At 37.0% G+C, this 69,665-nt stretch overlaps 11 protein-coding genes, 1 long non-coding RNA gene and 3 pseudogenes across 12 annotated transcripts in view; 5 read left to right on the top strand and 10 right to left on the bottom strand.

Moving 5' to 3' along the window:
• LOC147924688 (uncharacterized) overlaps positions 1 to 82 on the bottom strand; it is a 1,716-nt gene extending 1,634 nt beyond the window's left edge. The window contains exon 1 of the mRNA XM_087496891.1: positions 1 to 82. This exon is cut by the window's left edge and continues 789 nt beyond it. Within this exon, the coding sequence (XP_087353017.1) occupies positions 1 to 82 (82 nt within the window).
• An 8,056-nt stretch (positions 83 to 8,138) lies between these two features.
• On the bottom strand, positions 8,139 to 9,941 carry LOC104759842 (replication protein A 70 kDa DNA-binding subunit C-like). The gene is made up of 9 exons (XM_087496890.1): positions 9,935 to 9,941; positions 9,751 to 9,847; positions 9,535 to 9,659; positions 9,369 to 9,453; positions 9,137 to 9,272; positions 8,865 to 9,046; positions 8,655 to 8,778; positions 8,416 to 8,574; positions 8,139 to 8,324 (listed from the first exon to the last, which is right to left on the bottom strand). Exons 1-9 carry the CDS (start codon positions 9,939 to 9,941, stop codon positions 8,139 to 8,141), a joined length of 1,101 nt encoding a protein of 366 aa, XP_087353016.1.
• Positions 9,942 to 10,130: 189 nt separating this feature from the next.
• Positions 10,131 to 10,428, bottom strand: LOC147924687 (uncharacterized). The gene is made up of 2 exons (XR_015586486.1): positions 10,302 to 10,428; positions 10,131 to 10,197 (listed from the first exon to the last, which is right to left on the bottom strand). It is a non-coding gene; the product is annotated as an uncharacterized LOC147924687 (long non-coding RNA).
• A 513-nt stretch (positions 10,429 to 10,941) lies between these two features.
• LOC147924686 (uncharacterized) lies at positions 10,942 to 12,348 on the bottom strand. The gene is made up of 7 exons (XM_087496889.1): positions 12,211 to 12,348; positions 11,864 to 12,128; positions 11,665 to 11,782; positions 11,443 to 11,564; positions 11,261 to 11,348; positions 11,098 to 11,175; positions 10,942 to 11,011 (listed from the first exon to the last, which is right to left on the bottom strand). The coding sequence occupies exons 1-7, from the start codon at positions 12,346 to 12,348 to the stop codon at positions 10,942 to 10,944; spliced, it is 879 nt and encodes a 292-aa protein (XP_087353015.1).
• A 4,758-nt stretch (positions 12,349 to 17,106) lies between these two features.
• On the bottom strand, positions 17,107 to 18,358 carry LOC147924685 (uncharacterized). The gene is made up of 6 exons (XM_087496888.1): positions 18,224 to 18,358; positions 17,852 to 18,122; positions 17,652 to 17,766; positions 17,403 to 17,548; positions 17,252 to 17,336; positions 17,107 to 17,140 (listed from the first exon to the last, which is right to left on the bottom strand). Exons 1-6 carry the CDS (start codon positions 18,356 to 18,358, stop codon positions 17,107 to 17,109), a joined length of 786 nt encoding a protein of 261 aa, XP_087353014.1.
• Positions 18,359 to 27,882: 9,524 nt separating this feature from the next.
• On the bottom strand, positions 27,883 to 30,774 carry LOC147924684 (putative disease resistance protein At4g11170). Its single transcript, XM_087496887.1, has 4 exons — positions 29,767 to 30,774; positions 29,346 to 29,654; positions 28,052 to 29,233; positions 27,883 to 27,933 (listed from the first exon to the last, which is right to left on the bottom strand). The coding sequence occupies exons 1-4, from the start codon at positions 30,772 to 30,774 to the stop codon at positions 27,883 to 27,885; spliced, it is 2,550 nt and encodes an 849-aa protein (XP_087353013.1).
• Positions 30,775 to 30,974: 200 nt separating this feature from the next.
• LOC104759841 (toll/interleukin-1 receptor-like protein pseudogene) lies at positions 30,975 to 31,439 on the bottom strand (annotated as a pseudogene).
• Positions 31,440 to 31,604: 165 nt separating this feature from the next.
• On the top strand, positions 31,605 to 32,483 carry LOC104759840 (toll/interleukin-1 receptor-like protein). The gene is made up of 2 exons (XM_087496886.1): positions 31,605 to 32,044; positions 32,117 to 32,483. Exons 1-2 carry the CDS (start codon positions 31,605 to 31,607, stop codon positions 32,481 to 32,483), a joined length of 807 nt encoding a protein of 268 aa, XP_087353012.1.
• LOC147924683 (disease resistance protein CHS1-like) lies at positions 32,480 to 32,944 on the top strand. Its single transcript, XM_087496885.1, has one exon. The coding sequence runs from the start codon at positions 32,480 to 32,482 to the stop codon at positions 32,942 to 32,944; it is 465 nt and encodes a 154-aa protein (XP_087353011.1).
• Positions 32,945 to 32,963: 19 nt separating this feature from the next.
• On the top strand, positions 32,964 to 33,934 carry LOC104759839 (disease resistance protein CHS1-like). Its single transcript, XM_087496884.1, has 2 exons — positions 32,964 to 33,881; positions 33,929 to 33,934. The coding sequence occupies exons 1-2, from the start codon at positions 32,964 to 32,966 to the stop codon at positions 33,932 to 33,934; spliced, it is 924 nt and encodes a 307-aa protein (XP_087353010.1).
• Positions 33,935 to 33,980: 46 nt separating this feature from the next.
• LOC104758150 (protein phosphatase 2C 7-like) lies at positions 33,981 to 35,510 on the top strand. Its single transcript, XM_010480971.2, has 4 exons — positions 33,981 to 34,139; positions 34,242 to 34,592; positions 34,759 to 34,867; positions 35,176 to 35,510. Exons 1-4 carry the CDS (start codon positions 33,996 to 33,998, stop codon positions 35,508 to 35,510), a joined length of 939 nt encoding a protein of 312 aa, XP_010479273.1. The 5' UTR covers positions 33,981 to 33,995.
• Positions 35,511 to 42,516: 7,006 nt separating this feature from the next.
• Positions 42,517 to 45,856, top strand: LOC147924682 (uncharacterized; annotated as a pseudogene).
• Positions 45,857 to 47,052: 1,196 nt separating this feature from the next.
• Positions 47,053 to 49,274, bottom strand: LOC147924681 (uncharacterized). Its single transcript, XM_087496883.1, has 5 exons — positions 49,165 to 49,274; positions 48,235 to 49,054; positions 47,942 to 48,122; positions 47,589 to 47,644; positions 47,053 to 47,487 (listed from the first exon to the last, which is right to left on the bottom strand). Exons 1-5 carry the CDS (start codon positions 49,272 to 49,274, stop codon positions 47,053 to 47,055), a joined length of 1,602 nt encoding a protein of 533 aa, XP_087353009.1.
• Positions 49,275 to 50,775: 1,501 nt separating this feature from the next.
• On the bottom strand, positions 50,776 to 53,272 carry LOC104759838 (pentatricopeptide repeat-containing protein At5g08510 pseudogene; annotated as a pseudogene).
• A 14,152-nt stretch (positions 53,273 to 67,424) lies between these two features.
• On the bottom strand, positions 67,425 to 69,431 carry LOC104758149 (UDP-glycosyltransferase 73C5). The gene has a single exon (XM_010480970.3). It carries the CDS (start codon positions 69,037 to 69,039, stop codon positions 67,552 to 67,554), a length of 1,488 nt encoding a protein of 495 aa, XP_010479272.1. The 5' UTR covers positions 69,040 to 69,431; the 3' UTR covers positions 67,425 to 67,551.
• Positions 69,432 to 69,665: the final 234 nt, after the last annotated feature.

The raw sequence follows: 69,665 nt of genomic DNA, 5'->3' as shown, positions 1-69,665 counted from the left end.
GACCTTCGCTACCTTCTTCCATTTTAAATCTTTCACGTGCCGATCTAAACGCCTTAACATGCGGATTATGACTATCAAGCATCTTTTTTAATAGTCCAACAATCTCATGCTTTAAATCTCCAGAAGATCCTGATGATCTATATCAACAACAAAACACAAAAATTTATAATAATAATGATTAGTAGATACATCAAATTATGCTAAAGATATTTAACAAATAATTAAGATATGGAAAATATTTAAATACATATTTATCAATATATATAATTACCTAAATGCAGAAATTCTATTAGTTATCTCGTTACATACGTCATGTATATACAATTGCAAAAACATTGGTTCCTTTCCAGATTCTGGCAAGATATCACCGATACGATGATAGTTTTCTCCGCACATCTGAAATAAATACGGCCCTCTACCATTATTTATTGAATGGTTAATTTTCTCACCTAATGATGTGAACGAAAACATCATGTTGTACGCTCGTATGTTATCGCGGAAGTTTTTACCCCTATCGTCATTATTATAAAACAACGATAGTAATGTTTTAGGCGCAGTCTTCAAAGTAGGAAGTATTACTTTGCCGCGATGGCAACACAGTGAAAAATCCGGCTTTGCCTTTTTAGTCCGTTTGTTCACCCGTTCTCCATACCACATATATGCTCCACAATTATCACATTAAAAATAAGGATCTCCATCATCATAATAACCTACATATACATTTTTTAAAAAAATATTATTTTAAATTTATGTTAGATATACATACTTATTTACAAAACAGTCGTATAACGAATCAGATATGCATCGAGATATACCGTTATTTAATAACTTAGCTTTTATGGGAGGAAAGCCAAGAAACATCTCAGATGTCGCATTGCTTTCATTAGTATCGAATGAAATCCCATCAGTAGAGCTGTCTGAATCACTTTCATCGTTCGTATCCGAATCAGTTGCGACGAAACATGCGAAATCTTCCTGTAATCCGGGAAGAAGGAAATTTTCTGCATAGGTAACAATTGGATTAGTTTTAGCATTTATATATATATTTTTTATATATACTCATTTTGAATTCGCCTTCCCGTACATATTACCTTTTTTCTTCCTTTGTGCCCGTTTAGACTTCAGTATTTGCATTCTTTTCAACCTTGCCATCTTATGTGGATCAGGATACTGAATATTCAGTGCATTTGTAAAAGCAGGAAGATTTATCGTAGAACTAACACCTGTAGTTTAATAATGTTGTTACGTGCAATATATTAGTTTCGAATGAAATATATCTCTTAATGTAAAGAATATAAAATGTCTGTACGTTTTCTAGAGACGGCATGTGTCGTTACATTCTTCCTCCGATATGGAATCTTCGAAGGTCTCATTATATGAAACAACCCGACCCTTTTTTTTTTCTTTTTAATAATTAAATACAATATATAATTAAGTATCCCATACTACTTAATTAAACAAACCAACCCACACCCGGTAACCAACCAATAATAAACCAACATCCAATTACATGCACAGCGGAAACATATCAATAATACAAAACCAATACAATAGCATTTCTATCCATTCTATCAAGCAACCTAACATATCTCTATCCAAGGTTCCATCCTAAACAATATAACAAAGACCAACAACACACAAACGAGACCCTAGATCATCCTCCTCCTCATCGCCATGATTCCATGTCACATACCTGCACACGACAAACAACAATTGAGATGCGTAAGTATTATCATAAATACTTAGTGAGGTCGTCCTCCCATCTACTGGGTTATACACACAAGCATATGAGACCCTCAAGTTTAAGCAAAACAAGTAACACACAACAATACATCAAACCAGGAAAAAAACAAGTCTCGACTGAGACCAGTGTCGACCGATGCCTCACGGTGTCGATCGATGCTACAAACAATGGTGTCGACCGATGCTAAACAGTGTCGACCGATGCCACTCCAAATGGTGTCGACCGATGCTTCCTAGTGTCGATCGATGCCTCTTCTGCAGACACGATCTGCGCGAAACCGAACATCGAACTCTCCTTCCCAATCATCTCGAATCCGTCTCAAACTCATCCAATTACCTCAGAAATCACTGGGAATCACAAAAGCAACGAACCCAAGCAACAAAACAACACAAACAGCAAAGAAAACACACAAACAAGAGAGATCTCATGCTTAGATCAACCATGGTCAAGCACTCACCTCAAGAACAGGAAGATTGAAATGAGAAACGTGGAAAACAACACCTCCAGAAGCTCCCCCTTCCTTTCCAGCAACAACTAACCCTCCTATAGCCTCAGATCTCTCCAAAAACTCCAAGAACAAGCCCAGAAAGTCACAAAAATGTTTCTCTCTCTTTTCTCTCTTTCTCTCTTTCTTTCACTAAGCGGCGACCAAATAACTCCCCAAAAACCCTTAAACTCGTCCTTAGACGCTTATAACACGATTTAGGGATTTAATTGAACCAAACCGAACCAATTCGGCAATTAATCAAACCGGCCGAACCCAGAAATTAGTGGTGTCGAGCGATGCCACTAGGGTGTCGATCGACACTCCTTTCAAAATCACAAAATCCGGTTCGCGGATGTTACAATTCTCCCCCACCAATATGGATTCGTCCTCGAATCCCGCAAAATCGTCCAACTATCAAGGACCTCCGTGCCACCGTCAACACGGCCCGCACGTCCCCGACCGGACTAAATACCGTCAGCCAAGGTTTCCCGTGCACTATCGCAACAGCCCGCACACCTCCGATTGAACCACGAGGTCTCACTCTAGTCAATATACTCACATCAAAGACACTATTTGCTCACAACTTAGTGCTTCCCCCATCCGTGGTCGCAACCAACGAATCATGCCGGCTCGTTATCAGGCCAACCGCCTTAAGCTACGGCATCCAGGAAGTCACTCACACACACACTCCCCCCGCTCTCAGGTCGCAACCTTCGAGTCATACCGGCTCACTGCCAGGCCACAGCCTACAGCTACGGTATCCAGGGAGTCTCACATGCCCACTCCCCCCGCTCTCGGGTCGCAACCCTCGAGACATACCGGCTCACTGCCGAGCCACGGCTCACAGCTACGGTATCCAGGGAGTCTCAAAATCCCGCTCTAAGGTCGTCACCCTAAAGCGCGCTCACGGATCGTCATCCGAAGCAAACATACCACTCCCACTCTCTGGCCACAAAGTCCATTGAGCTATCGGTATCACATGAGTTGGGCCCACACAATCCTGAGCAAATAAGTCCGATGTCAACGAGTATCTCCCGACTAGATCTACCTCAACACTTTCCATTTCTGGAAACTTCTATTTCTAGAAACTTTCCATTTATAGCAACCTTCTATTTATGGAAACTTTCCATTTATAGCAACCTTCTATTTATGGAAACTTTCCATTTATAGACTCACGTGCTATTTCCTTTCCAGTGATTTTTCACAAATCCCAAAACCAAAGAACTCCAACTTTTATTAGAACCTCAAATGCAATAATCGTTTACAACTCCCAATGAAAATACATAATGAAAGAAAGAATACATAAGCTAAAACTAAGCGCCGAAATGGACACCCGGTCCTCCCTTCGGCTGCGCCGCAACCTCCATCATCTGCCTCCTCTTAGGATAGAAAGGCCTGATATGCCCTTCCTCCCCGCAATGATAACACACTCGACGGTACTCCTGTGAATCACCTCCTCTGGCCCCGCTTGCCGACACGTGATCCATGCTCCCGCTCCCATAACCTCTCTGGCCACCTTGGTTCGCCACTGTCGTCTCTTCCCGCTTCCTTTTACGCCTTTGCTCCAACTGCCTATCCTTGTTTGGAATGCTCTGCTCCATTGTCTCCTCTGAAGGAACCGCTGGACTGACCACCACTAACTGTGACCTCAAGTCATCCTCTATCCCAGCTGCAACCTCAACCAGCTCCGCCCTTGTGGCATAGCTCCTCACTCTGCACCGAGTCCTCAAATCATCTCGCAAAGCCAGCAAGAACCTCCGCACCTGAGCCGACTCTGGCTCCCAAGCCCGGCCTGCATACCCCACAAGCCGACTGAACTCTGCATCCAGTTCCCGCACTGTACGGTCCCCCTGAGTCAAACTCAAGAACCGTGCCTCCATACGATCAAGAGCCTCCTGAGGAAAATACTTGGAGTTAAACTCCCCCACAAAATCTCCCCAAGACATACCCCGCTGCACCCTCCGTGCTGTCACCGACCTCCACCACACACGAGCATCTCCTGACAAGTAAAACACTGCCAGATCCACCCTGTACCGGTCGGGACACCTAAGCGAAAGGAAAATATCCTCCATCCGCTCTCTCCACTCATCCGCTACACTCGGATCGGTACTTCCTGAGAAATACCCGGCTCCCACATGCCGCAGCTGCTCCATCATCCGCACATACTGTGCATCCACTACCTCGGCCCCCGGCTGCACACCTGCCTGCAAACCCGCCACAGGCTGCACCGCTGGACCCTGCCCACCACCCACTGGGAGCACTACTGGACCCTGCCCACCAACCACTGGCGGCACTACTGGATCCTGCCCACCAACCACTGGCGGCACAACTGCTGGAAGTCGCTGCAAAACCTGAGCTAGCAAGTCCATCAAGACATCCTCCCTGCCTAGAGCACCTCCCGCTGCAACCCCTACACCCGGGGCAACACCGTGACCGACACCGGGCCCATCCGCCCTGCCGTCACCCAAACCAGCCTGGTCTCCAGACACACTAGGATGAACCTGTGACTCCGCCACCTCCTCACTGGGCTACACTCACACTGGCCTCAGGAACCTGACCTCGTCCCCGACCACGACCACGACGACGCCCACGACCACGACCGCGACCAACAACACCCTCTCTAGCCATCTGCACTACCCAGAACAGAAGGCTAAGCACACAATTCAAAAACCGCACATAGAGTACACATCTTACCGTGAAATCTCATTGAAGGCTCGAAGAGGATGATACTAGGACTCCATACCGCAAACAAATTGACTAACTACTCATAATCAATTCCATCACACAACATCATGCATCAAGCAAAAAGGAAAATAATTCACCCAATTAAATTCCTAACCGCTCTAACCATCCATTTAACCATCCTAGAACCGTAAAGGCTCTGATACCAAAATGAAACAACCCGACCCTTTTTTTTTTTTTTTTAATAATTAAATACAATATATAATTAAGTATCCCATACTACTTAATTAAACAAACCAACCCACACCCGGTAACCAACCAATAATAAACCAACATCCAATTACATGCACAACGGAAACATATCAATAATACAAAACCAATACAATAGCATTTCTATCCATTCTATCCAGCAACCTAACATATCTCTATCCAAGGTTCCATCCTAAACAATATAACAAAGACCAACAACACACAAACGAGACCCTAGATCATCCTCCTCCTCATCGCCATGATTCCACGTCACATACCTGCACACCACAAACAACAATTGAGATGCGTAAGTATTATCATAAATACTTAGTGAGGCCGTCCTCCCATCTACTGGGTTATACACACAAGCATATGAGACCCTCAAGTTTAAGCAAAACAAGCAACACACAACAATACATCAAACCAGGAAAAAAACAAGTCTCGACTGAGACCAGTGTCGACCGATGCCTCACGGTGTCGATCGATGCTACAAACAATGGTGTCGACCGATGCTAAACAGTGTCGACCGATGCCACTCCAAATGGTGTCGACCGATGCTTCCTAGTGTCGATCGATGCCTCTTCTGCAGACACGATCTGCGCGAAACCAAACATCGAACTCTCCTTCCCAATCATCTCGAATCCGTCTCAAACTCACCCAATTACCTCAGAAATCACTGGGAATCACAAAAGCAACGAACCCAAGCAACAAAACAACACAAACAGCAAAGAAAACACACAAACAAGAGAGATCTCATGCTTAGATCAACCATGGTCAAGCACTCACCTCAAGAACAGGAAGATTGAAATGAGAAACGTGGAAAACAACACCTCCAGAAGCTCCCCCTTCGTTTCCAGCAACAACTAACCCTCCTATAGCCTCAGATCTCTCCAAAAACTCCAAGAACAAGCCCAGAAAGTCACAAAAACGTTTCTCTCTCTTTTCTCTCTTTCTCTCTTTCTTTCACTAAGCGGCGACCAAATAACTCCCCAAAAACCCTTAAACTCGTCCTTAGACGCTTATAACACGATTTAGGGATTTAATTGAACCAAACGAACCAATTCGGCAATTAATCAAACTGGCCGAACCCAGAAATTAGTGGTGTCGATCGATGCTACTAGGGTGTCGATCGACACTCCTTTCAAAATCACAAAATCCGGTTCGCGGATGTTACATTATAATACGTCAAGTGTAGTAATCTGCAAAATGAATTTCAAAGTACGATCAAGAATTCATATAATCGAGTAATTCTGACCATTTTATTCTAAATTTCGCTAGCTGTTAGGTTTGTTTATATTGGAAGATGGTGCCGTATATATGATGCCATCTAAAATGTACATATTATTGATATATACAAATATTGACATATGTATCTATATATCATCTTAACTTTTTTGAATATTTTTTAAAAAATATGTTATTTATCTTTCTATTATGTATGGAGATCTCTAATACGTTTTTTTTGAAATTTACTTTCTTGATTTTTGTCAATATATATATATTTTTTTGTTATATTTCCATAATATTGTAGATCATTATCGGGTCATTACTGAATATTTACTTTTATTTTTATATTTTCAAAATTTATATCATATTTATTATAACAAAATTTTAAAACATGTCAAACTATTTTTTTTTTCCATAATTAACATTCTACTATTAACGAACTTTCCGCTGAATTGTCATATCATAATTTTTATTAATTAGAAAGATAATTTCATTGTGTTATAAAACTAACATTTGTTAAACATTAAAAAGTGATAAAATCCCTTTTAAAAACATAACGAATTATAATAACATCGTGATGATAATCAGAAATAAAAGTAGTGATTGTTATTGAATATTAAAATCTAAAATTAAAATTCAAAAACGACATTCTAAAGTCTATCTTTTTCATGTTAGATCTTTGCGTACATATCTCTTATTCTTCACACACCAGAAATATCCAGTAACATCCTTATCATATGTGTAGATTGGCTCATTGTTAGGCATGACATTGTATTCCATCCAGGATTGAAATTGAGATTTCTTGTTCGTTGATTTCAAAATACTATTTTCACCGTCAACAACGGTATTTTGAACGTCAAGATGCGTCAATGAGTTATCTTCAGAAGAAATTGATTCTTTTCTGGTTTTCCTGACTTTTTTTTAACTGGTTCCGCAATGCGATCCTCACAAAAGGAAACAAGTTGTTCTTGTTGAATTTGCGAACGGAGCGCATCTTCATCAGGTCCTGATCTTTTCTTGGTGGTTCGACGAACTTCAGATAAACGTTTCATTATGATTCTGCACGTATACATTTGAAACATGTGAATGTAATTTCAATAATACAAAATAATGAAAAGCTTGATTTTTGTTTTACCTTATACGTCAAACAGCAAGAACTTAAGAATTGGTTCAATTTTTTTTTTTTTTTCTAGTTGACATGGTAAATTAATAAGACTTATATATATACATATAACATGTAGAAGTTGAGTTTTCACATTTGATAATATTATGTTTCCTAAAATTTCGTATTGAATAAGAAAAATATTCAGGATTACCTTTAAGTTTTTTAATATAAAAAGTATTGTTAACATATTCGTTAATGGTCACTTACTTAGATTCTCATATTGAATATTCAGATTATTAAATTTAGCCTTTTATTTTTAACATATTATCGTTACTTATGGAATTCTGATTTATGTTTAAAAAGATTTGGGTTGGGGTTTAGAGATATCCTAACCATTATTATTTCCCAAATGATAATATAGTATGAACTTATTTTACTTATATTATATATACCTTAAATATTCGTTTATTGTAACATAATTATAGTAATTGATAAAATTAAAGTTTGACAAATACAAACACGCTAAGATGTTTGAAAGCGTTCTTAATTGTCCAAAATAATAAAAACTTTCAATTCAAAAAATAAAACAAAAAAGTTGGAAATAAAAATTAACCAATATCATGTTTTGAAATGACGCAACTTTTTCAATCTCGAGATTCAGTTTTGATTTTTTTCCTTGTCATCATGCTATGACCCCCAGTCGTTCCAACATTGCTGTCTGTATGATCTCTCTTAGATGAAGTCAAATTCATTTCAGCTGGTGCGATTTGCAACTTATGGCCGTCGAGATCCAAAGAATTATTCGAAAGTTCATTCCTTCCATATAGTTCCTACATTGGAATTATACACATTGAGATTTTAAATATAAAATTCATAATGGTAATATGGATATTTGTTCTTTTTTTTTGTTTACTTTAGTACCTTTCCAAATTTCACAACCATGTCTTCCTTTTCCCAAAACTTTTCGACAACATAAGCAGACTTGTCACTTTTTAAATTCTCGATTGTAATCGAAATTTTAAACAGCATAGTCCTCCCTACCAAGGCAGAGAGACTTCCAGGAATAGGTGCAGTATCGTCCTGAACAAAGGTCAAATATTGATTAAATACTTGTTTTTATAACTTAAAACCAAAAGGAATTCAAATGATACTATACTTACTTTAGGTTTTTCCAAAGCTAGTTCTTCTGCTTTTTTTCCAATAAATAGTTGGGCAAGACCGTCAAAGAAGAGCAGCTTAATCTTTTGCGAACTTCCGTACCCAACATGAAGTATGAGTTTATACCTTAAAACGGTTTGGTATGACTTAAATGTGCGTATAGTTATAATCCACAATTCTTTAAAAAATTTAAGAGTCTAATTGAAACTTACTTGTAATCAACTTCCATAACATCAGAATCACAAACTCCACAACTATAAAGTAAATCCTTTCCAGATTGAGATTCTGGTGGATATGGCTGCACCTTCTTATTGCAAACTTTACAGGCAATATAATACCATTTGGGCAACACTTCAACAGAGTGAATTGTCGCGATTGTCACACATGTTCGCGCCTTTAAAGAATTAATCATACATTTATTCTCCCATTTATAATTCAAGAAAAAAATAAGATCACGATATCAATTTTACGTTAGAATCATTACCTCAAGTGCATAAACGATTTGGTCCATAATACTCTTTTCGTTCACAATGAAAAACTCCTCATATAATGTCACTTTGGGTTTCTGAGGGCTTGGGTCATCATCAAGTTGTATTAAATCAACAGCATCAGTAGGCAACCTATATAGTTATGATAATAATAAGAATATGTATATGATTAAAGCATGTCTTGCAGAATAATATGAAAGGGATATATATAGTCATATATATACTTACTTATTTCGAAACACATCTACTTCAGACATAACTGGATTTATCAGAATATCGGTAGAGTTGAACGCATTGGAAATACTATAATTCCCTGTAACATGGATTTAATTGGCAATGTTAGATTTGACAAACATAAGCTTAAAGTTTTTTTTTTCCGAAAGTAAGATATTACCTTTCCATTCCTTCAGGCATGCAAATCGTATTACACAAACGACAACAGTATCTTGATGTTCTTTTATTTGTGTATCAAAGTCCTTTGCAAGATCACCCCACACCGTGCAATTTAACCGGGTTCCACTATATTACGAATGCATGAAATAAGAATAAAATTGAGTTATTTTATTTTAAATTAAATTAATTTTCAAAAATATTTACTAAAGTTTCATACGTTAAATCTTGCAGATCGAAGCTCAATTTGACATTATCCTTTCCTTTTGTTTTGACGCTATCAAGATTTCCAACACTGACGATTTGGCCGATTACATCTACAAAAAAAAATATTTGCATTAATATTTTGTTTTTTTTTTCATGTAAATCTAACTTTTAAAAACGAAGTTAACAACTCACCAAACAATACATTCTTATCTAATTATCCAGCTAATATAGTAGTAAACGCCTGAAAATATTTTTCTGGAACACGAACTGGGAATTCATCACTTGGTTTCACAACAGTGGTTCTATAAAAGACGATTTTAAATCCCAAAGAACTTGTCTTATAACTACTATCATAATCCACTAAGCTGAACGTGTCGACTATTTTTGACTCGCCGACAGCGAGTTGGTTTTGAAACCTGCTGACCAAACCATCTTCAATAGATGCATGTATCCTTGTACCCTATATATAACAATTTGAAGTTACAAAACTATTATCCAGATTCTCTAAAAAAATCATAGATAATTCAAATAAACATGACATTTCAATTTTAAATTAGAACTTACATCACTATCAACGAAGACCATCTGAAGGGACTTGAATGATTTCCAAAGTCTTATGATACGGACTCTTATCTTTTGATGGTCTAAAGCAGGGTTGAGATTGTCTAACTGAACAAAAGGTCGAACGTTCATCTTTTTAGAAGTCATATTGAATTGAGCATACAACTCATAAACACATTAGCGGAACAATATTTATAGAGATGTTATACAACCGACTTGATTTTTTGATTTTTTAGAATATTTTCTTACTTTATTTTGTTCAAACGATAATGATGAGGAATGTAAACATATCATTTATGAATATTCTCGATATTTTTTATTATCATTATTAAAAAAGTATATTTAACATTTTTTTTACTCTTTCAGATTTAATGAAATTCATCAAGCAGTTGTAAATTTCCATATATCGTTATTAAAATAAATGTTATTTTGTAAATTATAATAATGGTCTTTAAGATTTTTAATTAAACAAATTTCTATATGTTAAAATTTGCAACTAACTAAATTTAATAATAATCCAGGAATATAATATTTTAATTAATTTATTAAATCCCAAAAAATCATCAAATATAAACTAACAAAAGTGTTTTTCAATAATTCTCAAAAAATACGGAACTTCGAAGATCGGTTTTGAGCATAGTTATCAATAAGGTCTTCGATGCTTCTCAAAGGAGTCCTCAACAGCAAGATGAATATAGGAGTCAAGTGAATCTCTGTATTTTGCAGAAGGATAAATTCTAATCAGTATTTTTCCATATCAATTAATCATTAATCAAATAAAGTTAGATTTTACTATTACCTTAGATCTAAATCGAACCTATAGTCGGTATCATCCAAATCTTTGATTCTTGACTCACCATGATCAACGTAATTGTACCTAAATATTTAAAGTTAGTCAGATACATCCACATATTTCTAAAATATATAATCGAAAGACCATCCAAAGTAAATCTCTGACTTACATGAACATGTAGTCTGCAAAATCTGCACTCTTCGGGTCCTCGACAATCTCCGAGCATCCATCGCCGTTGGTTAGGAGAACATTATCATCTAGCATTACCGATGTTAAATAAACAAATTATTCATTATCATAATAAATTGTACTGAATTACTAAACTAATTATCTATAAACAAACGTAATCACCTCCGAATCTTACTGCTTTCCACATCTTGAACAGACAGACCCTCTTCCTGTTACGCAGTTTGAAAGTTTTGAACATATGATTGGCATAGACTCCTGTTGCGAAGCAGTCAAGTACATATCCCCTTTGGAAAAAGGTTTGTTGATATAATAATGTCAATCTACGTATTTTATCAAGCACTTAAAACAGTTCTTAAAAATATTACTATTCATATATAAACTTACTCAATCGACTCGATAGTGAATTTTATGTAGCGATCCATCAAGCTCCAACGATAGACACCATCTTCTTTTTTGAAACTATTGATTTCACCCATATTGGTGATGCATCCAATCAGATTAACTGCCATAAAAACGAATAATATTAGATTAAAAATAACAAATTAATCTTTTATAAAACAATCCATTATAAAGTCCGATTTACCGTAAGGCCATCTTCCATGAAACGCATTATCATAAACACGTTTAAAATCTAGATTATTAAAAGATTTGCAAATGATAGGATCTCTTGCAAAACTGATTATAGTTTTGTCTGTGAAGAAGATCCGATAACCGTTTTTAGTTTTCTGGATCTGTTCTCTGTCATTCTTGACTTCGAACTTCTCTATAACATAAGTTCGATCCTCCGACAATTTAAATTCCGGAACACTATTGAGTGATGCCGGGATAGTAGCATGTCCAAATGTACCCTAATTTAGAGAATGATTAACCAAAGTATTTAGACACACGAATACATATGAAGTAACAACAAAATAATTCTGTATAACATACCTCTTCGTCTACCAAGATTAGTTCTGTCGACACATCATTCGAGCGATCTCTCACTCTCCATGAACGGAAAACCTTGACACAAATCTTCCATCCCATTGTCCAAGGACACAATTTGTCGAGCATCACAAATCTCGCCATTATTTTTTTTTTTGTCTTAAAAAAAAGTATTTTAGTTAGAGAGAAGTTTAGAAAGAGAGTGAAATGTAGAAGTTGAAAAGACAGTAGTTTGGTTTAAAGTTTTTAAACTCGACTATAAGAATTTATAAGGTGTTAATGGTTGCATAAAAAGTATCGTCTCGAAGGGGTGTTACCATCCACACCTTTTAACTACATAATTGAAAGGTTCATGAATATGTAAAAATCAGAGGGGATGTCTATTTTGAATACAAAAGGTAATTAATATAATATAGTTTTCGTTTTATGAATTAATTAATAATTGAATAATATTATAAAACAAATTAAAATCCAATCACATTATCATAGAGGATTAAAGTATTATTTTTATCTTATACATATGAAGTATAAAAGTCATGCACTTTAAAAAAATCAATTTCAAATTTCCATATCAGCAAAGGCATCCAACATCTGTGTGACTTGAGGACATGGAGGATTGATCATGACACTGGTACAATTATGCACTGTGGTAGCCATCCATGTATCTACATTAATAAAATTTGATAATCAGTTAACTTTTTATTAAAAAAGCAATTATAGATTTATCAGCAAGAAATGGTCCGAACCTTTATTACTTTCGAGCTTGGCAAAACGTAATACACATATGATAATATCATTGTCACGATGTATCCAATGGTTATAGAAGCTGTTCACGTAGTCTTTTGGTAAACGACATGAGCAATGTTCACCCCTACAATTTATCATCACTGAGTACTTCTCAAATCATTGAAATTTAAATTAGAAAGCTCAATAATATAGAGCAACTTACTCAATATTTTCAAGAACAACGAATAACTCATTTCATTCTTTGTATGGTGGACCTTGTTCCATGGTATTTCCAACACTAAAGACTCTTCTGATAAGATCTACGAAAATTTATACAATAATTTAACTAATCAAGCACTTTAAACTTAACATATAATATAAAAATAAATTGGTACCCTTACCTACACAATATTCAGAATCAAAATATCCACTTTTAATATCACTGAATGATACGAAAGAGTAAAATTGATCTGAAGACAAAGGAAGTATTTTCTTAAACCATGTCCCATCTCTCCAATGTATTCTGAAACGATGGTCAGTTGGCCTAAAACCGCCATCAACATTGCTTAATGAGAAACTTGATAACATAATCCATTCACCTTCTTCCAAATCGCTAAGAAAGATGTCACGATAAGGAGAACCCATCAATACATGAATTTTTGTACCCTACGTAAACGTTATACATAAGTAAATATAACTAATTTTAAATTTATAAAATATTATATAATATAAATATACCTTCTCATCTACTACGATTAAGTATGTTGACTTGAAAAGAGGATGACGACACTCAAATTTCCTCAGAATTTTTACGTTAATTTTCCACTCATGAACGAAGGGGTTTAGGTCATCCACATCGAAAAAATAGTCTCTCTTCCCGAACTTTTTTTTAATAGCGTTGGATAGGAGGTTAGCCATAATAAACTTTTTTCAAAGAATTCTTAGAGAGTTCTGTCTGTCAAACGTATTTATATATACATAATACATAAATCTGTTTTCGAATATTTACATCTAAAGATATTGTCAAATATTCATTATATTTATCATCGTGAAAACTTTAATGTTATTTGTAAAACAATCATAAATTAGTAATTAATTATTGTCATGTTTCCCGTCATTTTTATAAAATTTCTATTTTGTAAAAGTATTCAATATTTTTCAGATATCTACATTCCAAATTATGTTATAACCACCAAAATTTCCGCATGATAAAAATTAAAATATTCATTAATTTATACTGACTGCAAAGCTTATTAACAAAATATTTTTATTTTCATAGTTATATTTTATATTATCTACATATTTTTATGAAATTAACATAATTAGTTATCCGTAAATAACTTAATTAGATACCTATATATATATATATATATATATATCTAATAGAATAGAATTCTTTGATTAGATCATACTATAATTATAATGCTCAGTTTCAAATTATTTAAATTAAATTCATTCAATCTTAAAGTCAAATAATCTATTAATATTATTAATACAAATCTCGCTGAGAATTTCTTCAAAATAAGATTTTTATATGATAATCACCAAAACGGTTATTTCATAAATTTAAAAATCATATTAAAGACCGAGCTCAAATATAATAGATATTTTATAATATATCAAATTACACTTTAATTATTATCAATATCAGTTCTCCATTAAGGCAAAATCCTCAAACATCTGCGTGACTTGATAACATCCAGGATTGATCATGACCATTGTACAATTGTGTACCGTTGTTGCCATCCATGTATCTACATTAACAATAAATAATTAATTTACATATTTTCAATTATAAACAATAATATTTCCAGCGTGTATAAATAATTCAAACCTTTGATAGTCTCAAGTTTGGCAAAACGTAACACACATATGATATCAAAATCACAATGTATCCAGTCATTGAAAAAGACATTCGCGTAATCTTTTGGTAAACGACATGATAATCGTTCAAACCTACAATTATATGTTATGTAGAATTAGAGTCATTAACGAACACGATTGTATTATTAAATCATATTTCGTTAATAGAACGACTTACTCAATATTTTCCAAAATGACGTACAACTCATCCCATTCTTTATATGGAGGACCTTCATCAAAACGATTTCCAACAGTGTACACTCTTCCAATAATGTCTGTTCATAAGAATTGCATTAGAAATTATTTTTCAGGTATTTCTTTAAAAAATTTATATAATTATTTTAATCTCACCTACACAATGATCAGGGTCTAATTTCCCTTTTTTGATATCATTAAATGATACAAAAGAATAAAACTGCTTGGAAGACAAATGATGAATTTTTTTAAACCATGTTTTGTCTCCCCAATGTATTATAAAACGATGATCAGTTAACTTAAAAACACCATCAACAATGGTTAGTGAGAATCTTGATAACGTTATCTAGTCACCTTCTTCAATATCGTTTAAAAAGTTGTCACGATAAGGAGGACGCATCATCACTTGAATTTTTTTACCCTATATTATTAAAAAATATATAAGCAACATAATATGATTTTTTTGTTTGAAATTTATCATAAGGGATACATAATGTGAAATTACCTTATCATCGACTATAATCAAGTCAGATGATTTAAAATTAGGATGGCACACCTCAAACTTCCTCAGTATTTTGACGTTAATTGTCCACTCATGAACAAAAGGGTTTAGGTCTTCCACATCGTAAAAATAGTCTCTCTTTCCATTCTTTTTTTTAATGGGATCGAACAGCAGGCATGCCATGTTTATAAAAGAGAATAAAAATTTATGGTAAAACTTGTAATCGGAAATATATATATATATATATAAATATATATACATTTTCTTTTCTTTTTTTGGAAATTGTATATTTATGATATTATCAAAACTCAATATTATTTACCATTAGATAAATTCGATGGTATATATTCATTCTCAGTAATCAGCAATATATTTGTATATTTACATAAACTTAAATTATTTACCTAATCTTTTAAGAAACTTACAATTTTAAAAAGTTTTAAATATTAGTAAAAATCTATCATTCAATGAATATAGGAACTATATATCAAACATTGCATACCATATTTTTTTAAGATTTATGAGAATAACTTTAAAGTCCAAGACTAAATTATGTTTTCTTTACGATTTATCAGAATAACTTTAAACTAATTTTAGATTTCGTAATTAGGTCAATATCTCTAGTTTATATTATCGATTTAACGAATTTTTGGGTTTTAGAATAATAAAATAAAGCATCGATTATATTTTATGTCAGATAATAATAATCTAAAATTCAAGAACAGCAAACGATTAAGATAAAATTCTTAACATTGTTAATTATTATTAAAGGGAACACGAAGTTTATCCCAATCAATTGTAGGAACAACACATTCTTTTTCATCTTTCTCAATAACAACCCTAACATCTTCTAGTCTGTTTCGCTCTTCAATCAAGTCGATTCGCCCCTCCAAGATATCGTCTATTAGCGAGATCTGAGTATCGATTGTTTCAAGCTGACAGTTTAAGCCGACAGATTCTTCTTTTTTGTTGATGTACTCTTTCAACATATCAATAATCGCAGTGAAATGTTTCGTCGTTTCCTTTAGAACCACGTCTCTAGATTTGCGGAACGCTTGTTTAACTATGTCGATTACTCCATCTTCCCAGCCGAAATCTGACATAGGCTCTTTCCGTTTCCTAGAACTTTCACCTTCCATCTATGATTTTGAAAAAAAAAAAATATAAAAATCTTTAAACTTTCAAACTAAGAACTGCTGGTACGAAAAAATTTATTGAATATCGTTTGGGATCTTACCACAAGGTTTTGGATGATAATAAGCTTTTATTTTACTCTTTCTTTCTTGACAGGGGAAAACAAAAGGTCACGATAATAATAATATAAAGACTTAGAATGCTTAAATATTAGTTCTAACAGTCGCGAAGGTTTTCTAATTGGCGTCTATTAAGGCCAGACCCATATAATTTAACCAAGAAAAACATTCGATCCTCTCTGTCAAATTTTATTAGATTTTAAATTAATTAAATTCACGTGAGACTACTTGTGAAGATAATTGTTATTTTAGAAAATAATTAATAAAAGTTAAACAAACATTCCGAAACATATTTAAATAAATTAAATAATTATTCATGCCCAAAGTTTCAACAAACTATAGATTGATGCTCGTATGACGAAATTATTCATCATCTTCATCTTCATCATCTTCATCACTGGAATCAACGTTTAGTCAACATCTGTAAAAATAAAACAATTCAGGATTAAACTTCCCACATAATTTTGTTTATACTTTTTTTTTCAATTTATTAAATTAATGAACTTACAGCATATCGCTAGTATTAATTCCATCCACTTCATCTTCAAGAATGACCTTTGAGCATCGCAACTGAGACATCAAACATTGCATACCTAGCAAAGTAGAATTTAAGTAAAATGATATTTTGGATGGTATATGAGACTAATATTGAACAGTACCTTCGTAAACAGAGATCCTCCAAAACAGAAGAGTACACATTATTGGTTGATTAGTAGTATAGGTAGGCGAAGACATAATTTGTTTCCGTTTCTCAAGAAATGCAGTACAAACCGAACCAACAGCAACACATTCAATCTCTTGGCCACTTTCAGAAAAAAAAAATGATTGTATATAATTTAAAAAGAACTGTTTAAAATAAAATTTCTATGTATTTACAATGTTATAGAAAGTTTTTAAAAATATCTTACTTGTGTTCAAGGATAGTGAAGGTCACAACTTCATTCTCTGAAATGTAGCCATTTTGATGATCGAGGAAATCAATCATCTGCGAATCGTTTACATGTACCACCATTCCTAAGACATCTAATATAAAAAATAATTTTAATGTTTTTTAAATATAGTAAAATTAAGATGGATGTATGAACATGAATTGAGTATAAAAACTTACCTACACAACAATTCTTCTCGTCACGCGTTGCATTTTGCATTCTTGGTGCATCATACATAAGAATAAAATTGTCAGTACTTCGTGGATTTATTGGAACCATTGTTGTTTTTTCCTTGATCAGGATCTCAAACGGATGGTTTGAATTTCGGGATGATTGTTGACCTTCAATCACCTTAAATCCAGAAATCTCGTACCAGTCTCCTTCATTGAGCTTTCCATAGTAACAGTCTACATAAAGTTCCGCATCTATCTTGGCATCAATCCTAGTTCCCTAAAATATAAACATAATTTAGCATTCCATTGATTTATTTTGTTGTATATCTCGATTGATATTTGCAAAAACTGCTAAATGGGATGAGGAAGAAAATTTACCCTTTCGTCTACCAAAATCAAACTTTGATAAAAAGGCTGTCCTTGTATAAAATGCGGTGGCCATTCTCGAAGTATTTTCACAGCAACTTTCGGGTTACGTAAAGTAGGAGTCAGATCTTTCAAGTACAGCACCATCCCGATTGGATTTTTTTTTTGCGTGTATTTAGAAGGTAGAATAAGTATAAGAGAGAACTTTCAATTTGTTGTACTTCAAATATTCATAGACAAAGGAAGATAAGGATTATTACAATTACAATTATTTATTTGTGTGGATTGTATTAAAACCCGTGCTCTAAACAGGAAAAGCTGCATGAGTAATAATCAATGTTTTCGTATTTTCAGAATACTTTATTTTTAAAAAAAATTAAACTGGACGGTTGAAACTCTAAATTTCAGACTGCATGCCTTCATTTTTTTTATTTTCAACTTGCATGCTGACATCTTTTAATTATGATGCATTGGACTATCGTTTTTTTATTACTAAGACTTTTGTTGAAACTTCATTGGAAAACTAAAAGTCTTCCACTTCATATTTCTTTTTAAGTAATTTATATGTAGTTAATTTTTATATTTTTGTTTAAAGGAAAATTACTGGTTATTAAAACCATAATTCGTTATATGTAACTAATTTGTTTAGCTCATTATATGTAAATAAATAATTTAAATATTTCATGTTATATCAAAGCAAGAATTTTTAAAAATCCAACTACTAACTAAATATAAAATAATTAAAATCCCATAAAATCCCTAGAACGCCATAAAAAAATTGTGGAAACCAGTCTTCTATCCGCGAGTCCTCTTCCTCGATCTCCTATAATTCAATTAAGTAGAACGTGAAAAAGTTTATAAACGAATTTCGTTTTCATATATTTTATAGCATGAACAAAGATGTTATTCTTACAATTCCATCATTTTTGCAACCTCAGAACTGCGAGGATGGAGTGTTATTCGGGTACAAACTGTAGAAGATATACTTCTTTTTCCTGCAAAGTTATAACATAATTTATTCCTTTAAATACACGATCATCAAAAATATACAATAATTTTTATAAAATTAATTCTATACCTTGGAAATCTTCAATAACACCCCAACGAATAACACAAATTAAACGTTCACCCTGGAATGATTTTAAAGCATCGTAGAATTCCGCAGCCGTTTTTTCGAATAATTCACACCTTAGTAGGGTTCCACTAAAATTAAAGAAATAAAAATAATGGATTAAGAGTATGATTATGTATAATATATAAATATATATGAGTTTTAAAATTTACCTGAAATCACGAAGATCAAATGAGATTTTGTGGTTAATTGAGATATCTTCTCCTCTTTTTTTAATTTTAAGATTATCTTCAGTACTTTCCAGCTCATCATCTTTTTCATCTTCTTCTAAATCTTGGACATAATCTTCGTCATCTTGATCATTGTTACCACTGTTATCTGTTTGATATTCGCCATCAACATCAGTTTCTTCCTCAGTATAATCCTCTTCTTCATCTTCTTTATAATCATCGTCCTGATCTCCAACATCAATGTCATCATCAGAGTCTACAAAGATCGTGCAATATGTTTCATATTGATCATGAAAAGTAATGTTTTTCTTTTGATCTGAACCATATCGAGTACAGTACTTAAATAACATACGGATATTATCACTTTGTGTGACATCCTCATGTTTTCCATTATTTTCCACCCCTTTGATTTCCTCTTTTTGTTGTAATTCTCTGAAATTACATCTGAATTCGCCAACATTTACACCTCACCAATAATGTCTGTAAAAAATTTAAATTAGTTCTAATATAATGAATCTCAAATAGTATTTGAAATTTCTTTTAAAATAACTGAATTATTCCCTTACCGATTAAGTAATCTTCACATTGGGTACCATCATGGATGAGTTTGAAATCGACGAAATCATAGAAATCTTCCCCTCCAACAATTGAATTCTCTCTTATCTTGGTATTGTACAAAATAACAATTTTGTAACGATGTGTAGTAACTAAACATGAACCATTCTGTTCAACAACCTTAAAGTCTTCGAAATCAAGCCAATTACCAACCTTGAACTTTAAGACAAAACGATCATAAACATCTCCACAAAAGGAGCATTGGACCTTTACACCCTAATAAAACATAGTATTATTAATTATCGGATAATACGATTTTGTTACATGTCTTTAAAACATTTTTAAAACCTTGTAATTTGTAACTTTCAGGTATAATTGCATATAAACTTATTGTTTGAAATATATAATGAGCTTATAATTAAAATAAAGTAAATACCTTAATATCAGTTAAAACCATCTCCAAACTTGGACCTTCCTCTTCCCACCGACATAAGACCTTCACACGAATTTTCCATTCATATTTTGAAGAGTTCAAACGCGAAACATCATCGAAAAGGCTATACCTAACCATAATTTTTTGCTTTTTTTTGTGTGTTCTTTGGATTTCTTCTCTGATTTAGGTTTAAAAAATAAAAAGTGTCGAATAGACGTATATATATACAATTTTATATATTCACAATTTACATTTTTTCGGAAGTGACATTTTTAAATTCCTGTTTACCAAATCATTTTACTATTCTGTAAAGATCTCCAGACATTGATATATCTTTATATTTCCTTTTATTTTTGAGTTAAATAGTAATCTTCTTAATGATTATCATTACGGCTTTAAATGCGTTTTTAAAAAAAAAAAAAAATCATGATCTTACACTATATTCTAAACTGTTTTAAATATAGAATATCTCTTAAGATTTTCAACCCTACTTTACATAAGGTTTAAAATAACAATTTTAGATTTTTCTAACGATAATCTCCAAATTTTTGAACATAATAATTATCACATTTGAAAGAATATTAGCATCATTATGTCTTTTCTCTATTTTTTTTCAAAATTGAAATAATAATCAAGAACCTTAGTAACCGATCGTTTAGATATCATAATATTCATAATACTATTCTCTAAATATCATGCTTATCTTATCCTCACGTCTGAATATGAGCTACGATACCAAGGTTTGTTCTTCCATATGCAGATTGTTTTCATTAATTAATAAAATTATTCAAAATATTAGACATAATTTTTAACACTTTTTTTTTATGTTAATAATAGTTATGAATATAGCATTTCATTGTTTTATTTTGTTCTTATATATAATCAAGCACCTTGGTATTCGGTAATTTGATCGTCATTAATAAAGTATAATCTTATATTATTAAAATAAATTATCATTGGACTATTTCTATTTCATAAAATATTCATCCATCTAAAACAATATCAATAAAAATACGATTATAAGATCGCATAACATTCATCCTACTATTCTCGAAAATTCGTCTTCCTCCTTTCTTCACGCCTGATTTTTTGCAACGACACCAATCATATCTTCTTCCATACGCTGCCTATTTTAAAAAATAATAACAATGTTATAAATTATATATAATGGAATTTGATTGAGATTATTTGAAGATAATTACCGTGTAGTTTAGAAGGAACGGAAACGACTCTGATTTTTTGCGATCAATAGCTTCTCTGCAAATATTCACAAAAATAGGATTAAGATCAGAATTTACGGAAAAATGATAATAATTTGTTTCATTAAATTTTAGTATCAAGATGACTTTAAAACACTATTGATTTGCATAATAATACCAAATAAACAAATGATTAACAAACGTTTGAAGATGATCCAAACAAATAATTAGTGTCAAAACCGCCTTTTAACATAGAATTACTACCGAACAATAGCCGAAAGACGTTGTGTTGCTGACTCTGCATCTCTAATCTGTTGATTAATCACACTAAATGTTATTATATCCGTGAAAATAAGAGTTATTAATTTAAAACAATAACTATTAATTTATTTAAAAATATACCATAACTTCTGGGATATTATTAACACCATTCACAGTCTTTCTGCAATAATAATCAGTAAATGCAAATGTTAATATGATTTTCTAAATCAAAAATATTTTTATATATATAATTAATTTTCCTTTTAAAATAAAATACCTGTTTTTCACCATACGATCATTGGTAGATTCATCTAAACAATGTTTAAATTAAATTTGATCATTAGAAATATATTAATATAAGGAATTTTAAATTTAGCAACATACCTTTTAACAATATATTTGAAGATGCAGAATTCAAATAAGAAATTTTGATAGTCCTCGCCACCTCTACCTATTCATTTATATTTATTTGTTAGAGCCACAAACTTATGAATTAATTTTTATAACGATGATAGAGTAATTTACTATTAAAATTTAAATTACCAAACATCTCTCATCACTATGATCATCTTCAGAAGCTTTCCTGTAACTATAGAAATAAGTCTTTCTATTTAGCATCATCAAACTATAAAGATTAAAGTTTAAAGTATTCAAAAATAAAAGACCTAGATTTCTTGTCCGAGAACATAGAACTAAGATCACGACCATGTACTAACTCACCTGAAACATAAGAATTAGTATAATCGTTTTTACAAAACATTAAATAAATCAAGAAACCTATACAATATAATATAAGAAGTAATAATGAAACCATACTCAAAGTTTTGGTAATGCTTGAACCTGCGTTCCAAACAAATACTACAGAAAGAGGACATGAATCATTGAAACACGAACACGAATACGAAGAACCATATAAGGGATCATCAAAACTATAATACATATATAATTTGAAGAACATGAGAGAAAATTAGGGTTTTCACTGTTTTAAAGATTTCGGATTATGGAGAATGTTTAGGGTTATACCTATATATATATGTTTACAACCTATAATTTTAGGGTTTCGAATAGGTCGGTATATTTTGGTTGAGTTTTTTTGAAAGCCCATTATTTTAGGTTTTAGCGTTTTAAAATTTATTAAATCATGTTTTGACGATTATATAGATTAGATATTTAATTATTTAAACTTTTTATAATTTTCTAAATTAATTTGAAGGGTAAAAACGTCCAGATTGGATTCTTATTAATGGCAAATTAGTAATCTTAAGTCTGAGGATGAATGTGGTGCGTTTCAGCAACCTAAATAGAGAACAAAAGCTTGTCCGAAAATTTTTCAGGGGTAATTTTCATTAAGGGCAAGAGAAGTCAAATTTTGTGAGATTGGCTGTGAGCCCTCTCGACTTCTCCTTTAATATATTAGATGAAGAAAAATTTAAATTAAAAAAAAAAAAAAACCTTTTTTTATCTACTACCATTGTAGATAGTCTAGTAAGACGCTGCTGCTACTTGTCTTCCAAAATTTCGTAAATATTGTCATACAGAATTTTGTTAATGATGTTTTGTTTTCTATATTTTTCCTCCTCATTTAATAAAAGTTTCACCTAAACTTAGCACTATATTATATGGTAAAATAAATTAATCTAAAAATTAATTTATAATAAAATAATTTCCAAAAATTACTTTAAAATAGTGAACTAATGGTAAATATATATAAAAAAATCTCTTTATTATATAATACTATGACTCAGACTCTCTACGTTGTTGCAGGAAAGTATTTCAAAACAAGTTAAATTAAATTTTAAATTTAGAATTATATGTTATAAATTATTATATTATATTATTTTCTTCACAACAACTTTTAAAAACAATCACATAAATTATATTATATATAAAAATTACAATATAAATAAAAAAAATTCCAACCTGTGCTCTAACACGGATCTAATCTAGTTTTGATATATAGGTATATGCTCTACAAATGTTTCATGTGAAGTGAAAACATAGGAGAAAAGAGCATATGGGTGTGTTTGCAGCTTCTAAATGATATTTTATATGTTTTCTTAACAAATGTTGATCGGATGACACAAATAAAAGTGCTCATCTAAATGCTCTTCCAATCTAGAGTAAAATTTTTGGAACTTGCCGGATATCCGGCTCCATCTGGGTTGCTGCTTCCCGGAGCCGGATACACTCAATTTTGCCGGATATCCAGCTCTGTCTCAGAGGCTAATCTCAATGCCCGCGCATGCCAATGGCCTAATTATCTCTTAGTTCTGGCTTGACATTGACAATGTCATATTGGATGTCGATTAGCTAGTGATTTTTTTGTATTAATGTAAAATTTTATTCACCTCAAAAAACGTATTTACAATAAATGCGACGTAAAGCTGATAATATTTTAAAACAATAAGAAGAATCAGCTACGAGTGTTGAAACCAATAACGGAGACCCTCCTCGTATCCCGACTTTCCCGAACACTGAATTGAGCTGAACTGGTTTCTAACATTCTTGTCAATGATCCTCACAAGCTTATTTGACGGAGTAGGGAAGTCACCATGGCGCCTACCATTTCTCTCTCGCCATAAACTGTGAATTGATATTTAAAACGCAGACCTGAGAATGAAAGTATGTAACTTTGGATGAGTTCCATCAACTAGCATGGGAGAGATTAGACTCCAGCTTGCAGTGTATCGACTATTAAGAATTCCTCTGGTGAGAGATGACCAACCTTGTGAAGAATAAGGAAAAGTGAAGAAGAGATGATCCCGTGTCTCCAAATCCTCGCAAATATGCAGTAAACTCGAGCTCGTACATCCCAATTTTTAAGTGTGTCCCCTGTGTTGCTAACCGGTCATGGAAAGCTATCCAAGTTAATGATACGTGATCATGGTTAGGTAGATTAGAATATGCTTAGGGCGTTTTAATTAATTGTTTTTGGTGCTTTAGTTTTTTTTTTTTTTTTTTTTTTTTTTGTCATCATTGAATCGACAAGGCCCGATTCATAGCCAATCCCTACAATGCGGGGTAACGCGACTTAGTGGAGTCGAACTATGGTGGGATCGGTCGCAGAGGTGGTGTTGTAACCACTTGACTAAAGACACTTCCCTTGGTGCTTTAGTTTATGCATTTGGTTTTCATAATTTCCTTTCTAGGTTAAAGTATTTTCTAGAGTTTTTTTAACAAAAGTACCACATTTAGAAACTAAACTTGTGGGATCTACCACATTGACTTAGACCTTTCGAGCTATACCACATAATAGAAGTGCAAAGACAAATATAATCCACAAGCGTAGTCAAAGCTTTTTCCTTAAAAATAAGGGAGAAAAACTAGATTGACCCAAATTAGGAGATTAATTACTAAAGTAACTCATAAAATGTAAGGGTTAGATAAGTTATTTTTTGCCTAAAATACCATTTTTACTTTGTTAGTAAAAAAATAAAGTCAAATTTATCCTCCCAGAATTTTAAAAAAAAAATCAAAATATTTTCAAAAGTCTGTCGGACTAGTTGTGACAGATTAATTTGTCTATGACAGATTTGTTTTTGGACAACAGGTTTATTTTTGAATGACAGATTTTTTATGACAGACTTATTTTGGACGACAGATTTTTTAATTACAGTTACGATAGATTTATAATTGTTGACAAATTTATTTTTTACGACAGACTTATATATAAAGACACCACAGACTTTCAGAATATATGACAGATTTGATATAATGTCTGACAGATTTATTTTCCATAGTTATTTCAGATTTATTTTCTTGATTAAAAATCTGTCATAACATGACAGATTTTTTCACAGAAATATAATAACTAGGTTAACCTCTAGTGATAACAGATTTGTTTTAAGTTACAACAGATTTTTAAATTTAATCAAAAATCTGTTGTTTGAGAACAGATTTATAACATTTTAAAAAAATTACTAAAATAACCTATGTGAATACCATATCTTATGACAGATTTGTTTAAGTTATGACAGTTTTTTTGTTTGCTTCCAAAAATCTGGTATTTGATAACAGATTTATTAGATGTAAAATGTAAATATAGTGACAACAGATTTGTTTTAAGTTATATTTTTTCAGTCATATTTTTATTAATTATATTTTTTATAAATCATATTATGAATGATATTTTCAAACTCATAAATTTAAAACATATATTTCAGTCATACATTTTTATTTTCCTAAATCATATTAAAAAATTAACATCATATTTTAAAATCCTATTTTTATATATTTTATATTATATTTTCATAATCTTATTTTAATATTTTAATATACATTATTTTAGTTATAATTTTATACATTCTATTTTTTATAAAACTTATTTAGACTATATCATCTTAAAGTTCATATGTTTAAATCATATCTTTATACATAATATTTTTATAAACAATTTTTTGAATATTAAATTTATAAGTTATAATTTAAATCATATTTTATTTTTATAAATTATATTAGAAATATAAACATCATATTTTTAAACATTTTGTTTTTTCATTAATCATACTTTAAAATCAAAATATCAAATACTCTTTTTTTTGTTGGTTTTTCGTTTTTTCTAAAAAAAATTAAAATAAAAAAAAAATTCTGGGTTTTTAGTCTTTTTACCTATAATTTTTGTCATTCTAGTCATTAGATAGGATGGAGTATTAATCTAATAATTAATTGTCAAATTTGTGTCAAACTGGTATATTTTCACTAAAAATAAATAATTTGAATTTTGTATAGCTGCACGTGTATGTCCTTGTCCTGTCTTCTCTTGTTTTGTTACTCTTTTTTTTTTTTTTTATTATTTGGTGCATTTATTCTCGAGCTCTTCATCTCTCCTACTCTTTTTTTTTTCTTTGTTTCGTCATTGCTTAAACTAACCGAACCAGACCAAATCTACAGCGAGTCTAACTCAGTAAGCCAAGAGCGAGTCGCGGAGTGAATCTCCGCCGTCCTAGACTGTCGTGACGTTCCTTTTTGAGAGACATCTCGGTGAGTGTTTTCGCACCGGTGAAGACGATCGCTTCCGCCGGGGCTGATGTAACGCTCTAAAACGCCTCCGGTTGGATTCCTCCGCACGAGGCTTTGTGTAGTCGGAACTCAGAGATCGCAGAGGCTGTTCTCTTGAGCCACCACCGTTCGGCGTGGTGCAAATGGAGACAAAGAGTTCCTCATCTTATCTCTGTGCTCTGCCGCATGAGAGATCTCTACATATATATATATATATATATATATATATCGTTTCACTTTGAAAACTCTGTGATAGCATTTAATAGACAACTTTTTTAGGACAAGATGTTGTCTGTTGTAGACTTTCAACGTTTAATGGACAACTATTTTAGTTTGTCCTTCCGTAGTCTCAAAATGTCCTCCAAGCTATCCTTTTGTTATGTACTTCAATTTCTCAAATTTTAACAGACATGTTCTTTGCATTTTCAGTATTAGGGTTAAGAGGGAGCTAAGCTTTCAATCGTTTCTTAATTCTCAAGCAAATAGTTGGTTCATAAGAGTTAAGAATGAATACATTGGTGTTGAGAAAGGGAACCAATTCCAAACTCCTCTGTACCATTCACAACTCGGGTTGATCTCTTTTATATGTTTCCATGTTTGTTGTGACGAGAAACTTTTCTTGTAGCTACCATCTTTAAATCTCCAAAGTGAACGATCCTTCTCCCCATTTTAAATCAACCGGATTTTCTTCGATCTAATTCTATATCTGGCTAAAAAGTATCGACTCAATGATTTCCTATGTCTTTTACATTAGGGCAGTTATTCACTCCTACATATCGTCTAAAAAACCCTCCCAAATAGTAGGATTCAAGAAACAAGAGAAAAACAGAGGCAATGGACCCCTTGAACAGGGAGTAACTTATATCAAGTTATCAGCCTTGAAACTATACAAAACGGTACATGTCTCTGAACTGCACACACATTCATGTACATAAATTTGGCATCCCAGCTTCTGGGAAGCAGCAACCTGGTACCTATACAAGAAACAAAATGAAAAAAGAACTAAAGCTTAATAGTTGAATTATTGAAATATTCACCACTCACCAGCTTAGGTTAGACCGGTCTCAAAAAGAAAAGAGCTAGAGAATTTACCTTTTTGCTACGGCTTTTAGTTGGAGACCAAGTAATTAGAAGAATATCTAGCTTTAAATGGAAGCAATGATCAAGATCAAAGTCTTCTAAATAATGTCCATATGAAAGGGTTACACCTTCCAGTGAGTAGCAGCCATGTGCGTAGAGACATTTAAGGCTTAATGGAAGATCTTCCAATGATTTGAGTTTCCTACAACTGTTCAGGCTAATAGTTCTTAACGAGGATAGCTCTTTGATGCTAGCAGGCATTGTTTCAAAATCGTGTTTGCTGAGGTCTAGCTTTTCCAAATTGGTGAAATGGCTGAGCTGGTGCGAAAGTGATTGAACGTTTTTACAGTTATCAAGCTCAAGCTCAAGCAAATGGTGTATGCCATGATCCTCTAGTAGATTAGGGAGTTCTAGCAATGATCGGAGGTTGATACAGTTGGAAAGTATAAGCGTCTCTACTTGAGTTAGTGGTGGCAATGCTTCTAGTTTGCAGCAGTTATGGAGGTCCAGATATTTCAACTTCTGGAGTTGTTTCATGGTTCTAGGTAAACTTTTGAAGTCATTTCCGCTGAAATTCAATTTCTCTAGAGCATGCATTTCACCAAGACTTGATGGGATGTTTTCAAGATTCAAGTTGATGAGATTTAATTCTGTCAAAAGAGGGAAGTCTGAAAAGCTGTGGCACCTGAAAGGCAGGTCCTTCTCATCGTAGTTGTTCCGCTTGATCTCAAGGCAAACGAAATCACGGAAATTTGACTTGAGGCGAGGTGGCAGTGGTTGCATCATCAACTTATATGGGATAAATCTCTCCAAATCAAAAGAAAAGTGATCTGCATCTCCTTCTAGCTGTTCAAGCCAAAATTTTATTTTCCCTTCTATGGATAGATTTGTAAGACATTGCAGTGGCTCAACTTCATTGGGAAACGCCAGTATAATTTGTGGACAGCACATCACTCTTGGTTTTGTAATGGTTGTCGCTGCCATAATGTTAATCTTGAGACTTTGAAGACCAGGACAATGGATTGCATGGAGTTTTCCTAGACTAGATAAGCTACCAATGTACCTTGGAAATTGTTCCAGCCTCGCGCAATCATTCATTGACACGTCCTCCAGCTTCTTGGCCATTGAAATATCTGGAAAATATTTCAGATTCTTAGACCCCGTCACATCTAGTCTCCTCAAGTTCCCAAGCTCCTGAAAAGAGACCAAAAAAGTGTACGGAAAACTTAAAAAAGATTTTTATGGACGGATTTTTGATACTCAAATTGCTATATCAAACTAGGTATCATTTTCTTAGATAATTTACCGGTGTCCCTTCCCAAAGGCTCTCGAGGTTGCTGTACCGGAACTTGAGTTCAACAAGACACTCTAGGTGTAGATCGAAAGGAAGTGTTGTCAACGGATATGCGTCCCAATGAAGCAACCTAAGCTCAAGGTCAGGGGGAAGTATATTATCTTCTGAAACAAATTGCAGTTTGGAGTCTGTATCATCCAGATGCTTGTAGAACTTTAAATACTTGAGATTATACAACGGCAAGAAATTAATACAGCTTATAGCTAAATTTCTACGCATCTCACACATGTGCAGTGCTAAGCATTGAATTTGGTTTGTCCCCTGAAAATAAGAATATCAATGTCACTTGACATAAAGAAAAAAGAAATCATACCTTGAAACCATTAAAATCAAAGTAAAAGAAAGATATACAAATATGTATGATGAGGCTCACCAAGTTATGTCCCAGTACTTTAGAAATTTCCCGAGGATCCCACAAAATTAATTGTTTATGAGGCTTTTTCTTGGATTCTTGACGCACAGTCTGCCTTCCCATTTTCTCAACTAAAACATGCATCTTCAGATATCCATCAGTTGAAATGTTAATGAGAGACTTCTCGGACAACACTTCTATCCCAAATTCAAAGCTATCAAAAAGAGCTCTTAGACTTAGGATCGAGTCTCCATTAAAGAGGCATGCAACATGAAGAAAAACGTTTTTTTCTATTGCAGACAAGTCGTCGTAGCTAATCTTCAAGATTTTAATGGTGCTTTCATGAGGAGTCGTTCCTAATCTCCTTAACTCATCCTCCCACTCAATTGTTGTAGTCTTTCCACGGAAACATAAGCCAAAAGCTTCAAGGGCAAAGGGAAGACCATGAGCAAGCTGAGAAGCTCGAAGTGAGAGTTGTTCATAAATATCAGAAGGTGGAGTTCCTCCTTCAAAAGCAAACCGTTTAAACAGGAGGAGAGAATCAGTGCTTTCCAAGCAGCTAACCTCATATAAGTCTCTGTCTATAATGCCACATGTTTTGAGCAAGCTTCGGTCTCTTGTGGTTATGATGATATAGCTTACTCGGCCAAACATGCTACTCTCTTTAACCAAAGCTCGTATCTGATCCACATTGTCAACACCATCAAGGACAACAAACACTCTTTGGTGTCCAAGCCTAGACTTAATATGGTGGTGTCCGTGTTCAACCGTGGAGAGCTTGACATGTTCTTCAGGCAGGATAGAAGAAACAAATTTTTCCTGTAAACCCCCGAGACCAAAGCTGCTAGAAATCTTCCAAACGTCTTGTATGAAACAACGAGCTGAAAATCCTCCAGAGTATTGGTGAAAGAGATACTTGGAAATGGTGGTTTTGCCTATGCCACCCATTCCCCAAATGCCAATCATACGAACCTCCTTCTCTGATCTAATATTTAATATAAAATCCAGCCTCTCCATGTGAGGATTCATTCCAACAACATCCGCAAATTCAATAGGCAGCATAGATGACAACCGAGTCGAAATATCACTAACAATATTGTCAATCATTGCAGCATCGTCCTTGCTGAAATGTAAAATGAAAGAAAGTAGCTTCATGATTTTCCTTAACTTTAACTAAATTAGTCAAAGATGTGGAATCCTCCTATATATGTGTTTGCAGAAGAAAGAACTTACAATTTTCTAGAATCCTTTCCATTGAGATAGGAGACTTTGGTGAGAGCCTCTTTCCATTTAGGAACCTCCTCTGCAAATGAGTTACACATGTGCAATTTAAGCGGTTCCCAGAAATGGCCTTCCTCTTTCCTGACATCAGAGGGCTCCACTCCGTAGAAGATCGGAAAGACGATGAGTTTTTTTGAGCTCCAAAGCTCCATTATCGATTGGAGCTCGATCAAACACCACTTTGAAGAAGTGAAATTCTCCGAGATAACAATGACTGCAAAAATCGAATCTTGGATAGCTTCAAGGATTTCGTGGGGAAAAGGATCGCCCGTTCTAATCTTCACATCGTCCTTAAAGGTGACGATTCCCCGGTTAACTAAGGCTTTGTGAAGATGGCTGACAAAGGTTCTACGAGTATCAGTTCCTCGGAAGCTCAGGAACACACCGTAGCGCGAAGAGGAAGACGAAGCCATTTGCTCTGCTATGCTCTGGTGTGGAAAATTAGGAGATTTAAACTTCTTAGATTAAAAGTCAACGCCTACTACAGTAGGTTGGTTGGTTTGTTTATACTTATACGAGGAAGGAATAAAATCAAAGAAACGACTTTCCTCATCTGCGATTTCAATTTTTCTCTCTTGATGGCTTTATCTCCGACTCCGAGCACCGGGTCCGACGTGTTTGTGAGTTTCAGAGGGGAGGAAATTCGCAGAGTTTTTGTCAGCCATATCTACCGTTCGTTGGAACAAAAGGGCATTCGAACTTTCAAAGGTGAAACCGAGCTGAACCTGGAACCCTCTGAGATTCATCTGGCGGCTATCCGAGCCTCGAAAGTTGCAATCGTCGTCGTATCTAAGAACTATGTCTCTTCGCCTTCGGTCCTGAGAGAGCTCGAAGAGATTCTAAATTATCTGCGTAACGGTTACCTTACAGTCTTTCCAGTCTATTACGGAGTAGATGACTCGGATGTTAAAAGACAGGCCGAAGAAGTCTGCACTGATCAGGTGGAATTATCGGCGACGGCGTGGAGGAATGCACTGATGGAGCTGGCATGCATCTCCGGCGAGCAGTCAAACAATTGGTATCTCCACGACATGAAAATCTCGAATGCAATTTCTTCGTTTTAAGAGTCAATTTTGTATGTCTTACTTAGGCATTGCCTTGATAGGGAGGATGATGCGGAGCTGATCCTGAAAATCACAAATGACATTTGGGATAAGTTGACCTCTTCTAGATTCCGTGGCCTTGTGGGGATGGATCTCCGCATGAGACGACTTTATGAATTGTTGTGTTTGGATGCTAAGTATGATGAAGTACGCGAGATTGGCATTTGGGGTCGGGCAAGTCTTGGCAAAAGAACGCTTGCCAAGATTGTGTATCAAGAGATATCTCACTCTTTTGATGTCTGTGTTCTACTTGAAGATGTCAATATCATCCAACACAGCCACGGCCACAACGCTTTGGTTTTAAGTGAATTGCTTCAAACACAGCTTTTCAAGCATCGGGTAGTCTGCACATGATCTCCCCTGATGACACAGCATGGCTCACAGACCAAAGAGTACTTCTCGTTCTTGTCGGTGTTGATATAATTGAAAAACTAGATATCCTTAGGGAGTACATTAAACTGTTTGGTCCAGGGAGCAGAGTCATTGTAACCTGCCTAGACAAGAAGTTGCTTCTTGCCTGCGGGGTAACACTTTTGTACCAAGTTGAATCCCTAGAATTCTATGAAGCTCTAGAACTCTTGAACCTCCACGCTTTCAAGGATATTGCTCCTCTTGAAGGTTATGAACAGTTCTTAGCTCGTGCGATTAAGATTGGCAATGGTTATCCTTCAGTGATTGCTGCAGTCGGCTCAGAATTATGTGCTAAACCTAAAGAAGAGTGGGAAACAATATTGTCCAGATACGAGCAATCATCTGATGAATGCACTACAGGAACAGAGAGAAGTAGCTCTGATGCGTCAGTTGGATCTCGGTAGACTTGAGGAAGACTGGAAAATGGTATTGTCTAAATACGAACGATCGTCTGATGAAAACACTTTAGGAACAGAGAAAAGCAGCTTCAATGTATCAAATGAGAAGGATAAGTCTCTGCCGGGGAACACTGCATTCAACTGTGTAGGGATGGAGTGTCACCTGAAGGCTGTGAGTGGATTGATGGAGTTACAATCTGAAAATGAAGTTCGTATAGTTGGCATCTGGGGAGTAGGAGGGGTTGGCAAATTGACCCTTGCAAGATGTGTGTACAAGGAGACCATGCAATATTTCCATATCCATGTTTTCCTGGAGAATATTGGAAAGATTTATAAAGACCGTGGTCCATCAGGTTTACATGAAGAGCTGCTGTGGAATAATATCCAAAGAGAGGCTTTAGGAGTAAGGAGTTCCAAAAATGGCTTTGATGTTACCAAAGCAAGGTTTCGAAACCGTAAAGTGCTGCTCATTGTTGATGGTGTGGATAAGAATGAACAGATAGAGGATGTTCAGAAAGTCGCCACTTGGTTTGGTTCAGGGAGTAGAGTTATGGTGACGACCAGAGACGAGAAATTTCTTGTAGCAAATGGCCTAACACATTTATATGAAGTCAAGTGTCTGAGAGTCCATGAAGCTCTTCAACTCTTCTATCAGTTTGCTTTCAACGAGCCAGCCCCTTCTACTAGTTTCAAACGGCTCTCGGTTCGTGCTGTCCAACTTGCTGGCCGAATTCCTTTATCTCTTAAAGTACTCGGCTCATTTCTATGTGGGAAAAGTGGACACGAGTGGGAACGAGTCTTGCAGAAACTTGAAAGTCAACGAGCTAAGGACAAAGCGGAAGTAGCAGAAGCATCTACGGATGTGGGAGTTACAAGAGATAAGAAAGCAGTTGATTATCGCAATGTTAATATGGCTGTTGGTTCTGACGTGACAGCTTCGAAGGTAATCATTGTTCCTGAAGAAAAGAGTCATGTCACGAAAGAAAGCAGGAGTGACTACGAATTAGAGTGTATACCTTTGTGGGGCACAATTTCCGTTGATGGAAACAGACCTCAAATGCAAGATTCTGTTATAGCTTTACCCCATTTTCTGAAAATACCCATTGAAATGCTTATGAGAGATCATGAGGGGATGAATCCAAGTCTCACACACATCCCTTGTCATTTTTTCGGTGTATATGATGGCCATGGCGGATCTCAGGTATGCTGTAATTGCTATTCTTTTGATTTAGCAATTGAGGATGAGCACCTCTCTTGCTAGTAAATGAATAAAAAATACTTTGCTGGAAATGGATTCTTGCAGGTTGCTGAATACTGTCGTGATAGAATCCACTTTGCTTTGGCTGAAGAAATTGAGCGCATTAAAGTTAAGTTATGCAACAGTGAATTAAGTGAGAGTAGGCAAGTCCAGTGGAAGAAAGTCTTCACCAATTGTTTTCTAAGGGTCGTTGATGAGGTCGCAGGGAAAATCAGCAGTCGTCCCAGTACTGGTTCGTCTGATAATGTTCTTGAGGCTGTTGTCCCTGAGTCCATCGGATCCACTGCCGTAGTAGCATTGGTTTGCTCATCACATATAATTGTTTCCAACTGTGGTAATTCAAGAGTGGTTTTATTGCGAGGCAAAGAATCTATGCATTTATCAGTTGACCACAGAGTAAAATATCCTCCTTTTCCCTCAATCGTGTTTTAAAACAATCCGAGAAAGTTTTTTTCAGCCATATGTTGCACTAGTTGTAAAAAAGCAATTTTTCTTTTGAGTTTAATTTAACATTATATTCAATAAAAAAAATAAAAAATAAATGTCTTACCCTCTTTTGCAGCCAGAGAGAGAGGACGAGTATGCAAGAATAGAGAAAACTGGAGGAAAAGTTGTACAATGGCAAGGCGCCAGATCAAGTTTTGGCGTTCTCAACACGTCGAGGTCCATTGGTAGGTTACAGTTCACCATTTCTTCTATATTGATGTACATCCACTCTCACACCTTTCACCTTCCTAACCTGTTGGATAGAAAAAAAGAAACGTGTTTCTTGTTCAATTTGTTGGAAACACTGATTTCGTTCTTAAAGTGGTAACAGAAATTTCAAATTTTATAGTTCAGTTTGTTGATATAATAGACGTTCAAGAATTTTTTTTAGAGATTAGGCTCATTACTAGCTGTTCAAGACATTTCTTGAGTTGTAGTAACTGTTACAGTCCAACATCATTAGATCCGTTTCAATCTGCTTTTTTGTTTTCAGGTGATGAATATCTGGAGCCATATGTAAGACCAGATCCCGAGGTGATGTTTATGCCACGAGCTAGAGAGGACGAGTGTCTAATATTGGCCAGTGATGGACTTTGGGATGTAATGAGTAACCAAGAAGCTTGCGATTTTGCGAGGAAGCGGATCTTGGCTTGGCACAAGAAGAATGGAGCACTGCCTTTAGCTGAGAGAGGTGTAGGGGAAGACCACGCTTGTCAAGCTGCGGCTGATTATCTCTCCAAACTCGCTTTACAAAAGAGAAGCAAAGACAATGTCTCGATCATAGTCGTCGACTTGAAATTCCACAGAAAGTTCAAGACCAAATCTTGAAATATTGTACGCTCGAGCTCTTACACTATCTAGGTATGAGAATCATTACTACCTGCTAAATTAATCTGTTTTTTTTTTTTTTTTGTTTTCAGGTGATGACTATCTGGAGCCATATGTAATACCAGATCCTGAGTGATGTTTATGCCACGAGGAAGAGAAGAACAATGCCTTATATTAGCTAGCGGTGGACTATGGGACGTAATGAGTTACCAAGAAGCTTGCGAGTTAGCAAGGAAACAGATCTTGATGTGGTACAAGAAGAATAGATCATTTCCGTATCAGTATATGATCACAGGCAGTTTTCAACTGTAAATCATCATTATCATTCTTCCCCACATTTTTCATTTTCTTTATCCCGTTAACAATATTGTTTAAATTACAAAGGAAGGCACAACTTTTTAATTCTTGAGGAGTTGTTTTCTGATTGATGAATGGAACCTCTTTGGTTTGAGCTTTGAGGTTCTTTTTAAAACACGCAGAAGCTTAATGAAGACAATAGCTACGGGAGTGTTTTTTTATTTTTATTTTTGAAAAAGAGCTACGGGAGTGTTGCAAATAGAGATGCCTAGAAACGTAAAAGAGCAGCTGATGTGGTCTATGGAAGGCCGATGGTATGGTTACTCCTTCTGCCTTGATTGTCCAGTACAGAACTCAGCGTCCCAGTTTTTTCCTTTATTAGTTGATCTCATGTTATTAGACGAACAAGCAAATATAGTTGTGTTCAAAATGTATAGAAAAAAGGTAAACTAGATTTTAACCCGCAGTATACCGCGGAATTATTTTTTTTACTAAGATCATTAATTTTTAAATTGTAACTGTTAGTTAATTTTTTACGTTTTATTTGAAATTTAAGATTGTATAATTGTATTTTGATTGTTAATTCTACTATTTAATCTGCGGTTTATATACAACACAACAATTTATTTTTGTTATAAATTAATTTCACCAATCCAAGATAAAAATATTCGGAGGATGAGCCAGAATTCATTACAAAACTTATTAATATCCGTTTATATTATTAAGTTGTACCCGTTTGTTTATAATAATCATGTATATAGAGGTGTCAAACAAGTCGGTCCACATTTCTTTTTTCATGGACCGCAGCGGGTCAACCCACTAAGACAGTGGTCGTTAAAGTTATGTTCAAGCATGTCCTCAACCTAGATTTTATATTAATTATTCTTAAAAAAGTTAGTGGCAAAGAAAAAAAAGAAATTTTTAAATAACTTATAATATTAATATTTTGGAGTTATCTTAATTGGTATAAATTAAATTTCCTCACATTATCATATATTTCACGTATTATATATACAAAACTATGTAAAAATATTATTTATATATAATATATTTATTTTAATATTATATTTGTAGTTTTTGGGACAACCCGCCAACCGCAGACATACCTTACTAAAATCTGTAATCCCGATAGACTTAATTGTAATGACCATCTTTTAACGGTACACCACAGGCCTATATTTTCTATATACAGTAAAACCTCTATAAATTAATAAAGTCGGGACCACAAAATTTTATTAATTTATAGAGGTTTTAATTTATCGATAACTATTAATTTATGAAGAGATTTTTAATTTTCATAATTTTAAAAAAATTATATTATAAAATAATATACTTTTCTTATCATTCATAATATTAAAGAATTTTCTTAATTTATAATCTTGGCTATCGTAATTGTTAAGTTTAGAGTTTAGGTAAAAATGATAAATGTTAGAAGTTTAGAGTTTAGAAGAAATTGTTACTATCATTCAAGGTAATGATGAAGTCAAAGAATATTGTGGTAATTTTAGAACCAAATACATGTAAGGAAGCAATTATCGCATTTATGATTCTCCATAATTTTTGGATGCGATTTGAGAAGACGGCATTGAAAAAGATTAGAGATGAGCTCCAATAAGAATGCAAATTCAAGAACATGGAAACAACAATAGAGTCATATTTCACTAGATTTTCTTAGATATATATATATATATATATATATATATATATATATATATATATCAAAATTAGCTTGATTATTAATTTATAATATTGATGGGACCATATTTTTACATAGGATTTCTGAAAAAAAATATTATCTTATTAATTTATCGAAATGTGTCATTTTTTACACTGGCCCAACTCGGGACCGGAAGAATTTATTAATTTATAGCGAGTATTAATTTAAAGAGTATTAATTTATAGAGGTTTTACTATATATCTTTAAAAATTTATTACTTTTTAGTATAATATACTGATCTCGTAGCGATGAATTATTGAAATTTTAAATTTATTAGAATATCGATCATAACCTGTCCCATAATAATTTAAATTTATTAAAGTTTATTAAATAATATATTTAAAACATTTATAAAAATTAATCTATACAGAAATCTGACTGTTTAGGAATTTAAAATTTTTTTGTTTTATGTATTTTTTAGGGATTTTATTTGGTAATGTTACTTTTCCACAAATCTTGTTATAGATTATTTTATATTTAGTAGAGGAACTCTTTAGATTTTCTATATATTAAAGACGGAAAATCTGGAAGAATTTTTTTAAAAATTAAAAAATTTGAAGTAATTGAATATGATTGATTAAAATGAATATAGAGTTTTCTATATTGGAAAAGCGAAAATTTTGTTTAGTTTTGCAGAAAATTAGGTTCAGAGGTGGAGATAATTTAGGAAAATTATATTGGATTGATAGGAGAATATTTAATTAACATACCTTATTTTGCATATTTCGATTTTTTGTTTTATTTTTATAAAAAATATTTTATGGTAATGGCATTGGTTGTAAATACCTTTGAATTCCAAGCCTTCTTCTCAAAAATGCTGTGAAATTAATAAAATAGATGTCTTTCTTTAGTAAATTTATTTTTATAAACACAAAAAATCAAATAAAGGTCTATCAAACGATATTACGTACAATCTATACTAAATAAAAGTATGAGCTATAAACTCTTTTAAGGCGTCCACATAGGATTTTAAACAACCAGTAGGGGTTAGACATGTCACTAATTAACATTTTTAAAAATTTTCCAGAATTTTGTATATTCAGACTTTTTAATTAACCAATCGGGATCAGAGATCTCAATATTTAACATTTTTGAAATTATGTAAAATTTCTATATTAAAATACTTATAAATAAGTATATGTACAACATCCCACATCGGCTAGAAAATTTTTAGACAGTGGATAAGAACCATATAAATAAGACTAATATGCTTCCAACTACGAATGAGTAGGAAGCTTGATTTCTCATGTGTCTAAATTTTAAAATTTTAAAATTTTATAATTATCTATACTAATAAAAGTTGGAGTTATAAGCTCTTTAAGGCGTTCACATAGGATTTTAAACAACCTATCGGGATTCAACATGTCACTGATTAACATTTTTTAAATTTACAGAATTTTCTATATTAAGATTTTTAAAACGACTAATCAAAATCAGACATCTCAATATTTAACATTGTTGACAAAAAACAATTTTATATTAAAACACTTAGAAATAAATGTATGTACAACGTCCCACATCAGCTATAAAATTTTTAGATAATGTCTGAGAACCATTATAAATAAGATTAATATGCTTCCAACTAAGAATGCGCAGCAAGCTTGATTTATCAGGCGTCCAAATTTAAAAAGTATAAAATATTATAACTAATGAAACTTTTAAATGTTCAAAAATGTTATAAATATTTAAAATTTATAGAATGTATAAAAATATTATAAATACTCCCATAGAAAGTTTAAAATATTATAAATATTTCAACTCTATCAAAAGTTTAAGTATTATTAATATTTTACTCTAAAAAAAATTAAAATGTCATAAATATTTAAACTACATCTAAATTTTAAAATATTATAAATATTTAAACTCTACTAAAAACTTAAAAATTTAAGAATTATTAAATATTATATATTTAATTTTTGAATATCTTGAAAATATTTTAATTATCTCTCTTTGTGCTTTACATTTCTCATGAACAGTAAAAATGTTTTTGTATATGACTTTATAGGTGATTTGATATTGTTTCAGTAAGTTTTTTTATTTTTTGGGTCTAAGAAAGAAGGATTGACATTGCAAGACCTTGATTTGATGTTGTTTGAGTTAATTTTTAAGTGTTTAAAGAAAAAAGATCGACGACAAATACATTTCTCTGCAAGTAATTTGTAATTTTGTAGTATTAAAAATTTTGGTTCAAGAAGTTTTAATATATGTGGATCTAAAACTGAGTAAGTAAACATGTGAAAATATTAATAATTGAGTGCATGTAGTGACTATGCTGATCCATGAAATTTTATGAGAAAATAGGCAATAATTTTTGTGTTCGAGTTTGATGGGTTAACAAGTTATCTGGTAGTCTAAAAAACAGTTTTAAATAATTACTCAGTGGAAGAATGTGAGAAAGCTGACGAGGAAGACAAAGAGGAAGAAAAATAGTATAAGGAAGAACTGGCCGGTAAAAGTAATACTGACAATTATCATGAAAATTTGACAATGAATATGACGAGAAAGAATATGAATAGTAAGAAAATAGTGAAAAAAAAACATGAAGACATAGATGGTAGCGGTCAATTAAATATGAGAAAACGAAATTAATTCATGATTCTAAATATGCTTCGTTTGTCTGGTGGTCAAATAAATGGTTTAGTATATGTAAGGTCACCAGTTCGAATGTCTGATCTGCCTCTCCTGAACGTCCAGTTAAATCCATGATTCTTTTGATCAGATTTTATTTTTTAGCACAACTGATTTTTATAGTTTATAAAATTTGTGTATCTGAAATAAAAGTTTGGTCTTAATAGTAATTTAAAGTTTTCTATAAGATAATATTTCATAATTGTCAACAATCATATATAGTTTTCACCAAAATATATCAATAAACCCACGCGTAGCGTGGGTTCAAAACCTAATATAATTTAGGGATTTTTGCCCATTGTACCACATTTGATATAAAACTTTTCATTTCTACCACAAACATAAATCCCTTTTCCTTTATACCACAAGTAGTACTATAAAAGTCAAAATTACCCTTCTGTTTAGTAGTTGGAAATTGTGTTGTTTGTTTTATTTGAGTGGTTATATACACAAAATAAAAATAAAAAAGAAGAGAACATGCAGCCATAGTATAATATGTCTGACTTCACATTTAATACAAGTATGACACGACAAAAGTGTGTAACTATATATTTATAACTTTTTGAATTGGTTTATCAAATAATTAACTATATATTTAATAGACAAAATATAAGTGGTGGACAATATTTATTCTTAAGTTTGTCCATCACCCTTAAATTAGTGTGCCGTAGACTAATAAATGATAGACATTACTTATAAGTTGTCTATTAAAACTTATGTATATATATTTGTAATACTTTAAAATGATATAAAATGCATAGTAAAAAATAATATTTAAAGTAGATAAAATCTAGATTTTTCGTAGACAAGATTTTAGATACTAGACAAAAATATTACAGTGGATAACAAATGTCGTAGACTAAAAATAAAATAATATGAATCAATTAACATAATGGACAAAAAAACAAAGTTTAAATTTGTCCACAAAAGAAGCTAATAGAATAAGAAATATGAGACAAATGTGACTGAGAAAGCATTTTCTCCTTTGTAGTGGACTCCAGATCTACATTTATCTTCTTTACATAAAATTTAAAAGTACAAGCAAAACCCAGAAAAATAGAAGAACTTGTCCACCGTTGTTATTACCAAACTAACCGGATCCTGGTGGGATCGGATCTGAGTTTCCTGGGTCAGCGATTGTGTTGGTTTCCATCTGCGATGGTTGGAGAACAGAAGGAAATGTAGGTTTAGAGAGAAAGGAAGAAACAAATATATGTATTTATCAGTTTTTCGTAAATGAGAAATAGAGAGAGGAAAAGATATTTACTTAAATTTGCTTAAATTTCAAATTATTATGGAAAACGGAAACTGAAAAGACAACACAGAGACAGTATAATAAAGAAAGATATAACAGGGGAATACTAAAAATAAAGGAGTGGTTAGTTTTAAGAAATAGGATATTAAAAAGAAAAGGGTGTTTAGGTAATTCTATTATGAAGCTGTGGTATTGCAAGAAAAGAGTTATTAAATGTGGTATAGAGCATGAGATGAGTTTTCAAATGTGATAGATCTCTTAGAAAACTCTATAATTTATATATGGGAATTTGGCAGCAATAACGCAAAAAAAAAACTATATTTAACTGACTAACCACTATGACCAAGAGAAGGTGATATTCATATATTTTCTATATTATTTACCTTACTAGTCTTCTTGCATGATCAACAGTTGCCTATTTGTCCCTAGCTGAAGTCGAAAAGTTGTCAACCCTCACTTCACACTTTAATATCCCACCCAAGCCGAAGGCATAACTGTTAGGTTACAAAGGAAAATATATTGTTTGTCTTCTCTGACTCTTAAGCTCACCGGCGATTAAAAGCGAGAGTCTCGGATACGATCCCCACCAGTAAGGAGAGCGAAGCGAATTAGGGGGTTTCAGTAATTAAATCGGCAATCACCTTCTTTCTATTGAGGTTTGCTTTCGTCTACCATCGTAGCCAGGGTTTCAACAGCGGATTAGGGTCAGTATTTCTGGGTTTGTAGATCTACCAATTATTCTTATTTTGCGCCGCTAGTGTTATCTGCGTTTCTATTTCTTCGTAACCGCTTACTATTTCCCTTCGTTGGTAACTCGAATACGCGGCTGATGTGAATGGTATGGGTTCAGTGCTAGTGTCCCAGAGAAATTAACGGGTTTTGTGTATCTGTTTTTTAATTTTATGAATGGTATGGCTTAGTTAACATGTGACAGAGTGGATAGTATAATTACTTCTGTGATTAGTTTTATGTGAAAATCAAATATCAGAATCAACTGTGTTTAACTCGTCTAGGCAGAGCTCACAAAACATTTCGACACTATTGCAGTGCTTTGATGTGTTCACGCAACGCCTGGCCCTAGATTGACTGTTTTACAAGGACTTTCTAATATGGAGGAATGTCGCTTACCTCAGCGTCTGTTCCTGAGTGGTTGTAAGCCGGCTGGAAGAAACCGCGTCAACAACTACTTCAATTTGCGGTGGATAGAAAACATCAAAAAAGCATTAGATGATGATAATCTAGAACAGTTGGCTAGTTCCCAGTTTGGTCGTTTAATGGGAATGGGCAACCACACTTTCTCTATCATGTTTGTGCATTACCTCTTGGCAAGGCAGCTTGTCACCAAGAGAAAGTATGAATTGTGGTGGGTGTTTGCGGGGAAACCAATAAGGTATGCTATAGAAGATTTCGCACTTGTAACTGGTTTGAACTGTTTGAAGGATGGGTTCAAGTTGGAAAAAAGGAAAGGAAAAGCTGTGAAGAAAGGATGCAGTTCCACCTCACCAATGTGGAAATCTTTATTCGGCAGTGAGCCTAAACCAACTGTCACTTGGCTTTTGCAGAAGCTGCTGCTGGGGAAGAAATACAAAGATGCGGATACTCGATTCCGACTTGCTCTGATGCTTCTGGTGGATGGCATCTTATGTCCTACCTGTGGGAATACTAACATAAGTCCGATACATGTGGAAATGGTTGGGGATACTGACGCCTTCCTGAAGTATCCTTGGGGTCGAGACTCTTTCTTAAAAACTGTTAGGAGTGCAAAAGCGAGGACCATCAAACAGTTAGCGCAAGAAACATGTGCCATTCAAGGGTTCTCTCACGCATTAGTTCTAGTTACAGTTGCGAGTTGTCCATCGATCATTCAAGGACCTTCTATGGAAATTAACATACACGACCCAACCACTCCAGTAGAAGATATTGTGCAGAATGTTGTGTAGAGGATTTTGACTATCAACGTCCAATCGGCCCGTTTAGTTGACCAAACAGGACATGTTAGATCCTTCTATCCACCTAACCACACCTCTCATTTTCCTCTTACATATATCTAAGCATTGCCTTTGATTTCGTAGGCGCGTGTTTGTTCGATGCTGAGTAACTCTATGTCAGACGATGTTTGCCTCACTTTCTCCGACGAAGAGGATGATAAAGAAGTTTCCTGTCTTGTGGAACTTGTGTTAGATGATCATCTTTTCAAACACAGCAGATGGAGTGGTGGTGTAGATGTTGCGGGTGTCCATGATGTTGGAGAGGAGGCACCATTAAAAGATGATGATGACAATGTAGACAATGTCTGTACAGATAAAGTTCCAACCAACGCCACTGGGAACAATGCGAAAATGTTTGCCGAGTCCAGTAGATGTCTCCCTTATGATGTGGCTAAACTAATCGAGGTTGCAGTGGCGCTTTTGAAGAACGCATTCTGCGGCTACATCAGGCCAATAATGTAGAACTGAAGACATTCTTCTCCTCAGAAATATCAAAGCTTGAAATAAGGTTTGTCAAAATCTTCAAAGAAAGTATCGAAGGGGCACCAAATGCAGCAAATGTATCAGGTGGTGCGGGTGGGGAGAAGTATATTAACACCAAAGTTTTTTTGTTTTTCACAATGCCCTCATTCTCTGTGCTTCCTTGCTATGTATATGATCAAATACAATTAAGTTCACAATTACTAATATGATGTCCCGGTTACCATGACCAGGAGACTACCAAACCAATAGGCGGTTCAAGCTATGTGGATGCAACATCAAACAGTTTAGGTGACATATGTTTCTTGGAACTTAGCCACATAATCGCTTTCAACCGTCTTACGTTTGACCACTAATCTCATTAACCATTATTGTCTCAGGCTGAAAACAAAAGTGAAGGTCAGTTCAAACCTCCCAATGTGCCTGCAACCACCATCTTCGACGTTGTCCCTCCCACATTCTCTATATGACTAACTCAACTAGAGACCGAAGAAGCATTGCCTGCTGGCAATGTAAGCAGGACTATAGAGTTGGTTTATGAGCTTTACTCACTGTGTTTGTTACCATGTAACTCTGGAGTACTCTTAATGTAGGAACCAAGTCCAACGAAGCCGGTTGACGCAGTGGGAAGAAATGCTCCAGACTTCATTGTTGATCTAACTCAGGAAGGATTCACAGTTGGTCGCAGAAGGTCGTCCAGGAAGGGTAAATCTGCAGTTAAACCTGTTAACCGACCAACCCGCATAGGACTACGCTCCCGTAGTAGTGTTAACATTGCCCCTGCTGCGGTCACACAAACAGAAATTACTGAAATTGACTCAACTGAAGAACCAGCTGCCAAAAACAAAAAGGTCAGGAAACGGACGAGGAGTACACAACACTCATCAAATGATATACCTTCAAAGGCAATGAAGTTGTCCGCACCCATGATTTTAGTTGGTGGTTTTGATGCATTCATCCCACCCAACGAGAAACGGGTTCAAGGATTTCTTAAAATAATGGAGAGGGCCAGGTAAGACATCAATGTGCTTATTGTAAATGGTTAATTATACGTGTCTTATTTTCTGATTTTCCATCGTTGACACAACCACATGTCATATGAACTATTGTGTGGCATATTGGTGGACAACACAAAGTTTCTTAACATCTATGCCTCCTCGGCGTTCCTTGATGAGTTGGTATATATAGTTTGCTCTATCCTATTTGACATTATAGTTTGTTTCTTCCCTATCTGAAACTTTAACAAACTCCTCGTCGGTTTACAAACATGGTGCAGATTTGTTGATTAGGTTCATCCAATCTCGTCGCGATGCCTCTCCTAAACAACGGTTTGATTTCTTACCCGCTTCCTTTCTGTCTATGCTATACCGGTAGTACAATTGTTTTTTAAGAGCGCTAGATAAAGTAAATTTTAGCTTCTCAAGCTTGTCGGCCATACCTTTCTTAACGCGGCCAAAATGGCTTACGGATGTGAATATCCTATACATCCCCATGCAGATAGAGCGCCAACACTGGATTGCTCTGGTTATTGATTTGAAAGCATGGCAGGTTCTTGTCCTCAACTGCAATAGATCTTGTTTGAGTGACCAGCAAATCAATACCTATATGGAACACATTACTGTAATGCTCTCTTATCTAATCCAGAAATTTGTGGTGAATGCGGAGACGAGAAATCTGGGGCTTGATCGTACGGCTGTCCTACAGCCTTCTTTACCATTCCGCTGCTCCTCCAGGGGTAATGATATTATTAAAGTCACACAGCGATGCAACCTATTACTTTGTGCAATCTTATAGACACATCATTTTGTTTTTTTTTCTAGCGTTAGTTGGGATTGCATCGCTGATTCTACTCGAGCTTCACGCTGTTTCTTCCCTAGCCACCTATTACATGCAACTTGATTTCAAGAAGGTTCAAATAGTTGTGAAGCAATATGTTGTTGGGGCCTTTGAAGCTTTCTCGCCATCTCCTGTACCCCTTTAGTAAATTAAGCGTTTTAACGCCACCTGTTCTTTTGTTCTGTGGGCACACTAAAATTGATTTCTTGGAATCCTCTGAGTCTTGACACTTACAATACTTGGTTGCAGACGTTGTACCTCTTAGATCATTGGTGATCTATTTTAACATGTCGTTGACGTTCCTATTTTTTTCTTTAAATTTTCTATTCCATTTGCAGTAGTTCCATTCCTTTTTGTTGTTCTATTTTTCAATGTCAACGTCACTCCCAAAGGAGATGTGTAAAACATGCATAGCCTTACATTCCCGTGGCCTATTTACGTATGTCCTGGTTCTGACTAGTTTCTCTGTTATCCACATTGTAACGTTATAAGGACACCCTCTATTTTGGTTGGTCGCCTCAATTGTCAATCTCTCTCCTATTGTGTGTGGTTAGCTCCAACTGACAGACAGTAGTGAACCAAATAGGGTGGCAATTCGGTTTGGGTTTGCAAAATGTTATCTAGGGTATCGCTACAAACAGTTTGAACACGCTAATTGGAATCGACCGTACAATAACTTTGGATGACGATATAACCTAATGAATCATATAGGATCAGTAGTGTTTAACAGAATTTGTCTATAAATGCAGTTCTACACAACTCTTTTTGAGCCATAAATATATGTCCTTCCTACATGTCTGAAATAGCAACCATGATGATATCCTAGTAACGGAATTTGGACATGGTATTGGTAGTTATTTTTGATCCATTTTTGTGACTTATTTAAGGTTCAGAATGAAGCGAAGATAAACAAAAAGAGATTGTTCATTAAACCACCCTGGGGATTTCATTTATATTACAAAGGGAACAAACCTTGGTGTTCATGGGCATTACATCACTATCTACACCTCCACAACTACACAACCACAAGCAGTACTATTATACGTATGTTGGGGTCCATATAATTCATAATACAATGGTATAAACCATACTTGGATATACCATGGTATTATGAGTCAAAAAAGCCACCAGTCACCGATACAATATTACGTTGGGGTGCATATAATTCAAAATACTTGGGTATATACCAGAGTTGGATATACCATGGTATTTTGAGCCAAAAGTAGCCCCCAGTCACCGTTACTATATACATTCCCTGCACTGGCTTATTCCATTATTTATTTGCCCACTCCAAAAAACAGTCCACCGAACACCTACGCCGACCCCCAAGGCTTAACTGAGTTACTTAGATGGCGTTTTTGCAAGAGGCTTTGTTGTGTCATGTACGACAACAACGTGAGCATCGCCTAGTTGACTTCGGACATGGGCTCTGGGAAACAAAGTTAGGAAGGTAACATTAGCGGTGAAAAAAAAAATTTGTGGCTTATCATTCAGAACATAGTCTTCCGGCCTTACCTTGAACTCCCCACGAGACAATATCCTGATTTTTTTGGGCCTTCCTGGTGGACGACGTGTAAATGGTGGGTTCAGGTAACCTTTGGTACCGGAAGCGGTCTCCACGATAGAGTTTCCTCCAACCGATGGGATAGGATAAATCTTCTCATCATAAACGTGTCTTATTGTTTCCTCAAAGTAGGCAATGTCAACAAATGTATCAATGGAAACACCAAGTCGATTGGCTGCAGCGATGACATGCGCACACGGTATGCTTAAGCACTGAAACTCGTTACACGAACAAGTTCCCTCAACCAATTTCACAGTAAAAAATTCCCCACTCCTTATCTGAACTTGGAACTCAAAGTTGCAATTGGCCTCACCGCCATGGCCATGGCACTCTCAAAGTTCTCCTCCACAATTTCCTGAGCCTTTGGAGCTATCATAGAAGAAGAACGGGCAGCCCTAGCTCTTCTTACAGCAAATCATTCCATCACCGTCATCCTAATATAATTTAGCATGCAGATGAGAAGATACTCTCTTGCTTCCTTCAGGACTTGGTTCCATGATTCAGCAATATTGCTGTCCATTGTATTGTACCTCTTACCCGTTGAGTGAACTTTTGTCCAGTGAGAGAAACTTGTTACAAAATGTAGAGTAAAACAAAAATCAGAAGCTGATGAGCTTTCTAAGGTAAGGGAGAGGACATGTGACTTCCACCCAAATGTTTACTTACCAACGTCAACTAGATATGCAGCATACCCATGGTTAACTCGTTGTATTTCCAGAAACTTTTTGTTGAAATCGTCAAGCACAAATGCTCTAGCTGCTGCAGACATTAATCCAGCCAGTGTTTGAGGCATGTACAGATGACGAACATTTCGCCATAAATGAACAGTGCAATCGGAGTGGTGCGCCTCTACATAAACTTGAAAACAGGGGATATACAATACCATAACTAACCAACCATATATATATTGCATTTAAAACAATCAACATTAGGAAAAGGGCGATTTACTTTCCATTTACCTTCCTCAAGCATGTATATATGCTTGAATGGCGATCAGATATGAACACTAACTCGGTTGTGTCATGGACAAATGTAGAGAGGCGTCGGAAAAACCATTCCCACGCAGAATCGTTCTCGCTGTCAACAATAGCAAAGGCATGCAGAAATATTTGGAAATTTTCGTCTTGGCAACCACCATAACGAGCCTTCATCGAAGTACCGTCAACAACAACCACCTTCTTCATGTACTGGTACCCTTTCACGCAAGCTCCATCTGGATCGTCATCATGCTCTGTGTAACAGAGCAAACCAGGATTGGTTTGTTGGAGGAGACCAATATAAGCTGGAAGGAGGGCGTAGCTACCAGCCATAGAACCCAAAGACAGTTCCATTGCCACCTCCCTTGCCTGCCACGCTTTCCAGTACGAGATATTGATATGGTACTCATCAAGTAGTATTTTCCTTATTCCAGCTACATTTGGACCTCGTTTGATACCAACAAAATGACTCTGCATAATCTCGCCTATAGCTTGTGTTGTCGCCAATCGATGGTAACACCTATGCTCATCAACTGTGCACGTATGCTTCTGATTTGCCTGCCTAATTTGAAAGTGTTCAGATGCGTCGAGTTTCACCGCATAAACACGCCAGGGACACGTATTGCCCACACACTTCAACACCATGAACTTGGGGGTTGAACGACTAGTACGAAAATGAAACTTCCTATTGATGGCGTGGATTGCAATTTTTATCTTGCAGTCAGATTTTGACTTGAAAACTCGCCCAATAAACAACTTGTCTCCTTCATACTGTATGTCTGACAAAGCTGTGTCAACCCCTGTAACAATATGATATTGGAAATGGAGAGTGAGTACTATATCTAAAATGAATACCATACTATACCATGGTTTCTACTTTTGAATTAACATACTGTTAATTGACATTTAAATTCACCTTTTCCATCATTGAATAATGGTGGAGCATCACGACAAAACAACGCCGGATCGTCACTCATGTCAGTTATCATTGTGTGCAATGCTTCTTCCACACGTCCCCACATAGAAACATAATTAACTTCCATGTCACCTTCCATACCATTGGTGCTCCCAGTTGAGGTAGGTTCTGAGAGAGGTCTGGTGAGCGCATCTTGTGGTCCAACATCTTTCTCTCATGTCCTAGCTTGACTACATTCAACGAGCATTGGGTTGTCAGGTTGGGAAAATGGAACAATTTGAAAGTCATCGTCATCACTGTCGCTTGATGTTCCATCTTCAATTGCGTCAGCCACAGCTTTCCCTTTCTCCCTATCACCCAAAATTCTTGTTTTCTTAGTTGTTGTATCGCCTACCTCTTTTATGACTACTCCACGTTCTGTTATCGCAGGAACAGAGGACATGACTATATCATCCTTCCCAGTCAATGTTGGTCCTAGTGGCTTCGTCGTCTGTGTCTGAAGGGGTGCGTCTAGTGCAAACTCATGCCAGTAGATGTCTTCTGAGTCGGAATCTGAATCCACATCGCTGTTTTGTGACTGATAACATAGCCAACGCCTCTCAGACCTCGGTGGGCTAGGCTCTTTTGGCGGCGTCTTGTTAACAACGGTCACGCAGTGGTAAACTTCTTCTATATAACGCCGCATTCGTATGAACACCCAAACCTCCTCGTCGTCTGTTATACATTTCCCTCATCAAGCTCAAACAACCCCAGGAACTGGTAGGCCATCTTGATGACAACTTCATGCGCCCGCAGAACAAGCTTCTCTTTCACTTTGGCCACCAGTTGTTTGTATGACATACCATCGCGGAGACAAACAAAGTTGTTTCCAGGTGGCGTTTCAGGTTCGAAGTTCCAGACCATGGTATCAACTCTTACCCACTTACCCAGCACAACACGAACTTGATCCTTCGCTGACATTTGACACATAAAAAAAAGGAAAGAAGAAGTTGTATAAGTACTACAACGATCCAACATGTTTTCCTATAAGTGGGCAGATTATGGCATATGTTACAAACACTTAACTAACATATACCAATACTAAAGAACTGTTTTGGTGGACATGATAATAGTATTTAATTCACTGTATGCTCTTATAGGACTACCAAAAATGGAAAAGTATATGAGGCCTGATCTGGACATAGAGACAAAATTCCACCTTAAAAAAAAGAGACTGCAATTAATAGAGAAAGTTAGATTAAAGCTTCCTACCTTAACACCTCGATTAGATGCCTTCACTTTCCAGCTGCTGTTACTATCACACATAACACTCGCAGGTGTAGGTTTTTTTGTGGAGATGGAAAGAGATAGTACTACTCTATTTATTGACACACAAACGTGATAGGCTATGTGAAGAAATTTTAAATTCAAACACTATAAAAATTAGTAGGAGGTTATGTTACTGATTAGACAGTTTTCCATTAGGCCATGTGCATTGGTGTAGGACAATTTTTGGTCCTTCAAATATATTAATCTTATTTTGAGAGTTTTTTAAGTTTGGTATGAGCATTGGTGTCCCTCACTGTTGGTCCCCTGAAAATTTGAAAATTACAAAGTTGGTCTGAAAATTACAAAGTGAATCTGAAAATTTCATCAAGAAACTGATAAATCTCGTAAGATCTTGGGTGTGATTTATCTTCCACAGTGAATCTATGAACTTCAACTCCTACTTCCACAAAATAGCTATAACCAGCAGCCTTTGTCATCGTTTCCTTCTTCATCAACTTCCGCATCTTCAAAACTCCATCCCACTTCTCATTGGCAGCGTATATATTCGACATGATCACACAGTTACCTGGATTTGTTGGTTCAAGCTTGAACAGTGCCTCGCTTGCTATCTCTGCTATCTCAACATTTCCATGGAAACTACAAGCACCTAAAAGATTTCCCCATACAACAGCGTCTGGTTTCATTGGCATTGTTTTGATGAGATCACATGCTTCTTCCAGCTTCCCAACACGTTCCAAGATATCGATCATGCATCCGTAGTGCTCTAGCTTTGGCGAAACCTTGTGAACTTCCTCCATGGACTTGAACAATTCTTGTCCCTTCACTACCATCCCACCATGAACACAAGCTAGCAGCAACCCGACAATCACTGCATCTGATTTTTCTCCTTCTCGCTAAAGTACCAATAGAAAAATCATAAGTGTTAGAACTCTAAAGAACAATGGAATCAACATGCTTTTGAACTGAAAAAGAAACAAAACAAAAAATTGAGTTCCAGGAGCACAAATTTCTCTGGTTCCCAATTTCATCGAACAAACGTTTCGCTACATCAATCATTCCACATTTTGAGTACATATCTAGAAGAGCATTACACACGTAAATGTTATCAAAGAACTTTTTCTCTCTAGCATAGCCTTCTAACCTTCGGCCAATATCTAATTCCCCTAGGTTGGCACAAGCGGGGAAACACTAGCTACAGTAAAATGGTTTGGTTTCACGGATTTGTCTTTCTCCATATACAAAAACATTGATAAAGCTTCAGAGTAATTCCCATTCTGAGAAAAACCAGAAATGACGGTGGTCCACGAGGTAACGTTCTTACTAGGCATGGAATCAAACAACTCCATCGCCGCCTTCGTATCACCATGTCTCTGGTAACCCGTGATCATTGCATTCCAGACCGGTACATCTCGGCTAGACATTTCGTCGAACACTCTGCATGCACAACACAATGCTCCTAGCTTCGAGTAAGAAGTGATTAGAGCAGTGCAGCAGAACGAATTAGACTCAAACCCGGATCTGAAAAACTGGGAATGAAGCAACCGTAAAGGTCGAGCAGACAAAAACGAAGCAGAAGCTGCAAAGATGAAATTTAAAGTGTGGTGATTTGTTCGGAGACCATTGTGGGAGAGGAGATTGTAGAGGACGATTGATTCATGGGGATGGCCATGAACAGAGTAAGCTTGAATTAGCTTGTTGTAAAAGAAGAGACAAGGGTTTCGATGAAGATCAAAAGCTTTCGGCATAAACAAGGTTTGGAATCAGAAGCAGCCGTTGTAACCTATTACACGCCGCCACGTGTTATGAAGGACGGACGAAAATACGTCCTGTTTGTAGATACGTTTCTTTCATAATTCATTCATTTCGATTTAAAATTAACATTTTAATTATGTGGGATGAACTAAAAATACGCTGATGCACATGCTTTTACCGCTTGGTCACTATATCAGCTAAATTTATAGGCTGCCACGTCTCCCCTCATTTTGCCACCTTCGCAGCGCGTGTGCCCAGGTTGGGCCTAAACTGGTAATTTGGACACACCCCTTGATTACTCACTTAATTTTGATGGTTACCCTGCTATATTCTTAACAACATTGCCCAAATTGACTACTGGCCTAAATAGCCCTTTATATATTAATAATAATGTTAAATTTGTATATTATTAAATAAAGAATATGTAAAATTAACAAAAAAAATATGGTATTTTCTAACAAGCAAATTATGTAGTTTATTCCTCTTCTCTATCATGGCTAATATCGCTTCTAATAATGTCATGGAGGCCAACGACAATAACGGTGAAGACATTTAAGATTTTATATTGAAGGTTTGAGTGTACTTTCTTCTTTCGTCTCTCCATAAAATACGCACTGTCTTCATAAGGTTTGAGTATCGTGCAAGGTCATTTGGGAGAGAGTTTTTTTATCGCTGTAATGTTCATGAGTTCAAGAAGATGTCATGCATCATGCATGTGTCTCCTTTTAATGGTTTTGTTTTTGTATTCAACAACACGATGATGATTTTTAGTTTTTTACCATGATATTTCTGTCAAATATGTTCATATTTATTGTTTTATTTGAAAGTCAATTTTTTTTTTTTTCTTGCAATACTTACAAATTTTAAATTATGTTTGTTTTTTTCTTCGCAAATAACGATACTATTTTGCTATCAACAACAAAAAAAAAACAAATCATATTACAGAACCCAAATTTCTGTAATTTTATACCAACTATATAGCAGTTACATGTTACTCTCATTTAAACCAAAAAATTCGAAATTACTTGGATTTCCGGTTATTTGATCTCGTTGATTGTGGTTTTGAGCTGCCACTGCCGCCATTAGAAAGAAGTTAGTAAGAGGTTAAAGATGTAGAGAGAGAAGTGACAGAAATTTAAAAAGATAGAGGGGGAATGAATGTATAAGCACCTTTGGTTAGGTTTTTTTAACTATATTAGATAATACATTTTGTCGATCTCTCCTAGTTAAGTAAATCCTAGATTCAAAAAAATACCATATTTGTTTTTATTTATATTTATTTAAAATCTAATTCATAACATATGCGGGAAATAATCTACCATTTTAGTATCTGATTATGTGATTATTACTATCTATATATACATTTTGCAAGTACATTTATGTTGATGTCCAGATCAGTCACAATTAATATGTTTAGTTCGGTCAAAAGAGGGTCGAAGTTCTCTTTTATTATATTGATGCCGAGACACAAAAGGACGGATTACAACTCGACTTAAACGAGTTACAAGTATAAACGAGAATAATCGACGAGTTGCTATCTCGTCGATCCTCCGAGCTATTGAGTGTAAACTGTAGATTTCCACTTGGACGAGCTGAGGCTATCGTACTTGCTATCCCGATTCTTTTCCTTTTTCTCGATCCCCCTGTTTTGCGGACCGTACGTCTCCCTTTATAAGGAATCGTGTCGGTTCGTCTATACGAAAAGACCATAATACCCTCCCTTCCTTTGGAGATTTATCATGGGCTTTTTCTGGGCCAGGCCTGTTGTTTGGGGTGTGGATCCACCCCCAACAGTAGTTCCCCCCAGTGGCCTTTAGTTCGTAGTCTTTAGGCGAAGAACAGCCGTGAAGGAGCGAAGGGTCGCGCGTGAAGGAACGGTTCCCAACTTTTGGGGTCGAATCGTTGTGTACGGTGATCGACGCGCGTGAGATCCGGAAATCCTACCGTTATGGTGCGCGTGTCGTAATGATGACGCTTCCAGATCCTTCGTCCTTCTCCTATAAATATCACTTCTCCGTTTCTCTCATTATCTTCTTCTAGCGTTTTTCGGTGCTCATCGTTCAGGTATTCTCCCTCCTTCTTATCTCGTCGTTATTTTGCTTTTAGTGCGTCGTACTTTTACTATGAACTCCCCTCGTTCTCAATCGTCCGATCCATCCGTCGAGAGCCACCTTCGACGAGCGACGACTTCCGAATCTGATGGCTCTAATAGGTCCGTTCGCCGGGAGGGCCGTTCTCGGAGTCCTTCTGATTCGTCTTCGGCGGGTTCAGACATGGCTCGATTTGAAGAATTGAGACGTCGTCTCGTTCCAGGGTCGGCGGTTCCAAGCTCGTCGGGTCTGCCTTGCAGGATTCCTTCCCTGATAGACGAGCCATTGATCAATGACCCATCTTTTCCCGAGTTGGACAACGTTCCTTTGCCAACCGAGAACCTTTTCTCTCATTTCCCTCCGTCGACGTTGAAACCAGGAGCGGCGTCTGATGCAGTTCGCATTGGGAAATTAAACACCGAACCGAGAATTCTGATTCCAGAACCATTTCAGCGTCCCTGGGATGCTCCTTCTGGCTTTATTTGCCTTTCGGAGAAGTACTTCACCGAGTGCAGGCTTACCTTCCCTTTGCCATCTTTTCTGATGACATATTTTGCTCGTCGTGAGGCGTCCATTTCTCAATTTGCCCCGGCGACCTTTCGAAATGCTGTTGGCCTTTCGATTATGGCCGAAGCTGCGGGGGTTAAGCTTACTTGTGATCATTTGGAAGAGTTGACGTGTCTGAACCCGTCGAGCCGAGACAAAATTCCTGGAATTTACTATGTAGCGTCGGGAAGGAAGATGACGCTCGTCGAGGGTGCTAAGGGCAAAACATATAATTGGAAGGGCTCGTACTTCTTTCTTGAAGTCGGTGAGGGGGTTTTGGAGGATCCGTCGATTCCTTGGTTTTCTGGGTGGAACCCTTCACCCGGTAGCCGACCCTTCTTGCCTAGTATATTTTATTTGCACTATTCTCTGGTTGTGCTTGATGAAATTCCCAACGCGTCTGCTTGTTATCGCCGAGCTCCGGAGCCGCTGCCTCGTTCCGCTCCCCGTCAAGATGCTCGTCCGGGTGCCAATCCTCCAAGCTCTGGCTCGTCAAAAAGGGTTTCTCCTTCCTCTCGTCGGGTTGTGGACGACCCTTCAAGGATGTGTCCAAGATCCCTTCCTCCGAATCGTCATATTGGTCCAGAGGAGACACTTCCAAGGAAGAAGGTGGTCGGGACTCCTGGTCGCGTCGCCGAGGTGACGAAAGATTCGCAGAAAAGGAAGGATGGTCCCGAACAAGAGCAGTCTCCCCCATCAAAGAAGTCTAAATCGGTCGACTTCAGCTGGAACTTTACGCATTCTTCCGGGGCTCGTCCTTTTCCGGATGACTCGCGGTCCTGCGCCGAGTTATTTCGGAAGATCCACTTTGGTGAAGGTCGTCTTCCTGCAGTTGAGAAGATGAAAGAGGCCGACGCGGTTACCGGCGTTGCTCAAGCGTCTTTTGAGGTTTGTCGATTAAACCAACTTGCCTTTAATCTTCCTTTACTCGTTTTTTCTTATGGTTGTCATTTTCTTTCACTTTGATAGTTTATTGCGCGTATCAATCGTCTGGCTTCTCGCTACGAGCGCCGTGTTCGGAACTTGGAAGGGGAGCATTCTGGGGAGTCGAGTGAGAGGATCGAGCGCCTCGAGGCACAATTGGGGGAGGCGGTGCGGTCCAACCAGAGACTTAGCGACCTTGTGGCCAAACTCGAACATCACCGGAGCGGGTTGATTACAGAACGAGACTCCCTTACGACGAAGCTTGAGGAGGCTGAAGTTGTCTGTAACGGTCTGAAGCTCACCCTTAACTCGGAGATGAGGAGGCTTAGAGATCGACGTGATGAATATGGGCACCACGAGCGAATCAATGCTTTCCACGAGGTGGCTGGTCGCGTGCAGAGACTCTTATTGAAGCACAAAAGCTATGCCGAAGCGGTTGAAGCGTCGCGGGAGAAGTTTATTGAGTACAACCAAGCTGTTGGGAACGTCCAGATGCTCGAAACGCTCGTTGCCGAGGGTCGGATTTCTTTGCTCGATGAGGGGATTAAGGACCAAGTTACGGCCGTGATGGGCCAACTGAAGAGCGAGGTTGAAGAGGTCGATCTGCCGGATATTACCGAAGCTGATTTCGACATGTCTCAGATCTTTGCCGGGCCTCTTCCCCCAATTCCGACTAGGATCGCTTCCCCAATCAGCGGGAATACCGAGGTCTGTAACGACGAGGGTGGGAGTGACGGATCGGAGAGTGGGGAGATTGGGGGTGAAGATCTGGACGAGCAGGAGAAGGTCGACGATCGTCCTTCTGATGGAGCTGAGGTGCAAGCTGACGACCACCCTTCTGATGGAGCTGAGGAGCAAGCTGCCAAGGGACTTCCTCGTCCGTTAACTCCCGGGCATGAGTCGCCGGTTGTTGGCTTAGTTTCGTGACTCTTCCGTTGTCGCCGTGTCGAGGGGTCGGCTCCCTCATACTATCTTCTGTTTGCCGTATTTTGGGGTCGGCTCCCACGTACATTTATGCGCCGTGTTTAGGGGTCGGCTCCCTTCCGAAACTTTATTCCTGCCCTTGGGGCATTTATTCCTACTCTATTTAATGCCTTATTTTTCAAAACGTTGCTTTTTGCTATCATTAAATGCGTTTTCTGTTTTGAAACTTGCGCCTGTTGGGACTTGTGCCTTTCGTTCTATAAATAGGCTCTGTGTTTCCCTTTCCTCAGTCCTGTCTTTGTTGAGTTTGTTGTTTGTTTTTTTTTTTTTTGTTGGCAGGAAGGAAGAAGTTATTCTGATGCCGGTGACGACTAGATCAGCATGGTTGCGTAGGGCGCGGGCACAGCTCGGCGTTAGGTCTGACGAGGTGATTCAGTCGGAACTGGACTATTACAATGCTCGCATCCAACGGCTAAGAGCTTACATCATTGCCACCCGTCGTTCGTTCGAACGTTACTACGATTTCTGTCGTGTTGACGGGGTTGTGGAATGTCTTGAACCGCTGATCGACGAAGGGCTTTTCTTCCCGAAGTAGCGATGGGATCGTTTGGTGGAAGAGCATACCCGGCGCGAAGATTTTTGTGCGGAAGTGGTAGTTCCCACGCTTGAGCAGGGCGACCTTGATACCCTTGGTCGGAGGCCGTTTGAGGAGCGGGAGGAGATCGAAGCTTGTCGTGATCGTATCGACGTGCTTCGTCGTTACGTGAGGCAGTTAGAGAGCACAAACCACTACTTTAGCGAAAGTAGTCGTGCTGAAGGGATCTGCGCGTACCTCGAAGACATGGTTGGACGAGGCATGGCTGTTCCGATGGATCTGCTGAAGGATGTGAAAGAATCATGCCGCTATTGGCAGACGACAATCGGCGGGTTGGAATTTAACGAGCCTTCCAACGCCGATCTAGGAATTGAATGACTTGTCTTTCCTTTGGTGTAGCTCTCTTTTTTTTTTTTTTAGTTTGTGCCGTAATGGGGTCGGCACCCACATCAGGCTGTTGCATCCCCCCTTTTAAATAAGTCAAATTTCATGTTACTTTTGAGAGTTCTACTTTGACGGTCGGCTTATCTTTGTTATGCGAGTTAAACTCAGCTTAATATAACCGGGGGCGACCGTTAATAGTCGGCTTACCCTTTAGTGCGAGTGACGACTCGGCTTAAAATAATCAGGGGCGACCGCTAATAGTCGGCTTACCCTATGTGCGAGTGCGACTCGGCTTAAAAAAAATACGTCGGAACGTCGGGTCGTTACCGGGCCAGGATAACGACTGAAATCACTTATAAACGACAATTCATTCTTGAAAAAGAAATTTTATATTTTTGGCGGCTGCGTCTCGTAAAACGGGACTGCCTACGTACCCCCCGATCAGAAGGGATCAAGCCGATCGTAGTTCACACTTACATGCTTATTTAAACTATAGAAAGGACGAGCTGGATATAGCCGAGCTCGCTTGGTGACTTTTAGTAGTAGTAACGCTTGAGATGTATCGAATTCCAAGATCTCGGTACTAGTTTGCCGCCCATTGTTAGTAGTTCGTATATGCCGGGGTGGACGACCTCGACACTATATACGGACCTTCCTAATTTTCCCCCATTTTTCCGGCATCCGGCTCGGCAGTATTTTCAAAGACTTTACGGAGGACGAGATCGCCTTCTTCGAAATACCGATTGTGGACTTTCTTGTTGTAGTATTTGGCTGCGGCAAGCTGATAGTTCTGGATTCGTAGGAGTGCTTTGTCCCGTTCTTCTTCCAACTCGTCGAGCCTATCCATTTGCATCTGACTGTTGAGTGCGGTGTTGTGGACGAGCATTGTTCGTCGGAGGCTGGAACTGCCGACTTCGGTGGGTGCCATTGCTTCCATCCCGTAGGCTAGGGAGAATGGGGTTTGGTTAGTGGACGTCCTTGGTGTTGTTCGGTAGGACCAAAGTACTCCGTCGAGCTCGTCGGCCCAGGCACCCTTCTTGGCGTCTAGCCTTTTCTTAAGACCATCGAGTATGGTTTTGTTGGTAGCTTCGGCCTGGCTGTTGCCTTTTGGATACCGCGGCGTCGACTTGCTTAGTTTGATCCGCCATCTTGCACAGAAATTTTCGAATTGCAGGGAGATGAACTGCGATCCGTTGTCAATGACTATTTCATATGGGAGACCGTGGCGACAGATTACGTATTTCCAGACGAAGAGTTGGACGTCCCGAGCTTTGATATTTGCGTAAGACTCGGCTTCGACCCATTTGGTGAAATAATCGGTTAGGACGAGTATATATCGCTTTTGTCTGGAAGTTGGTAGTGGGCCAATGATGTCCATCGCCCAACGCATGAAAGGGTAAGGAGCTATTCCGGCTCGTAGGAGTTCAGTCGGCTGATGAATAATAGGGGCATGTCGCTGGCATTTTTCGCACTTGGCGACGAACTTTTCGCAATCAGATATCATAGTTGGCCAATAATGGCCGTGCTTCTTGATTCGTAGTGCTAAGGCTCGGCCGCCTGAGTGATTTCCCCCAGCTCCTTCATGTGTCTCCATCATCACGCGTTCAGTGTCGTCGCCGTGTATGCAAAGCAAAAGGGCTCCTGACGCCGTCCATCGAAGCAAATGATCTTTCATCAAGGTGTAGTGGGCGGCTTTAGCCTTTAATCTCCGCTTAGCCCATTTGTCTGTCGGCACGTCGCCGTCAGCTAGGTATGCTCGGATTTCAACTCGCCAATCTGTCGCGTCGCTGCCAGACGCAGGTTCGCACCCTCGGTGCGACCTCATCGTTCGATAGGTGGTTCTGATTTCATTGGGCTGGTGGAGTGCGAGACAAGTCTCGGCATGCGTTTCACTTATGCTCGGCGTATCAATGCTTTCTACCGGGATGATTCGTCGCAGATCGGGATCCGATGTCGAAGCGAGTGCTGCCAAAGCATCGGCCGGAGCGTTGTCCCCTCTGGGGATTTTGATGAGCTCGAATTCGTCAAAACGTTTTGACAGAATCTTGACGACATCGAGGTAGGCTGCCATGGGCTCGCTTTTAGTGTCGTACTCGCCGCTGAACTGGTTGGTGACAAGCTGAGAGTCGCCAAAAGCTCGTATCCGTTTGATCTGCATTCCGTTAGCGAGCTTAAGCCCGGCGATGAGTGCTTTATACTCGGCGACGTTGTTGGTTGCTTGGAATCGGAGACGGAAGGATTGCTCCAAAATTTCTCCGGTCGGTGAAGTTAGTCAAATCCCTATCCCTGACCCAAGATGAGAGGATGCCCCGTCCACATGTAGGGTCCACCGATCATCTGACGGGTCAGTGGGTGTTGGTTCGGCTTCCCCAAACGGCAGTTCAATCAGAAAGTCAGCTAGTACTTGGGACTTTGCAGCTGGACGAGTTCGATACTCAATGTCGTACTCGCTAAGTTCGATTGCCCATTTTGTTAGTCGGCCCGATTGATTCGGGCTGTGCAGTATGGATCGTAAAGGTTGGTTGGACAGGACAGCGATAGTGTGCGACTAGAAATACGGTCTGAGCTTTCTTGCGGACGTGACGACTGCCAGGGCAACCTTCTCGACTGTCGGGTAACGAGTTTCCGCGTCGTCGAGTGATTTGCGTATATAAAAGATGGGTCGTTGCTCTCCTCGATCGTCTTTAACGAGTACACCGCTGACGGCCGACTCTGAGACCGCGATATAAAGAAATAAGATTTCGCCGAGCTTCGGTTTTGCTAAGATCGGTGGGGTTGATAAATAGTTCTTTAGCTCGTTGAACGCGCTGTGACAGGCCTCGGTCCACTCGAACTTGCCCTTTGTTTTGAGAAGCTGGTAAAATGGTAGACACTTGTCGGTTGATCTAGATATAAAACGGTTTAGAGCAGCGATCCGTCCAGTTAATCATTGTACTTCTCTGGCGTTCTTTGGTTGTGGTAGATCAATGATCGCCTTAATTTGCTTCGGGTTCGCCTCGATGCCTCGTCTGGTTACCAGGTACCCAAGGAATTCGCCGGATTTGACTGCAAATGTGCATTTGGCCGGGTTAAGCTTCATCCCATACTTATTAAGGGTATCGAAGCATTGCCGCAGATGAGTGATATGATCCTTTGCGTGCTGTGACTTGACGAGCATATCGTCGATGTAGACCTCCATATTCCGGCCGAGTTGCTCGGCAAACATCTTATTGACTAACCGTTGATACGTCGCTCCCGCATTTTTCAGGCCGAAAGGCATGACCTTGTAGCAGTACGTCCCTCTATCTGTGATAAATGATGTTTTTTCCTGGTCGTCCTTGTGCATTAGAATCTGGTTGTAACCGGAGAAGCCGTCCATAAAGGTTAACAGCTCGTTGCCTGTAGTCGCTTCGACGAGCTGATCGATTCTTGGCAATGGGAAACTATCCTTTGGGCAAGCCTTATTAAGGTCGGTAAAATCGACGCAAATTCGCCATTTTCCATTCTTCTTTTTGACGACCACCGGATTAGCTAGCCACTCTGGATATTTTACTTCCATGATTGACCCGGCGCCGAGGAGTTTGTCAACTTCGTCGTTCACTGCTTGCGATCGTTCAGAGCCTAACTTGCGCTGTTTCTGTTTGACCGGCTTATGCGTTGGGTCGGCATTGAGCTCATGGGTCGTGACACTTGGGTCGATTCCTTTCATGTCAGCCACGCTCCATGCGAACGTTGAGATGTTGGTTTTGAGGAAGAGTATCAACTCGTTCCTCATGGCGGATGTTATCTCTGTGCCGATATTTAAGCATCGTTTCTTGTCGTTCTCGTCTAGGCTCACTTCCTCGACCGCGGCAATGCCCTGTTGGACGGCAGTCGGCTTTCCGTCTGTCGGTGACGTGCTACTGTCGCCGACCCACTGCTTTGATTGCTATAATTTCTTTCCGGTGCGAAGCTTATGCTCGATCAGGAAACAGGCCCGTGCGGTTTGCTGATTGCCACGCAGTGTGTATATTCCTTTCGAAGTTGGGAACTTAACGCACTCATGATATGTTGACGGGACGGCTTTCATCTTGTGGAGCCATGGGGTTCCAAGGATGACGTTGTAGATCGTTGGCTTGTCGATAACCGCGAACCGGAAGTATCTGGCTATCCCCCCAACAAAGATTGGTAAGGTGATGGTGCCGACGGACATAAGATGATCCCCGTTGAAGCCCGTTAAAGAGTGACATTCTGGCATAATGTCCCGTTCACCGACTTCCATTTTGGCCAACACGTCTCTGAAGATGACGTTGACTGAGCTTCCAGTGTCGATCAATATTCTCATCACCTCACTTTCGCCGATCAAGAGTTCGACGACCAATGGATCGTTATGCGGTAAATCCAAACCTTCTAGATCTTTTCCGTCGAAAGTGATTGGCATGCCTTCAGCCTCGAACCTTGACGGCCAAGATTTCGTCATTTCAGCCTTCTTAGTATAATCTCTGAACGCTCTGACCGAATCGTTGCATCCGGCTAGCCCGCCCATTATCATGTTGATTCGTCGTATCGTCGGAGGACGTTGGTCGGGCTTGCGGTCTGTATGCGGTCATTTTTCGTTACCGCTGTCTTCGCGCCGTTCGGTGAGTAGGTTCTGAATTTCCATCTCGTCTTCGCTTTGGTCGGCTAGTACCTTTGAATCCTTGACGAATTTTCGAGCGATATATTCGGCGCGCTTGGCGTCGCTTCGTCCAGGTCAGGTTGTCTTGCTTCTGTCGGGCTCGACGACTATTGCCCTTTTCTTGTATCGCTCCATCAAGACCTTCTGGAGGTAATGACACTCGTCAGTTGCGTGGGTGGTACTCTGATGGTAGTCGCAGTACGGGGTTGCACTATTTTCACCTCCCTCTTTCCGTATATACTTGTTTTCGCCGATCGCAAAGGTTCGGCGAGTTCGATCTTGGTTTTTGATGAAATGTTGTCGAGGCTCGACGTAGTCAACTTTTGGAGCTGCGGCTACTGGCTGTTTGGGTATCGCACTTGCCTCTGAAGAATGCTTCTTAGCATTGATAGCTTTCTCTTCCTCGAGCCCAATGTGTTTTGCAGCTCGGAGTAATGCCTCGGCTACGGTCTCGACATGCGTTAAAGACAGCTCTTCCTTGAACCGAGATTCATACCAGAGCGCATTTCAAAGTGCGACAATTGCGGCAGCGTCCGGAATTGAAATGTTGACGTAGACTTCCTTGAATCGCCCTATAAAGGACCGAAGCGATTCTCCCTTGTGCTGAGTTAAGGCGTATAAGTCGGCATGGGAATTCTTATCCTCGAACAAAACAGAAAACTGCTTCAAAAATTCGGTTATCAGCTCCCTGATATTATCGATTGATCCGGATGGGAGTCTCGAGAACCAGCTCAATGCGGTTCCTGTTAGATGCTCGGCGAAAACTTGACAAGCTCCAGCGTCGTATTCCGCCGGACTGAACTGTAAAGGGCCGAGGGCTACGCCAAAGGTGAGTAAGAAATCTCGCGGGTCGACCGTTCCGTCATAGTGACCCAACCGTGGCTTGACTGCCCGTCTGACCGTCGTTGTAGCGAGTCTTCTAGAGAACGGAGTTCGCTGTGTTGCTTCGAGCATAAGTCCGACTTGGGGTGCCTTATCCGTTGCTTTTTGAATCATTGCGGCCATTTCTTTCATTTGCTCTTTGATTTCTTTTAGCTCGGCGTCCTTCGTTAGATCGGTTACGTCGTTATTTCGCTCGATAGGGTGCTGGGCAGGATTACATCCTAATCTGCTGGTTTGTACATACGACCCTGGCGTTGTTCTTACCGCGGTGAAGTTCACTGGGTTGAGCCGAGCGTTATTGAGATGGTTGATTTCATCTTGTGAGTTAAACTGTGCCGCGGTGAGTGCATCCAATCGGCTGTTGGTTCGCTCTTCTTGCTGGTCAAGGTGTGTTAAGATTCCGTGGAACAGTTCGTCAATACTTGAGCAAAGTAAGCTGCGTTGGGACCTGTGTTGTTTCTACGGTCACCGGGGTCGTGAGGTTTGTAGCTATGACAAAAGTTTTCGGGCTGTCGACCGTCACGACCTTTCTTGGAGCGTCTGGGGTGGGGAGGACTGCCTGGTCCGTTTGTTCCATTGCCGGGGTAGTCGTCCCCCCCGACGAGCTTCCTTCCTTGCTCTTTTCCTTGTCAATTATTGTCATCTCGTCTAATCGGTGTAGGTCCGTTCTTCAATTTTTTTTAGAAAACTTTGACTTGGTTCCCCCTTCCTGGCGCGCCAAATTGTTGATGTCCAGATCGGTCACAATTAATATGTTTAGTTCGGTCAAAGGAGGGTCGAAGTTCTCTTTTATTATATTGATGCCGAGACACAAAAGGACGGATTACAACTCGACTTAAACGAGTTACAAGTATAAACGAGAATAATCGACGAGTTGCTATCTCGTCGATCCTCCGAGCTATTGAGTCTAAACTGTAGATTTCCACTTGGACGAGCTGAGGCTTTCGTACTTGCTATCCCGATTCTTTTCCTTTTTCTCGATCCCCCTGTTTTGCGGACCGTACGTCTCCCTTTATAGGGAATCGTGTCGGTTCGTCTATACGAAAAGACCATAATACCCTCCCTTCCTTTGGAGATTTATCATGGGCTTTTTCTGGGTCAGGCCTGTTGTTTGGGGTGTGGATCCACCCCCAACAATTTAGCAAATAAATCCTAAACTTGACACCTATTTACAAAACTGCCATTGTGTTTTTAAAAATGAAAAATAAAAACAAAATATTACAAAACCAACAATTGCTACAAGATTTGTTATATTCTTTTTCACAAATCTATAACTTCCCTCTTTATGGAAACAATCTAACAACTAATCAATAAATATTCTCTAAACAAATAAATTAATTTTCAAAATAACAAATAATTCTAATATCTTTACAAAAAAAATAAAAAAAAATAACTCTAATATCTCTAATCACGATTTGCGTATTACTTTGACAAAAAAAAAGATTTGCGTATTACTAATATCTCTAACTCTACCGATTTTAGAAACAACCTAATCACGATTTACATGTAATTACTCTACACATTCAATTTTAAAATTCTATCTCAAAGATCTTCTCCCTCCAATACCTCTACAAAATCAAAACAAAGAAAAAAATTAAATGGGTATTAATGCATGATTCCTAGCATATTCCTTAATCAAACAGATTACAAATCTTTCTTCCCTAATTACTTGCTAACTACATAAATTTCGCCGTAAAGAAAGAAATCATTATCGACCTACTATGGACCCTATAAATAGTCTACTCCTACACGCCAATTATCATCACCAAACAAGACAAACCAACCGCATACAGAAAATCATAAAACATAAATACATTCTCATCGTAATGGTTGCTACTTTTGCTTTTCTCCGTGATGTGCACCCTACAATCCTTTTTTGGTGTGAAAAAGGGAGCAAACACTCCCTTATATTATTAAAAGAAAAAAAACAAATTACATACGAACATGACGAGGGTACGCAGACCCGTTCGCATCATCAACCAAAACAGAGGAAACGTCCAAAGGACAAACATCTAAAAGCTGTAAACCAAACGGTAAAGAAAAAGCATAGTTAGCCAATCTGTCTGTAAGGCGATTCGCTTCCCTATACACGTGAGTAATCCGGACAGACCAGTCCTTCAAGAGTAAGCCATAGCACATCCGTACTAGGAAAGACAGGAGATGTGTATCCTGGATTCCTGTCTTGAAAAAGCCAACCACCAGTTCAGAATCAACCTCCAACTCCAAACAAGTAACATGCCTCTCCCGGGCAATAACCAAACCATAGTAGAACAGAATCCGATATTAAAGGCACCCTACAATCCTAAATGAAAAGGTGGGTGTCTTATTAGTGATCCTTTTTAAAACATAATCTTGATGTGTTTTAACACATTTCTATTTTCATCAGCTTACAAAAATCATGTAAATCATAGATGATGGAGATATCCTGTTTATAAATACATGCTATGTGGTGCATTGATGTGGTACAACTAGAAGAAAGGTAATCACAAAAACAACAAACACCAGTATTTCATAGTGTTGTATGGGAACAAAGATATTGTATAAACATATCTTATTATTTTAAGGTATATTAACCAAATCCTTTTTGTTTTTTTTTTGAAACTGAAGTTCTAAGAAGATGATAATTCAAGTTGAGAGTAGAAAACGGACTTTCTTTGAAGAGAAAGATGAGGAGAGCGGTCGATGGCGAGAAAATGATAACAAAGCAACTTCTTTTTGTCTCATTAGCTTGATTGTTCGAGGGCGTCTCCGACGATAGAATTCCCAGCGGACTTCGAGGCTGCAGCGACAAAGGATAAAAAAAAACGGCGGTGGCTCTTGCTGATAACGACAAAGGATCTTTCTTTCTCGCTTCTTATTTTTCTGAAGGCTGAAATAATTTTTGGATTGGGTATTTCTCAATCGTGATTATTGGGCCCATTTTGGAAATTCTTATATTTATAATATGGTTGTAGTTACATTATTATTCAGAAACATCTAATTTGCTCAAAGTTAATTAAAAATTAATTAACATTATTCTTTACTTTAATTAATTTTGCAAAAACTAATCACATGATTTATCTATGTTCACGAATAATATCCATTCAGGTCATGCATTTTAAGTCTTATTAATTATTTTTCCACTTCTATATATTTCTTTTATATATTATTACTACAAATGGAGTTGTAAATTATAGATACAATATGAAGATAAATCTCAAGCTACCTATTTTAGTCTAAAATTTTAATCTGTATAGTTCAATTTAAACATTAATATTATAATTAACCTTAAAATAAAATATTGTGGGATGGGTTACAATTGATATATTATTATAAATTTAAAATATCAATAATCTATAGTTACTACTATCGATGTAATATACTAAATAGATAAAATAATTATCTAGCAATGCAGGGTTCATTCTTATATTTTTAAAAATAATTTATTATATAATATTTATCTATATATATATGTCACATATTATTAATTAAGGTACGAACTACGAAAACATACTCCAAACCAACACAAAAACATATAATCTAACTAAAATAGTAGAATCTATTAATCAAAATAAACACAAAAATACAACATTATTGTTTTGTAGTAATTATAAAAACCTTTTCACCCGGGTTAAAATTTTCAATTGGTTAAAAACGTTTCCTTTTTTAGTAACCAGCAATTTGGTTTCTCCATTACAATCTTCATTTGGTAATTTATAATTTGGAAATTTATAGCAAATTGTGTGATAACAATGGCATAACATATTAATAACTCTGTAAATGAACGCTATATACTTTTTAGGAAATGATGAATGTTTTATACTTACCAAAGGTGAGAGATGCTCTACATAACATATTAAATATTTGAGGAACTGTATGATATTGTTTCTATATTATAAAACAATACACGATATACACCTAAAATATAGAAATTGGACACTACATAATATCTAGATGCAAAATACTGTACATTTACAAAATACAAAACATTAATTACTGCTAAACAAAATATTCTTCGCGTTTTTAAAACAATTCTAGCCTCGCGGTATACCGCGGGTGAATATCTAGTTTGTTTATAAAAATAGAATAAAACAGAAATGACAAGTGAATTATAATGATTAATAACAAATTAATGTAGTAAGTTAGATAAAAATTTATATGTTCAATTTGATGGATTATAAAAAATTAGTAATGTATTTTCAGTTTTATAAAGCGTTTAAATTGCAGACATTAGTATTAATTAATATTTTGTGAAATCTTTATTTGTAATGACAATTTGATATAACTTTGTTTTGATAAGTAATAAAGTTAATTCGTACAAGTAGCTAAATGCATTCAGAAATTTTTTTAAATTATTAAATGTTTCAATTTCCTTAAAAAGATGACGTATAAAAATTGTAGATCAATTATTGGATTGTGCTAGTTGCATTATGTCTTGTAGTAAGAACGTGATATTAGAGTGAGAAGAACCTCCTTCCTCCACAGCCTTGTGAGCTAATTCTCCAAGCTCTTTGGCTTTTCTTCTTCTATCTTTTGCATCATCACTTTCACCCATTAACTCTTCCACTGCCTTCTTCACTCCTTCGTTATCCACCAACACTCCTATCTTCTCCTCTTCTCCCCATTTCATAGGCTTCTCAACCCCGGCTCTTACACCGGCTTTTAGTACCTGCACGACCAGTTTCTCGTTGCAGAATTGGTCTGCGAATAGCGGCCATGTAAGCAGCGGTAGACCAGCGGTTATTCCCTCAAGAGTTGAGTTCCATCCGCAGTGTGTTAAGAAACCTCCAACGGAAGGATGTGAAAGGATAAGCATTTGAGGAGACCATCCTTTGATTAGAAGTCCTCTGTCTTTGATTCTTTCTTCAAATCCACTTTCGGAGAACCACTCAACTAACTCTTTGTACTTCTCCCAACCTCTTATGACCCAAATGAAAGGTCTTTGGGATTCCTCAAGGCCTAGCCCGAGCTCCTTGAGCTGAGACAGAGGAAGATTGCAGATACTCCCAAGGCAAACGTAGAGCACAGATCCTAGTTCTTTAGAATCAAGCCATTTAAGGCACTCATCTTGATCAATGTCTGATTTGTTTCCCCTCTCAGCTTTGTCTGCTCCCGCCTTGTTGCACAAGGAAACGGGTCCAATGGTCCATGCTTTACCAGACCTTGCCTCCTTGAAGTCTTTGGCATAATCAGGCTCGAGCTCTTGAAATGTGTTGACTATCACACCATAAGATGTCTTATCCGCTTCTACCAAATCGTCTATGAACTCCTTCCAGTCTCCAGGAACATATGTTTCCACCGGAACTTGAGTTCTTGTGAACTCGACTCTATCAGGAAAATAAGGAATAGTGAAATACTCCTCATCAGACTTCAAATTCTCCAAGATCTCACGGTTCTTGCGTACAACGTGCACACACAGAAGACAAAAACAACCCATACCATGGAAGAGAATTTTGGGTATATTGAACTTCTTGGCGATTTTGCTTGTATAAGGCAAACACATATCGGAGATTAGACAGTTTGGTCGAGGGCTCATCACTTCAATGAGCTTCTGGACTGGTTCTTCCAGCAAATAAGTCGCTTTAAAGAACGGTATCATCCGCTCCATCGTGTCAAGAGAATCTATATTCTCTTGTCCTTCTTGCAAACCAGCTTCTTGATATGGAAACTTGACTTGCACCAGGTTGATGGGCAAGCCAGCCTCAATGGCACGCTTTAGGACATTCTTGAACCTCCCTGCATTGAGAGGCGTCGTGACAATTGTTACGGTCACACCCCGCTGAGCCAAGAGCCTTGCAATATCAACCATGGGAATCATGTGGCCTTGAGCCATGAAAGGGAAGAGAACAAAGTGAAGAGGACAAGGTTCATTGGTTGTTTCAGAAGCCATTTGAATTAAACCTTAGTAAGAAACTCCTCAAATTTTGGTTTGGTTTTGGTTTATATTTTTGGAGCTTTATATAGTAGAATAAGATGCGTGGAGAACAAAAAAGTAAAGTAATCAGAAGACGTAATAGATGACGTAAAGTGATTTTTACTTGCCAAACACCTCTTATTAAGTCCACAGATTGTGGTGCTTACTTACTACAAGACATTCTTGGCCAATACGTAGTTTGTCCGTTTGTGACCCATCCTACATCTTCTATTGACCTTCCTTCGCAGGAAAAGTTTTGAGACATATATCTCAATCATAACGAAGAAAGAAGATAATTCAGAAACATATATAAACAACAACTTGGAGCCTCGCTGATAGCTACCCCAAGTCTCAAGAATTAAAATAAACAAAAAGAGGGCCGAAAAAAGTTACTAATATTTACCAAAATCTAGTTTGTATTTGAAACTTCAAAGAACGATTAAAAAACTCATCTAAAACAGTAAAAGGAGATTAATATCCAACGTTGGACTCTTTCAAGACAGCTATATATCTAGCAGAAGCCTCAAAAATCACAATCAACAAGCAGTGGACCCGTACAACACTTTCGTGTGAATGTTTCTTTCCTGAGTTTGGTAATAGAG

This window comes from Camelina sativa, chromosome 17, assembly GCF_030686135.1.
Source record: "Camelina sativa cultivar CO46 ecotype springtype chromosome 17, ASM3068613v1".
Lineage (NCBI taxonomy): Eukaryota > Viridiplantae > Streptophyta > Magnoliopsida > Brassicales > Brassicaceae > Camelina > Camelina sativa.
This window is presented reverse-complemented; position numbering and strand designations above follow the sequence as displayed.

Coding starts and splice junctions, on each gene's coding strand:
- LOC104759839 (XM_087496884.1), top strand. CDS start 32,964: ATGGTATTGTCTAAATACGAACGATCGTCTGATGAAAACACTTTAGGA.
- LOC104758149 (XM_010480970.3), bottom strand. CDS start 69,039: ATGGCTTCTGAAACAACCAATGAACCTTGTCCTCTTCACTTTGTTCTC.
- LOC147924686 (XM_087496889.1), bottom strand. CDS start 12,348: ATGGCGAGATTTGTGATGCTCGACAAATTGTGTCCTTGGACAATGGGA. Junction 11,565..11,664: donor TTCACTATCGAGTCGATTGA/GTAAGTTTATAT, acceptor CTTTTTCCAAAG/GGGATATGTACTTGACTGCT. Junction 11,012..11,097: donor AGGTTCGATTTAGATCTAAG/GTAATAGTAAAA, acceptor TGCAAAATACAG/AGATTCACTTGACTCCTATA.
- LOC104759842 (XM_087496890.1), bottom strand. Junction 8,779..8,864: donor GTTATGGAAGTTGATTACAA/GTAAGTTTCAAT, acceptor AACCGTTTTAAG/GTATAAACTCATACTTCATG. Junction 8,325..8,415: donor TGGTTGTGAAATTTGGAAAG/GTACTAAAGTAA, acceptor ATTCCAATGTAG/GAACTATATGGAAGGAATGA.
- LOC147924685 (XM_087496888.1), bottom strand. CDS start 18,358: ATGGTGCTGTACTTGAAAGATCTGACTCCTACTTTACGTAACCCGAAA. Junction 18,123..18,223: donor TGATTTTGGTAGACGAAAGG/GTAAATTTTCTT, acceptor TTTATATTTTAG/GGAACTAGGATTGATGCCAA. Junction 17,767..17,851: donor CGAGAAGAATTGTTGTGTAG/GTAAGTTTTTAT, acceptor TTTTTATATTAG/ATGTCTTAGGAATGGTGGTA.
- LOC104758150 (XM_010480971.2), top strand. CDS start 33,996: ATGCAAGATTCTGTTATAGCTTTACCCCATTTTCTGAAAATACCCATT. Junction 34,140..34,241: donor ATGGCCATGGCGGATCTCAG/GTATGCTGTAAT, acceptor GGATTCTTGCAG/GTTGCTGAATACTGTCGTGA. Junction 34,868..35,175: donor CAACACGTCGAGGTCCATTG/GTAGGTTACAGT, acceptor TTTTGTTTTCAG/GTGATGAATATCTGGAGCCA.
- LOC147924684 (XM_087496887.1), bottom strand. CDS start 30,774: ATGAATCCTCACATGGAGAGGCTGGATTTTATATTAAATATTAGATCA. Junction 29,655..29,766: donor AAGTACTGGGACATAACTTG/GTGAGCCTCATC, acceptor TCTTATTTTCAG/GGGACAAACCAAATTCAATG. Junction 27,934..28,051: donor CTAAAAGCCGTAGCAAAAAG/GTAAATTCTCTA, acceptor TTTCTTGTATAG/GTACCAGGTTGCTGCTTCCC.
- LOC104759840 (XM_087496886.1), top strand. CDS start 31,605: ATGGCTTTATCTCCGACTCCGAGCACCGGGTCCGACGTGTTTGTGAGT. Junction 32,045..32,116: donor GGCGAGCAGTCAAACAATTG/GTATCTCCACGA, acceptor TGTCTTACTTAG/GCATTGCCTTGATAGGGAGG.
- LOC147924681 (XM_087496883.1), bottom strand. CDS start 49,274: ATGTGGGGACGTGTGGAAGAAGCATTGCACACAATGATAACTGACATG. Junction 48,123..48,234: donor TATATACATGCTTGAGGAAG/GTAAATGGAAAG, acceptor GTTTATGTAGAG/GCGCACCACTCCGATTGCAC. Junction 47,488..47,588: donor AGAGTGCCATGGCCATGGCG/GTGAGGCCAATT, acceptor AACGAGTTTCAG/TGCTTAAGCATACCGTGTGC.
- LOC147924683 (XM_087496885.1), top strand. CDS start 32,480: ATGATCTCCCCTGATGACACAGCATGGCTCACAGACCAAAGAGTACTT.